We start from the raw sequence: 60948 nt of genomic DNA on the forward strand, positions 1-60948 counted from the left end.
TAATCAATCAATCATCAATCATTTTATTTTTCGTCATTAACGCGTCCGGGACGAAAAAAATACTAACTACAAAAATCGATATAGACCTACCAGCACGTTAATGAACGGGAAAAGGTGGCAAAACCTTTAAAAGTTTAAAACGTGCCTGAATGAAAAATTATGTACTAGGCTATATATCAGTAGTTAGCACCGCCACAAAACCCAAAAAACAAATAGCAAAAAATAAAACAAAAACAGAGAGAAGCACACATGTAGTAATGAATGACAGCCCAATGAAAAGTGCTGTGGATTGAATTTGCCAGTTCCAATATTGATGTGGATGAGCAGTCATAATAATAATAATAGGATGGAGAAAGAAAACCGGGCATAAAAAAAAACCATCCTCAGGCAAAAGCCCGTTTCGATGTGGCCCAGGAGAGCAGGTGTTGAGCTCTTTCTATGGTCAGACTGCACATCACACAGTAGCCTAAGACGATTGAGGTTTGATATCCAGTTTAAGTTATTGTTTCTTGTCCTCGTGGGTGATGGAATGGATGAGCTGGTAGATGATGATATCCTGATGGTGTTGATGAAGCTCTCATCCCCTTTTGCGACGTGTCGTGTTGATTGTGGAGTGTTGTGTTTGCTGTTAATATCTACAAACATAAAAGTACAGCACAAGCAATCGATATTATTGTTAGGTAAGCCTAATCTTTTGTAAATAATTTCGGATTTCCACTAAAATCTTCACAAGAATGCAAGAAAGCCTTTCTACGTTGTCTTTCTATTGCGTGTCCGTTTTTCTTAAATGTTGTTTTAGTTTGTGAATAAAAAGTGACTTTGTATCAGTCTTTCTAACTGAAGAAGGAAATTCGTTCCATGTTTTCGCACCTGCGAATTCTATTGAATGCTGAGTAAGCGTTTTTGAGAAGGATGGAATATGTTTAGAGAATTATTATCATTGTTTCTTGTAGATAGGCTGTGAACCTCTTTGACATATTTAAAAAGGTTGGAGAAGCAATCTGGTAGTAAATTGCTGTGAAATTTAAACACGAAAACACCAATTTCCAGTTTGAACAATTACTCAATTGATATCGGGATCTTGCTACAACTATCATTGTTGAGACGGGAAATACGATGAAATTTGTCACAGATTTTTTGAAGTTTTTGTATATGGTAAGTCCTTCGTTGCCATATTTCCAAGTCGTAATGCAATACCTCAGGTTACTTTCAATTAAAGAATGGTATAAGCAGATTTGTGTCATCCGCAAGAATGATAGAATCAGTACAATTTAAACAATTTGGGAAGTCGTTAATGTAAATTATGAATAATAAGGGGCCTAAAATATAACCTTGGGGCACACCACATTTTGTCTCTAATGGAATTGAAACACTACCAGAAATTTCTACTGTCTGAAAACGATTATTTAAGTAGCTTCGAAACCACTGGAGGGGTGTTCCTCTGATACCATAGTGATAAAGTTTTGTCAGAAGTATTTCATGATTTACTGTGTCAAAAGCCTTTGATAAATCTAGAAAGATGCCAAGGGTTGCTTCTTTATTTTCCATTGCTTTGTAGATCTTGTTGGTTAGTAGTGTAGTAGCCTGGTTCGTGGAGTGGTTATGTCTAAAACCAAACTGCTGGGTGTAAAAGAAATTACGCTGATCAAGGAAATAGTATAATCTTGAGTAGGCCTACATGACTTTATCTAAGATTTTTGAAGAGCAAGACGAAAGACTAACTGGTCTATATAGTTATTGCAATTGCTTGGGTCTCCTTTTTTATAGATTGGCACTACATTCTAAATTGTTCTCCTCGTATAGCTTTTCCACTATTCCCACGCAGACTGAGATGCACCTTTCTCATTATCGCTTCTCCGATGGCATTGAAAAGAACCGGTGATATCAAGCAGCCTTGTCTGGCACCTTTTTGGAATTGAGAGGATTTTGTTCTTTGATCATCAACTCGCACCATTCCTGTTGCTTTGTCATACAGCCAGATTAAATGTTGAGGAACTCTCAACTCCGCTAATGTGGACCACAGTTTTTCATGAAAAAAAAAAAACTGAATCGAATGCCTTCGAATAATCGACAAAGACCAGCCACAGTTCTTCATTTTCTTACTTCTTTTATTTTCGAAATTATATTTCTGATAGCAAGAATGGCATCTGATGTTCCCTTCCCAGGAGTAAAACCAAATTGTTCTTCTGCAATTTCCGGTATTAGAAGGTAGGCTACTGTAGTCTTCTGAATATTTCCAACAATATTTTGGAAGCAATAGTTATCAGTAGGGCGATTTTTTAGTAACCTAAAAAATTCAAAAAAGTAACTTTATTTTTGCGAAAAAGTAACCAAAAAGTAACGTTATTCAACAAAAGCAAAAAAGCGAAAGAAAAACAGCAGTTCAACATAAAAAAAACATTTGAATTAGCTTCAATTTGTGCTCAAATTATAGTTGCACATTTAAATTACACATATGTAATGTTTTACTTTCTCTGGCAGAGTTTCTGTCAATCAAACACTTTAGCTATTGCAGGGAAAACAAGTGGATAGTAAATACAATTTGTTTTATCGAAAAAATTACTTTACGAGTTTTCGGGAATACACGCGATACAAACAAGCATGGGCTCGTGCAACACTAAAATCCGTACCATAGTAGAAGATATATTAAAAGTCTTGGCATTAGGCCTACCGCCACCGGTACATATAGATTGTAAATTCATCTCTACAGTAGCGATGAAAGATAAATAAATAAGGGAATTAGGCAAAAAAGTATGCAAAATAAAGTGACCTAACAAATGAAAAGTAACCTAAAAACACAAAAAGTGACTTTTGGTAACTTTATAACTTCTTAAATAGCCTATTGACTCCACAACCATGAAATTTTGGTTCTACATTTCTTTTGTTAAATGATAGGCCTAGGCTAGTACAACCAAAAAAAAGTAACTTTAGTAACAAAAAATCGCCCTAGTTATCAGGCTTATTGTTCTGAACTTTGTGCAATCTTGTGTTCCAGGAGATTTAGGCAGAGAAATCAGTTCAGAAACTGTCCATTCATTCGGCTATTCTCCCGATTTCCAGATCGAATCGATGATCTTTTTCATCGCTTGCACAACACTTGCTTTGCCTGCTTTGAGTGCTTCTGATGAAATTTTATCATCACCAACCGCTTTTCCCATTTTCAACTTGTTTATTGCTGCTTCAATTTCGCTTTCTAGTAGCCTATCTCTGTCTCCTGGTTTCTTTTGGCGACCCCTTCCTCATTTTGAACCTGTCCTGGTCTGCTAAACAAGTCAGAACAATATTCGTGCCAAATAGGCCTATTTGTGATCCTTTTCTTTAGAGAGCATTTTCTTTAACGTCTTAGCCTATGGCTATACCAAAACCAATATATAACAATATAATTTTTTTTTAATTGTGATTATTCTTGCAATAGCCTACTGAAAATATTTTTGCTTGTAGGCTACTATTTATTGGTTTGAACTCTTGCTGGTTGCACTGAAGTGTAAACGCCTTTGCAACAAGAGTTTATTAAATTCAAAAGTTTTCTTCTTCTCTACTATAAAGCCGAAATAAAGTTTATATTTGAATAAATTGATTGATTGAATCTTTATCCTCGGACTGGGAAAGCTTCTTGCAGAGCTTAATCCTGGCAGTTTCACATACTCGTAGAGGCTTTGAATCACTTACGCAGGCCCGGTCACCGAGATTGACAGAGTGAAGTTTCCGATTGTTGAAGTCATGTTGCCGGGGAATTATTATTATTCCATTCATTAGATACCGCTGAATAGAGAGCAGTCCTTAACGTGCGTTGCTCAAGCGCACACCCCGAGAGTCGAACCAGCGCCGCTTGATCTTGAAGCTTCTTTGAATGAAAACCTATGAATATTTTAGAATAAAACCACAGAACTTCACTTGAGTAGGCCGTAGGCTATAGAAACAGCAAAACATGACTTTGACCTTTTTTTATTTCTACTGATCAGCCTACCTTGTTTCAACGTAGCCTAGTTTTCGAATGGTTGGTTTTTAATCTTTATCCTCGGACTGACTGTCACAATCAATGTGCAAGGCCTCGCGTCGGGCTGCTTTGCGTCTTGACAGAATGTGCTGTTTTTATTATGGAATTTTGAGCGATGTGTTATTATCGGGTATTGACCTGAAGTAACCTTTGAATGAGAAATCTGTATTATGTAACGTATTTCTAGAATCGTCTGTAAGCATGCAATTCTGGAATGTTCTGTTGTTTTTCACAATGTCTGAGCGTCGTTTGTCATGACGTCATAAGGTTGTTTTACAGTAGATGTCCGATTGCGAAATATTTATTATGTATAAGAATCTTCTACACCACGTGATATTCTTTAAACTTCTTTGAGCTTCTGCTTGTTTACATTTAATTCAACTTGGCAGAACAATGAGTGCTGTGACATTACGTAACCTTCTCGAAGTTACTATACCGAAACAACCTTCTATAAATAGTGGTGTAAATGATGAGTTGATTATTATATATTATGATTATGAGTTGGTTATGAGAGTTGTGTTATGAGTTGTGGATTGGTAGTTGATATAAATTGTATTCGAAATTAGAGTTATTTGAGAAGCCGTTCGTTAAAGTCCTTCAAGAAGTTAGATTATCATTTCATTAGTAGAACCAGAACCATTCGACATTTAATTGACTGCTTTTCGGTTTAACCCATTAAACTACGTCATTGAACCTTTCCAAGTCTTTTTCCTGGTAAGAGATAGAAAGAAATCGTGACATTCTGGGGGCTCGTCCGGGAAAAACCGAAAAACCGAAGAATACCGAAAGATTTATTGAAAGAATAATAAATCCACAACAAGTTGTCAAAATGGCGGATACCGTCAAACATGAGATGATTGAAGACTTAGGGAGAATGGCTGAACGAATGGGGCTGACTGGCAATGAGAAGTCTCAGTTTGTGATGGAAGAGTATCACAAGATAATGGCCCAAAAAGCTCAGCGAGAAGCTGACGAAAGAGAAGATAGAAGAGCTGCTCGTGAAATAAGGAAAGCAGAACTTGAAGCTGAAGCTGAAGAAAAACGAGCACAACTTGAAGCTGAAGAAAAACGAGCACAGCGTGAAGCTGAAGCTGAAGAGAAGCGAGCACAACTTGAAGCTGAGGAGAAGCGAGCACAACTTGAAGCTGAGGAGAAGCGGGCACAATGCGAAGCAGAAGCTGAAGAGAAGCGGGCGCAGCGCGAAGCTGAAGAGAAGCGGGCGCAGCGCGAAGCAGAAGAAAGAAGAGCGCAATTTGAATTGGAAAAGTTAAGACTTGATTTAGAAAGACAAAAGCTGGACATTGGTGAGCGATCTAATTCTACTAATGGTAATGCTCGAGATGTTATTGTGGCGCAAGTTAGACGTCCAGATTTGCCATCATTTGTTGAAGAAAAAGATGAGTTAGATAGTTATTTGTTAAGATTTGAAAGATATGCTACAATAGCCAAATTGGAGAAGTCGACGTGGGCTACCCAGCTAAGCATGTTAGCCTATTATCGGGACAAGCTCTTGATGTGTATTTAAGACTTTCGCAAGAAGAGGCCATGAACTACAACAGATTGAAGTTAGCTTTGTTAAAGCGATACAATTTTACCGAGCATGGATACCGTCAAAGATTCGTGAGGCAAAGCCTATGTATATAATGACTCTGCTTCAACAACCGAAATCTTCACTCTGTCAATCTCCGTAACCGGCCCTGCGTCAAAAACCCTCTAAGTCTATAATATGAAACTACCGTACCAGGAATAATCTATCAAGGCTTGTCCTGTGTAGCGGACGCGGTAGTTAGCACGCGCGCTCTGGTCACAGCGGTAAACCATAATCTCTTCGTGGGAAAATTGTAACATAAGATTCCCGAATCCGTTCGTCTGCATGTAGGTGACCGAAAAATAAACACTCTTTCGAAACGTCTTTTCAAAAGTGTATTCCTGTAAAATTAGCCCGCGGCTATCGAAATCGAAATGCAACGCCTTGCACCTCTAAAAACTGTCACTACGATACAGATTACTTGGATAAAAGACGGAGAATTTGTCCAGCTAGCAAGCACCAAATAAACCAGTTAAATGTGCGACCGACTTCCAACAAACAACTTCGAGAATGAATCAGAAAAATTTGTGATAACTCAAAGGCACGAGAGCAGTTCGTGTGACGCAATTTCATGTCCAAACAGGTTTCAACTGAAACAGGTTTAAACAGGTTTGACACGAGTCTTACGGACGATGGTGCAATTTTGGCTCATGTTTTAGGAATTTCCATGACGTAATATTCAGTAGACTTGAACGGTTTCTACATGACGTTTGACCAGGCGAACAACCGTCTGGAACATAGCGGCCCCTAGTTATGACAGTCTGACATGGCATAACTAAAAAAGAATTGACGACAATTGTGAGCCAATGAATAAAAACACATGATACACAAATTGTTTGAATCACTCACGTTTAAGTTAATACGCAAATACAAAGGGCATGCAAAGAATGAACAGCAATAAGAATAAACACGACGATACATGAAATTGGTACCATAGGTATTAGGTACACGCAAAAAATGACGCTATATACCATGGTTGCGATAATAACCGACTGTTCTGGGCTCAGACAAGTGTCGGCCACCGCAGACAAAACCAGGCTCAAACCCTAACACTTAGGTGTTCTTTACGGGGGCGAGGCACGAAATATCCCTCAACACACAGTCTACTTTCACTTTCCTCGTACTCTCATTATAGTTGCAGACGGCAACTTTAGCTCTACGAACCACAGGCTTCCCTTTCCTAATTTGTGGAACTACCTCATGCACCCTCCCAAGTTGATACTTCCCACGTTTACCAATGTCCTGGAGAGAACCTACCACTACAAGTTGACCAGGCTCCAAATTCTCGGCCATTTTTAGCCATTTTTTCCGGCCCTGAAGACCTGGCAAGTAAAAATCGATCCATTTACTCCAAAACTGATGAGAAAGTGACAAATTGAACCGATAATCCCTTCTTAGTTGGTCACGATCATGTGGTTGCCCAACAGCACAGTATGGGTCTAAGTACGGGGTCAAAAGTGAGGCAGGGGTGATGACAGTAAAATCCCTAGGGTCGTCACTCAAAGGTACCAAAGGGCGTTCGTTCACGATCCGAACGGCACTGCCTGTGTACGTAAGCAGTTCAATAAAATTGGGCTTACGACTTGAAGAGTCCAAAATGTGAAAAAATGCAATTTTAAATTGTTTAACCATTGCCTCCCAGGCGCCACCTTGCGCAGGAGCATACGGAGGTATAAATTCCCAGTTTATCTCTCTCTGTCTCAGGGCGTTGTGAAATTCAGCTGATTCTATCAACTCGGGTAACTTCTTAGATGCTGCCTGAAAGGTACTTCCATTGTCGGAATAGATAGCATTAACCTGCCCACGTAAATCTGTAAACCTTGTAAAGGCAAGTAAAAAATCACTCAGCGACAATGACGTAACCAGCTCAACATGAATAGCGCGAGATGCCATACATGTGAACAAGAGTCCCCAAGCTTTTTTTGTGACTTCTACCTTCAACAAAAGTTAAAGGTCCAAGATAGTCTAAGCCGCAATCAAAAAAGGGTTTCCTATGCGCAGTTGTGCGAGACAAAGGTAAATCAGACATGAGCTGCCTTATAGGTCGAGCTTTCTCAATCGCGCATACACCACAGTCATTAAGATACCTCTTCACGGAGGCATTACCATTAGCGATCCAAAACTTCTGTCGCGTAGACAACAAAGTGTGCTGTACTCCACAGTGCGCATTTCCATTATGATGCGACAGTACAACAAGCCTAGTGAAGGGGTGCTTCGAAGGCAAAACAATCGGATGCTTTGCTTCAAGAGAGATCTCGGGAGAGTTACTTAAGCGCCCTTCAATGCGGATTACACCAGCGTCATCTACACAAGGTCTGTACTTTTTAAGTGAACGTAATTCTTTCAAGCGTTCCTTCTCACGTTGCGAAGCGCCAACACTACCTCGCTTTATCACTTCCTCAAGGGCATCCGGCGATCGTTTGGTCATTAAATGTACCACATTGCCATACACGCTCTTCTGAACAAACTTCACAGCCAACTCTGAAGCACTGTTAAGATAAGATGCATCCAGTTTTGGCTTCACAAAGCTACGCTTTCTCGTTTTACAGCACAAAAATTCAACAAAAGCAACCAAATAAGCGATTCTCTTTTTCATAACATACAAAGAAGGTGCGGCCTCGATCAATCTGTGAAGACCACCCTGTCCAACGTCAAGCGACTCCTCTTCGTCACGAAGATATAGGCTATGGACAGGTACTGGAGTGGCATTTTCTACAGATGGAATTTCCTCACACTGGTAGAGAAGACTAGAACCATTCAACCACAACTCTCGAAATTCTTTCTTTGTAATAAGATTTGGCCTTGTGCCAACATCAGCTGGGTTCATATCGGTAGGGCAAAAACGCCAATCCTGGGCTCCAGACAACAATAAAATATGCTCAACTCGACGCGTAATAAACTTATTCAAACGTAAATCAGGGTTTTTAACCCACTGCAACACAGTACGAGAATCACACCAAAAATACTTAAGGCAGTCCGGCATCTTCAATGCCTCGTAGGCCTGCTTCACGAGTCTTGCTGTATTCAAAGCGGCAACAAGCTCTTTCCTAGCTATCGGCCAAGAAAACTGATTTTTTACAATAATGGTAGATTTACCCAGAACGAAAGACACACTCGGAACTCCGTTAACCAGTCTACGTAAGTAAACAACAGAAGAGAAAGCTTGATTCGAAGCATTGATATGAAACAATATCATCCGGACTGCACACACCAGAGTTTACAAAATACCATCTCGGTAACGAAAAATCCTTAAGCAGGTCCAAAGAGCGAAGCCACGACTCCCACTCTTTAACAAAGCTATCAGGGACCTCGGTGTCCCAATCAAACTTGTCTATCGCCAATTGCTGAAGTATAAGGCGTGCTTTTAGAAAAAATGGCGCTCCAAAGCCTAGCGGATCAAAATTTTGTCCAAGCTAACTGAGCATACTTCGGCGCGTGTGTTTAGCTAAGGGCTTTAAGGAACATGCGATACGCATCTCGTCAGACTCGGTTTGCCACACACTACCCAATGTCTTCGCTGATGGCAAAGTCATATTTTCAGTCTGAAAGTCAATGTCACGAATCAAAGGTGAAAGCATCTCATTATCCAAATTTGACAAGACAATCATAGCCTCCTTGTTAGCACTCCACTTACCAAGTTTAAACCCACGGCTATCAAACAAAGCAATTGATTCATGAGTGATTTGCTGAGCTTCCTCTAAGCTATCAGCCGAAAATATAAAATCATCCATGTACATATTATTTGCAATATTGCAGAGAGTCAATTCACCAGCACTGCTGGGATTCTGCTCGATCATTTTCTTTATAGCCAAGCAAGCGATATACGGGCTACTCTTTATTCCCCAAAGGTGTACACAAAAACGAAATGGTACCATCCTACCATTTTCAAGGTCATCATCTTCAAACCACAATATACGAAACAAATCCCTTTGCGACTCAGGTAACTTTATTTGAAAGAAGCATTTAGTCACATCAGCCATGAGACCAAATCTACCAAGACGAAATCTAGCCAAGACATCTACCAGAGGGTTTAACAAGTCAGGACCCGAAAACATTACATCATTAACACAAGTTCCTCGAAATTCAGACTTGCCATCGTAAACAATGCGCTTTTTTAATTGTGACGTAACAAAGTATGGTAAATACCATTCAAATCCCTTGACATTTCCTGCTTCACCAGTACGCTCAATATAGCCATTTGATTTAAGATCTTTCATGGTGTCAGTAAGGAAATCACGAAGTTCAGGTTGTTTTAAAGCTTTCTTTCTTAAAGCAGCAGCTCTATCTGACGCCAACACAAAATTGTTAGGTAGATCAATATCTTCCTTCAACGGAACAGGTATCTCAAATCGACCATCTTTCAACTCAATATTCGGTTCGACAAGTTCTCTAGCCAAATTATCATTGCGAGACAATTCACAGGTTTCATTTTGCAACGTCAAATCCTGAATGACTTTATTCAGGTCTGCTATTTCCATATCACGAGACTCAATTTTACGCTGAAAGCCAGAGATGACATCCGACTCTGAAGACGTCTGCACTCTGCACACTTTAGCAACGCTTTCATCTAAGGGTGACTTACCACCACAAGCCAACCAGCCGAGAGGAGTGAGCAAAGCATGTGGTTCACTACGATTTTCACCAACACGCTCTTTTTTTGCACACATCAAATAAGCGTTGTCGTTGCCAATCAATACATCTACAGTACTACAATCATTCAAATGAAACATATTCACGTCATGAAAATGACGGAAACCATTTAAATCTTGTTTATGCGGTAAAGTTTTAACATCATCAGCCCAAGCTGGGTTAACCACCGAGGTTATATCACAAAACAGTTCATCTGTCTCTAACGACTGGATGTTGAGTTTGACAAGGTCAGCACAAGTAGCTTTCTGACCAGCCAGGGTATCCATTTTAAACGACGCTTTATCGTACGGTTTAAGATCAAGTTCACACACCAAATCACTCGAAACAAACGTCAACTGCGAACCAGGATCATGCTGACAATACACCAACTTCGATTTGCCAGTCATTGGATTCAAAACACGAGCAGCAGTAACGCGGTTAAAGGCTGCTTTAACATTTCCAATCTTAACATTACGCACAGGAACTCTGGCACCAGTATCATCTTTGCCAACCGAATCCAGAGAATCACGTGACGTCACATAAAAATCATGCAGAAGAAAATAGTGTTTCCTATCGTTGTTAGGCCCACACTTACGACAGTTATTTGCATGAACGCAATCCCTAACCATATGCTGGCGCAAACAATTCAAGCATTTGCCAGCTTTCACAATGACATCTCTCCGATCTTTAGGTGTCAAGCGCAAAAATTCTTTACAATTAGACAAAAAATGATATTCAACTTGACCACGTGACGAACAACAAATGCATGCCGGTAGGTTTTTACGTCTGGCTTCACCACCGCGCGGTGCGCCAACAACAGTCGAGTACTGCGAACTCCCTGACATCACATCATCATGGGGTTTTACGGACGTCTGCCTAACCGGACATGAAGGCAATTTTCCTTTGCCAAACTTTTTAAATTGCTGCGACTCACCAGAATCGCCCATTAGCATAATGCTAAAATCAGTCGACTTACGCGTTTCCTCCCGTACTACAAATTCAAACAAACTCTGAAAGGTAGGCTCATCAGTGCCATCATACTGATCACCTAAAAAGTCAAGATAACGCTGCTTAGCGTCAAACGGGAGTCGCTTAGCCAAATCCAAAACAAAACGTCCTTCTAATTTATCACGCTGACCATAAGCTTGCGCGTAAAGCAAACACTGCGACAATTCATCTTTAAACTCTTTCAGATCACTGGAAGAGGTCGAAGTCAATTTGCTACCATAGCGATACTTTCTAATTTCCGGTTCTGCAAAAAGACCTCCACGAACCCCAAAACGCTGGGACAAGCGAGCTAATGACATTTCTATCCTGTCTTCCTCTGACAAGCCAGGGGTGTCAGAAACCAAATTAGCAATCGTTTGCGCAGCTGTCCTAACACAAGCTGCTTGTAACAAAGTCAAACGAGTCCCCTTAAAGGGCGAAGCTGCCATTAAGGCCGTAACACGATTTTTAAAGAAGATAAATGGCATATTGTTACCATCGTAACCAATCAAGGCCGCCTTATCGAAAAACGTCCTACTATTTTGGTATTCAAAAAAGCAATCCTGCTGTTGAGAACTCGATTTAGCGGGAGAAGACAAGCTATATCCCTTAAGGGGCTGAGTGGGCTCAGTCACATGCACAGCCCGATCACGATCCTCACACACGTTAAAATCAGGAGACGCGATACGCCTCTCACAACCACCCAAATTACGTGTAGCTGGGCGATCAAAACCTAGCGGCGCAGAAAACTGTGAAGGGGGCAAAGCATTACTGCTAATGGCGGCCCCGTGACCTGTACGCTCTGGGGGAGGAGTTCGGTTGTAATTCACAGACCTTGGCTCTACAGCAGTGGTTCTCAACCTTTTTGTCTTGGTGGACCCCTTTTGGTGCCTTCGAAGCGGTCGCGGACCCCTAAAAAATTCTATTTGAAATTTTGCTATATCGCTTCTCCTTATGTAATCATATGTTGCATAATGTTAGGCCTACATAAGTTTCGAAGCAACACACTTAGAAGAATTTGCTCTATTCGCAACGTAATTGATGAGATTGACGAAATTATGTTATGACTTATGAACTATATGTTGGCACACAGGATCAAACATCGGTAAGCTATATGCTCATTTGATGTTTTTCTACAAATTTTATCTAAAGTTAATAGAATACTTGCGACCGTTACAAAGAAATTTTTATTTGTAATCAATATTAGTTCGTTATAATCGCAGTCATTGCAAAACTGTGAGTGGTGATAGACTGCTGACTAACGTTTGCATTTCTAAGTTAATCATTGATCAACAACCTGATGTATCAAAAGAATCAAGTTGAACATAGCCTTATATTTTTAGTTAAAAAACCAAACCTTTGTGCCACGTCTTTTGAAATTTCAAACGATGCACCAGTGCGTTGCGACTTACAGTTTGAGAATCACTGTAGGTTAATACATAAACAAAGCACAAACAATTTTTAAATTTCGTAATTTATCAATAATGCTGAAAACTCAGAAACTTTCGCGGACCCCCTGAAATCGCTTCACGGACCCCTTGGGGTCCGCGGACCCCCGGTTGAGAACCACTGCTCTACAGCATTCGGAAGACCCTTAGCCGCGGCCCCGAGACCTCCTGAAACAGCTGGAAAACGTGTGGATTGCCCTGGTCCACTCACAGGTTGAACGGGCGTTTGGAAAAGGTTATGTAAATTAAACTGCGATTGATGTTCATTTCTGGAATGCCTAGAAGAGCTCTTCTTAGAGCTACGCCGGGAGCCCGCCTCTGATCGATATTCAACTAAAACTACCTCTTTACGTTGTTCAGCCCTCAACTGAGCGTCTTTGAGTGCGAACTCAGCAACTCTCGCTTCGGCTTTTGCGGCGGTCTCAGCTACTCTCGCGGCGGCCTCTGCAGCTCTCGCAGCAGCCTCAGCTCGTATGGCCTCAGCTCTCGCTTCGGCCTCAGCTTGTATCTGGAGCTCCTCTCGTTTTAACTGTAGGTTAATTTGTGTAACTATCCGTGACGAGCTCTCAGACGTCCTAGTGCTTACGTTTGAGGCGCTATCCTCAGGATGTATGTCAGCATCCAACCTATCTGAGAACTCACTTTCTTTTTGTTCGAAGTTATGTTTTAAAGAGTTAAATTCGGGATCTACCCTATCACGAAGTTCTGCCAAGATTGCAGAGTTAAAGATTTTAGTCAAAAGAGCATGGAAATGCAGCAATTCCTCTTCTAAAGTAGAGAACTTAGATCTAAAAATTAACAGTTCCTGCTTATCACACAAAGAACCTAGGGCTACAGAAAGTTCCCCAATTTGAGTCAAAATATCCCGTCTAAGATGCCGGGCCTCTCAAACTGACTTAGCCTCATCGTTATTGGGTCCCTCCCCAGAATGGCCTGCCCGACCGCAAAGAACATCATCAGGCTTAAACTCAGTCGAGTCTACGGCGGTCGAGTCCTTGTCGCCACCGAGTGTAGACATATTAAATGTTGGGGCTAAATTTAACAATTAAAAAAATTAAGTTACACAAACACACAAAATTATTAGGCTACAGTAGTTATAAAAAACTTAACTGCAAAGACCGTAAAAAATACAAAAAAGAATTTAAATGCACGATACCGTAGCTGTACGGGTATGAAGTCCTAAAGTCCACAAAACTTGCTTGGATTCTTCCACTTGAATCTACAAGCACAGATGGATTGTCTTTTAATCTTCTTTCTTGCCAATGAATGTCAAAGTTATTTTTCTTCTGTACCAAACTGAGAAGAATTGTCTTTACTTTTCTTTGCTTCTGTAAGAGTGTAGACTACCAACCAACAAATCTTCTTTTATTATTTCTTGTACTTCTAAGTAGTTCTTCTGCACTAGCTGACAACAAACACGTCGTTTATTTTTATGCCTTCAAGTGCTTCTTGGCCTACCAGCTAACAAAATCGTTTTTTATTTTTCTTGCTTTAATTTCTTCTTGACCTACCAACTGACAAGAACTCGTCTTTTATTTTTTTTTTGCTTTAATTTCTTCTTGACCTACCAACTGACAAGAACTCGTCTTTTATTTTTTTATGGTCACAGCGGTAAACCATAATCTCTTCGTGGGAAAATTGTAACATAAGATTCCCGAATCCGTTCGTCTGCATGTAGGTGACCGAAAAATAAACACTCTTTCGAAACGTCTTTTCAAAAGTGTATTCCTGTAAAATTAGCCCGCGGCTATCGAAATCGAAATGCAACGCCTTGCACCTCTAAAAACTGTCACTACGATACAGATTACTTGGATAAAAGACGGAGAATTTGTCCAGCTAGCAAGCACCAAATAAACCAGTTAAATGTGCGACCGACTTCCAACAAACAACTTCGAGAATGAATCAGAAAAATTTGTGATAACTCAAAGGTGTTGTATTATGCGTAATCTGTATATAGTACGTTCTCTCTCGTGGTGTCTTTCCGAATGCCAGCACAATTGTACCTCGAAACATGTCCATTGCAACTCTTTGCCATGGTCGTTCGGGTCTCTCTGTGCACAATAGGGGTTCGATAGTTGGTGAGGAATTTTTTAGACATGTGGGGCACGATTTAACCATTTCTTCTATTTGCTTACTCATAAATGGCCACCAAACAGACCCTCTCGCTCTTTCTCTGCTTTTGACAATCCCAAAATGTCCTTCATGAACTTTGTTTAAAATATCAAGACGCAAGGAGGGTGGTATTATCAATCTAGTTCCTCGCAGTAACAAACCGTCTTGGACCGTAATTTCGTCTTTGACTGAATGGAAGCATTTAACAGCACTCGATAAGGCATTCATACGCGGCCACCCCTCTTGTGCATACTGCATTACCTGACTGCAGACCGGATCATCTTTTAACCTTACACGTATTTCATTAAGTCTCTTCTCCGAAGCTGGGAGTCCGTCCATTATCGACATAACGTAGGCTTCAGAAAGGAGGCGAAGTTCTTCGTCGGATGACGTGGGCGAGTCCACAGGTGATCTGGACAAGGTGTCGGCAATAATTAACTCTTTGCCTGGGATATGGCAAATATCATAAGTGAATCTCATCAAACGCATTCGAAAGCGTTGAATGCGGGCGGGCAGTTCGTCGATACCTTTTTTTCCTAGAAGAGGGACCAAAGGCTTGTGGTCTGTTTGAACAAGAAACTTCATACCGATCAGATAACTGGAAAACCGCTCACACGCCCATGTGATGGCTAAAGCTTCCTTTTCTATCTGTGCGTAACGTTGTTCCGTATCACTCATAGCTCTGGATGCGAACGAAACAGGTTTCCAAACATCAGAATCATGTTTTTGAAGAAGAACTGCTCCTAAGCCAAATGAGGAAGCGTCAGCAGATACTATTGTCTCTAGCGTCGGATCATACAGTGCTAGTACATCGGTTGAACTACATATAGCTTTGATGTCATTGAAAGCTGATTCTTCTTTCGTGGTCCAAGACCATTCTGTATTTTTACTCAACAGCTTACGTAGATGTTTTGACTTTTCTGCTAGTTGATTTGTAAATTTTCCTAGCTGATTTACCATGCCCATAAATCGTCGCAATTCAGAAATGTTATTGGGGCTTTGCATTTTCAGGATAGCGCTTACTTTGTCGGGGTCAGCACGGATGCCGTCGCTATCGATAATATGACCAACAAACTTAATAGACGTTTTTGAAAATTCACATTTATTGTTTAGTGTCAGTCCACTTGAAGACAAAACTTCTAAAACATCAGCTAATCGTCGATCGTGCTCAGCGTGATTTGCTCCAAACACCAGAATGTCGTCCATTTCGCACACGACGCCGTCTAACCCAGAAAGAATGTCTGACATCGTTCGCTGGAAGTACTCTGGAGCGCTGCATATGCCAAATGGTAGACGATTAAAACAGTATCGTCCAAATGGGGTTATAAATGTGGTTAGGATTTTCGAGCTTTCCGAGAGAGGTATTTGCCAAAACCCAGATTTAGCATCTAGTTTAGAGAAAATTTTAGCGCCACTCAGTTGGCCTAGAACCTGGTCAACGTAAGGCAATGGGTGTTTTTCTCTTTTGACGCTTTTGTTCAACGTTGTGTAATCCACACATATTCTTACGCTGTTGTCTTTTTTGGGCACTACAACCATTGCGGCACACCAGTCAGTGGGACGTTTAACTTCTGATATCACTCCTTCTTGCAGCATACGGGATAGTTCGACTTTAACTTTTGAGAACAGTGGCAATGCAACACGTCTGGGTGCACGAACTTGGTAAGGAACAGCGTCATCACACAACGTTATCGAATATTCTCTTGACAGCTTGCCAAGATTGCAAAACAATTGGGGGTATTTTGCTGTAATTTGCGTTTTCACTGCTTCGGGACTAGAAGTCGAGTTGACGAATTTAACGATCTGTAGGCAATTTATAGCAGGAAAGCCTAACAATGCATTATTAGCGTTTTTGACGACATAAACGTTTTGACAGCTGTAATTTTGTCTGTACGTAAGTCTACAGTTAAATTTGCCCAACACATTTAAAAGATTGCCACCTGGGCCTTGCAATTGTCTGTCCGTTTGGGAAAGCTTGAATTTACCCAAGTGCTCCCAGATATGAGCAGGTATGATTGTGACTTCCGCACCCGTATCAACTTTAAATGAAACTGGAAAATTGTTGATTAGAACATTCACAAACCAGGCAGACTTACGTGATGTCGTTTCACTTGCTTCATTGACGCTTTTGTTTGTCTGATTCCTACAATGTCGAGCAAAGTGTCCTATCTTTTTGCATTGGAAACAAGTGACTGTCTTTGTTGGACAAGTTTCTCCATTGTAATGAGGCGATCGACCACACTTCGTGCATTTCTTTGTAAACCGCTGTTTCTCTTTTCTTACGATGGCTTCAAGTTCGCCGCTATTTTGTTGTGTCGTTTCTTTACAAAGAATGCCTTGTTGCTGTTTTACTGTCTCGCTTTGTCGAACAAGGTCGATTGCCTTTTGCAGTGTGAGGTCTGTGTCCATCTGCAGCCGTTCTGATAATCCTTTGTCTCGAATGCCTACCACGATGCGGTCACGCAACAGTTCATCGTGAAGCTCGCCGAACTGCAAGCCTTCCGCCATGTTGTACAGGCAAGATATGAAAGCACTTGCCGACTCAGTTTCGCCTTGGTTTCTTGTGTTAAACTGGGCACGCTCAAATATAATATTGCGTCTCACAAGAAAATGTTGTTGGAATTTAGTTTTAACTACTGAGTATTCTTTAGAATTTTCTGGCGAAAGCTTAAATGACGGCACTATTTCTTCAGCTTTATTGCCCATGCAGTAGATGAGCGTGTTGACTTGTAGTTCGCCATCTTTCTCTGCTAAACCTGAGGCACTTCTAAACCGTTCAAATCGCCTTATCCACAGGGTCCAACCGCTGGGATTTGAGAAATCGAATTCTGCTGGAGGGTTCACTTGAAACATAGACATGCTTCTTATACTGACTAGAACTTTAACTTAACGATTGTTCAAAACTGCATCGCTGCCACCATGTTGTATTATGCGTAATCTGTATATAGTACGTTCTCTCTCGTGGTGTCTTTCCGAATGCCAGCACAATTGTACCTCGTGTTTACGCCAGGACGTCACGCACGAGTGACCACAATGTTAGCATTACACTACAAAAGGCACGAGAGCAGTTCGTGTGACGCAATTTCATGTCCAAACAGGTTTCAACTGAAACAGGTTTAAACAGGTTTGACACGAGTCTTACGGACGATGGTGCAATTTTGGCTCATGCTTTAGGAATTTCCATGACGTAATATTCAGTAGACCCGAACGGTTTCTACATGACGTTTGACCAGGCGAACAACCGTCTGGAACACGCTCATATGCAGCCGTCCGTGCTGACGGCGACATTCCTGGGCAGAACCGAGATCTGAACTGGCGAGGAATGACCAGGACACGATAGTCTTCTTAGCTGCCTATTTCATTGACTAGTTGACAGAATAGTACTTGACCACAAGATAGATTCCTTTAAGACTGCGTCGTTTATTAACTTGACTGCTAGTTTCAGAAGAACAGAATTCAAACATAGCAAAACGAGAACACCGAACTATTGACAATTTCACTACCAAAATACTAGCATGCTGGCGTACTACATTATGAACTCCATCACAACAAAAAGAACTTCAACTTTGGGTAAAGGAAACGGCGTCTACGACTTCTCGAATAGTCTCTTTTTTTGTATAGTACCGTATAGTCGCAGTTTCTTAAAAAGAACTCTAGTTTAAATTGGAGAGGCGCATCCACAGGCATTGCCAATTCTACATGCGATCATCCAACGTAATGCAACGGTGGATTCACTAGTCGATCAAATACAGTGGTACTGCGATTCAGGCAGAATGCAAAGATTGAATACAAGACTGCATTCCGAAAGTACGCGGTATTTGTTGATTGGAAAGGAAGATTCTGGAATACGACGTGACGTCACAGTGACGCGCGTTGCGTCAGAGAAAATTAGCTCTCGGGCGCCACATCCTGCTTTGGTATAATGCACGCTATAATGTCCGCGTTTTGTCGCTTTTACCGTTTTCTGGACCTCTGATATGTTTGTCATATATCGTTTTTTTCTCGTTGTGATAGTTAGAAATAAAAACAAACTGAACCTGAACTGAACTGAAGGCTTTGTCAATCCTGGATATAATAATTAAAAGATTTTCGTCACGCACGACTTCATAAAACGAATCAATTCAAAACTCTTCCAGAAAGTTTGAAAACCAGACTGCTCCTGGTGCTCCACATCAAGCAGTGCTCTCACTTTTAGGGATTTAGTTCCAAATTGGAACTTTTAGCCCCTTTTAGGGACAAATCTAGGGATTTTGATGATCTAGGGATTTTTTGGGGATTTTTTACAATTTCTTGCAAATCGTATTGTATAGTTTGCTAACTAGTAAATTTTGTTTTGTTTCCTTTTCTGATGAATGGATGAAACTGGAGGGTAACACTAAAAGGCGGAAATGCGGAAACGCGGAATAAGCCGAAATAACTTTAGAATTAAAACAGTCATAGTATTTAATGATCTCACAATTGCTTCTAAACAATATCTTTCAATGATATTTCAGCATAAGAAAATGTTCGGTATTGAGTTGTGGCTAAAAATCGCATTTCCGCCTTTTTCCTATTTCATTAAATTTCGAAATTTACTCCAATAACTGTGGAATTAAAACAGTCAAAGTATTTAATGACCTCACAATTGCTTCTAAACAATATCTTTCAATGATATTTCAACATAAAAGTAGGTTCGGTGATGAGTTGTTGTTAAAAATCGCTCTTCCGCCTTTTTCCATGTTGCAACATTTCATGCTTTCATGATGAAGTTATCGCTATGTTAAACAATATGGACGCCAAGATCGTACTTCCGCGTTTTGTACATCGGCATTAAATCGCTACTTCTGCGGACAATACGCCATTTCATGCCCGGCTTATTTCCGCCTTCCGCATTTCCGCCTTTTAGTGTTGCCCGAAACTGGACGGATGAGGCTAGGGATGTTTCAACCGCAAAACAACTAGGCATTGTTGTAGGCCTAGTCTATGCGATGTAGAAGGTGTGTGTGTTAAAACCCAGTTCCTTGACCTTTTAGAAATTAATGATGGCACAGCAGAAGGCATATTATATAGTGCAATCAAGCAGTCACTGAATGCAAAGGCATAGCAATGTGCATTGGCGTAGCCAGGGGGGGGGGCGAAAAGGGCCCATTTCCCCAAAATTTTCAAAGTTTGGATTGCGAAGTTAAGCCCTTTATTGAAAATATAATAAAATTTGTAGAAATTTATATCGTTTTCCAAGGCATCTGGCAATTAACACCTCCATAACTTGTACCCTATTAGACACACAGAAAGACATCAATAAATTTTGTAAAAACAAATGAACGAACTATTTTTAAACAAATGAACGAACTATTTTGAACAAACTATTTTTAAATTCAGACTTATTGCCGATTGTAATTGTATGTCACGAGAAATAATTATATTTAGGCCCAGGGTGAGATTGCTGGTTTATGTTTTTTCAATTAATTTAGGGTCATATCTTAAACGTTTTATTTGCTGCTTTTGGCGTACGTGACTTTACATTTGGGCCTTTGAGACGTTTCGACGAGCTTCTACGCTTTTCTAGAGTCATGTGATAATATTTCAGAATCGCTTACTCTGCTGGGTTTTTGTATAGCTGAGTTTTTGGTGTTCTCTCATTTTAGCCGCAGTTTTTGCTCGTTGGTGTGTAAGAGCTGGCTTTAATAAGTGAATAGCTGTTGATCTGCTAATAAATTTCATACAAATATTACCCTAAAAGTGTTTCCAGAAAGCTCCATAATCCATTATTTAAGTGTAATTTTGCAAAAAAAGTTCCGGGGTGCATGCCCCCGGACCCCCTACAATATGAGTGCCTTCGGCACGCTCTAACCCCCCAAAGTATTATTGCTTCCCTTGCTAAATCCATCAGGTGGCGATGTCTCAAATCAAACACTTTGTTGTTCTCTTGAATTCATCACGTATTTGCCTCCCCCCAATTTTTTCTGGCTATGCCACTGCCAATGTGCAACATTGTCGGATATTCATCTGACACTACCTATGTAATGTTTGGTAGCAACAACAGTGTAGTTGCCTATATAAGGCTATCCTGATGTTGTGACAGTGAAGTGTACCTGTCACATGGATATCATTATGCAACTTTTATTATTCTAATTACACAATATCTGAGTAAAAACTGTCATTTTGTTTAGACTTGCAATAACTTTGTCAGCCTGTCATACAAACTAGCCGTGGTTCACTTTTTTATCTTGGATCTTAGTATTCAATTGATATATATATACAGTATATTTGAATGATGTTTTAAAGATGATACGAAACTGTGCAAAAAAATGTAATGAATTATCCAGCACGCTGAATTGAAAATAGTGTTGAAACGATTGAATGAAAGCAAATGCGGTAGGCTACATTTTATTCGAAATCCAATGTAACGCGCTAATTATTTTTAGGAATTTTTCATGCCATCTAGGGATTTTTTGACATAGCTCTAGGGATTTTCTGGTTTTCATTTGTGAGAGCCCTGACATCAAGGTTGCCAATTTGGCATATTTGTTGATGTTTGGCATATATATTTTTGTTGTTTGGCATGTAAATTTTGTGTTTGGCATATTTTTGTAAGTTTGGCATATTTTGAGTGAAGGTAATTATTTGAATGAAGATAAATAATTTTGAGCTGTTTGCGCTGAATTCTGAAATGTATCACACATTACGTAAATAAATTTGTGTTCCTTTTGAGGGTGATTATTTGTAGTTGGTGCAGTTTACACAATGTTTTTTTTAATAGTTCTAAATATTTCGTTTGAATTTTCTTTTTTTTTATCTAATTTTGACGTTGAATTCTTGTGTTTCTAATTTGGCATATTTTTCTGAAAAATTTGCCATATTTAGGGCTTTAAAATCTGGCCCATTAAAAAAAAAACTGAAAATGAAACAGTTTAGTTTTCGAAATATTTGCTGAACTAAACATAAATTAAGTAGCCTATCTACAATCTACATTTTAGCTCTTCATATTTTGATTAGATTGACCAGGTGTTCCAACGTATTTCTTCAATCCCTACCAGCCACCGCTAGCTAGCTGCCACAGCTAGGGTGGCAGCTGACATAGATGACCTTACAGGTCTTTCGTTGCCATCCTGCTGTGCTGATAGACACTCAATTTGTATGTACTTTTTGTTTGTTTATTGCCAGCAAAACAATAAACTGAACTGAACCACCATCATATCTTGTTTAGTGTAACCAGCTGCTAGTTACGGTACAGTATTACTGTAATTTTAGTTCAGTTGTTTTTAATTTTGACCATCACAGAGAAAACAATACATACATATCATGATATCAACATAGCAAAGGTCTACAAAAAGGTAGAAGCGACAAAACGCCAGTGTTTAAACGTGTTTGAGACCAAATTAAGTTTAAAAAAATTGGTTCAGTTGGTTGTCATAACACCTTCAGAAATATTTAACATAAAAAAGAAATAACAGAGTTATTTTGAAAAACAACACATAGGCTATAGGATATAACCAATTGCCCAGCCTATATATAATAATTAGAAAAAAATATTTTCAAGATTTGTAATTTTGTATCGTCAAACAAGGTGACTTTGTTCAAAATTGACACTTTTTGTTTTATAACTTTTGAACTCCATTTGATAGAAATCTGTCTTATCACAACATTTGTGGTCTCACCTGAGTCATTCCATTATAATAATACAACAAATTTTCAAAAAGGCAACCATGGTATCCCACTTTTTGCTGCATTTTTGATATGTTACTCTCTTTTAAATTTGCAATCTAACAAAAAAAATTTTCAGACAAGCGGTTATGGTACCGAGTTAGAGACTTTTGAATTTTTGGATCGTCACTAGGTGGTGCACTCTTTTATGTAACCAATTTTTGATTTTGGAGGGTACAGTATAGGACAGGTATATACTCAAGGTAGAACGATGGTTGAAGTGTCTATTCCACCATTTTCAAGGATGCGGTTTAATCATGGCTTACGTAATACAGGCCTTGCCATCGTGCGAGCTGGAGTCCAAGCTGGAGGCGAAGCTTGCTTTTGAACTGTTTGCAGTAAAGAGTTCTCTCTCAGATTTGATAAGATAATAAAAAGAAAGGAAAAAATTGCTCTTCCGCGATCTCGTAGTATTTCTCGTATGTATCGTCACAATGATTGATTCAGAAAATATTTTACGAAAGTAGCCAACTAACTAGAAGGGGGCGTTTTTCTTATTTTGGTTATGAAATAGCAATGTAGTGTTGATTTTATGTTATTTTGAACAATTTTTTTTATTTATTACTGTATATGTGTAACTTTTAGAAGCATAATTTGTACAAACGTGTATTAAAGTAGCCATTTGTTCGAGTTCTTAACAACCATGCCCATGTTGAATCGGTCTTTGTGAAGATAATGATTGAGAAAACAGGAATCGATGCTGCAAGCTAGAAGATGTGAATTTTTGACAGCAGCAAAGTATAGTCTACTAATACAAGTTCTTAATGTTGGTAATGTTATAAGCTAATGTTGTAGCTGGTGAATAGTCACTAACTGTTGTACATTAGATTTCTCACAATCATTAAGTTGCTAGATAGGTGTAGTTTTTTCATTGTAGCTGTACCTTGAACAGTCAAAATATCAAAGAGGACTTCTCTACTATAGATACAGCCAGGTTCTCAGCAATCAAGATTTGATAAAAATTTTAATAAACAAATTACAGAGTAGAAGTTACTCTGCATGTTTGTTTTTGACAGAGAATTTTACCAAGAGCCTAAAAGTATTTTTGCGCAGGGCTAGGTCAAAGCAAGGGATTAAAACTTTAGTTTTTTTATATGTTACTGATCAGGAATAGGTTAATAGGCTATAAGGAACCTAAAAGGTAAGCCTATGGTTGAATAAAATCATATACTGTAATTAACTACTCGCATGTTATATTTAGGTAACTTAATAACAATTAATTCATAATGGGGCGTAAATGTGTGATGAATTGCAATTATTACTTGCTTCTTGCCAAAGGTATGATAAATGTGTAGTCTTGTAAACTTTTGCAGTTGGTTACTTGATATGATATTGTTCATTGCAAGAATGTATCAGTTTTTTCATACAATGAACGGAATGACTTGTGAAACTTGACTAAATTTGTTAAATCAATTTAGTAATAGTTATTCAGTTATTAAGAAGGCTGTGGTTATATTTACACAATAATATAATAATAGCCTCAATAGTGTTGCCAGATAAGGAATTCTGCCCAAATTTGAGAAAAGATTAAAGCTGTTGAAAACAAAAACTTGTAGTTTGGAAATTTTTTTTAGTCCTGGGCAAAGATTAAAACCCTATTCTTATTCCTAACTTTAAACCCTACCTTAAACCTTCCTAACCTTCCTAACAATGGCATTAAATGTGGAAAAATAGCCACTTCCTATTAAGAAATACAGAAAGCTAGCTAAATCATCAACAACAAAATGGCAAGGCTATTTGCTTTAATTCTGGTCATTAATGAGACTGTGACTGCTGCTGTATATGATAGTGATCAATGCTTTCAGAGTGCTCAATGTATTATGTGTTACCATCATGACTTTAAGGAATTTAATAGGCAAATAACTTACTGTAGAACATACTGTACAATACACAACATTATTGCTACAATTTATGTGTCAAAGTTATGGAGTTGGAGAAGGGCTTTATTGGAAAATCAAAGGAGTCTGATGAATGTCATAAAACGTGCTATATATATCAAACGACAAGAATTGTTACCCATTGCACAGTTGAAACAAAATGAACTAGAACTTGCATAATGGAGAGCGGGAGTCAAAGTGGAAGATTGCATTTACGACTAAGTGCAAAGATATGCCTTTATCCTTATTGTGTATACTGTACATATTGCGCGATGTGAAAAGAGACAAACGAGATTCTGCAATCTCTTACAACCCCATTATGGAGTTAAGCTTCCAAAGCACGCCAATCAATTACATTAAATACCCATGGCAAGAAGTTTGATAAAAACCTACTATGCAATTACACCCAGATTGAAATTATGCATCACTTGCCAAAGACAGGCAAAACAGAGCTTGATATTCTAGCCAAGGGAAACCCTTCTGACACGGATGAGTGTGATGATGCATGCTAATCATCAAGTACATCTGAAACTGACAGATCAGAATTTGCAATTACAAATAACGAAGGTGCACTTGATGCACTTAATAAAAGTCTTTTAAATCAAAATCTGTCACCAATCTAATTGAACATTTACTATGACATCATGATGCATATGCTGTGTGATCATGTATTTTTTATTAAAAAATCAATAATCAGCAGTGCCCTATTTATGGCATATGCATTTCGCTCTACTACTGTATAGCATCATTAGTGCCTCAATTGTATGACACTTCGAGTTTATTGATTGAAAGCGTTATGAATATAGCAATGAAAAATTCATGTCAATTGCAGAAGCTTGCAACAAAATGTATTTATCATACTTTTCTACATGAAGCAGGTAGCTTTTCTTGACAGTTTAACATGCATTAGTTGGGGGAAAAAATCTTTTTGCAGTTTTGAGATATGGGGCATTGAAATGGAGTACCCAAAACTTTTGTACAATAAAATAAAGTGTTTTCCGTTGCTTTTTTCACAAATGTAATAACATATTTGAATTCCTTGCCCCAAAAACTATAAGAATACATATTTTTATTATTTCTGCATCATACAAAATAAGAATTCTAAGCTATTTTTGTTTTTGTGATATGAAAATAGCGCCTCTGGTGGCAAAAATATAATCGTTGAAATCTTGAAAACTGCTTGATGGATTTTGACAGTGCAAATGCCAATCTTCATCTTTTCCCAATAGCTCTAATATATTAAAAAATGAAGAAATTCTGAGAGGATGGGTTACAAAATTTCAAAATTTTGACTGTATTATAATAGAATGACTCATACATATTGTCTTTCATTGTGCTTTTGTGTTGTGCTTGTATTTACGTTACTGACGTTAAATCAACGTTAATAATAGCAGATTATGCTTGACAAGAAATATTGTTTTCATGTGTGCATTTGTACCGTTTCATTTAACACCTTTTATTCTACTATGTGCTTTATTTAAATGTGTCATTCATTGTAAATCGAACATAGAATGCATACAACTTATCAATTAAATTTAAAAAAAAAATATTATTATTTACTGATATGGTATCAATCGAGCAGGATTCAACAAAATGGGCAAACAAGCCTTGAAAAGTGTGTTTAGCAAGTCATAGACATGAGTTTTTGTTCGCCTCCAGCTTGGACTCCAGCCTGCACGATGGCAAGGCCTGTATTACGTAAGCCATGAGTCTAATCCAAAAATGGCATTGTTTTTGGTCTTTAGAAACCAATTATTTGAGGAGTTATTGGACGTTTTCAAGTTTTTGGAGCAAACCCCATGTGGGAAACGAGATACTAAAACAAAACGGAGCTGGTATACAAGTTCCCTCCCCCACCCCCCCCTTGGCAACTCATGACAAAGAGGACTTGACCAAAACATGTGGATTGAAGTGTGTGAGCAGTAAAGCAAAGGTAAAGTAGTTTCACCCTAAATGTCTGGTTGAGTCCTGTCTTTGTCATGAGTTACCAAGGGGACTGGTATGTCGGGGGGACTTGTATACTAGCTCCAAAAAAAACTTTTGTAGCCTATGGTTGTTCCTGAACCATATTAACTATAGAGAAAGTAATATAAGATGACAGTTCTACCCTTTTTGCACGGAATGGCCCGTTTCGGTAAGTCCGATCCCTTAACGGGGGATTTTTTCAATTTTTTTTTTAAATTATCGAGTACCGTAGCCTAATTATCATTGCCGTTTTAGGGTTAGGGGTTTGGGGTTAGAGCAGGGGTCGGCAACCTTTTTAAGCCGCGGGCCAACTTGATAAAATAAAATATACTGGCGGGCCGTAACTGCCGGGACAGCTTTTCTGAAACGCGAATATCTTACCCTTAAATTGCACGGCGTTTTACGCTCCTATTCATGCTTATATAATATGTTCATTGATATGATAAAAGGAATTTATTACTTTGAAACCGATTATTAAAAGAACAAATGTGTGTAACAATTTAATGTGAATGTTGATGTTGTTTGCATTTTTTTGCCAAATTGCCAAAGTCAGTTTTGATATTGGAACAAGAAATTTGTAGGCAGTGGCTATTTGACCGGCGCCGGTCTTTGAATCTGAAACACTATTTGACCGGTCATGACGTCACTCTATAGGCACTTCTTTCTTTTTTTCTTTCAAAGCAAAAGACGAGAAGAGTGCGTATATAACTTGTAAATTCGACGATTATCTTCAAATGATTGGATGGCGCGTGGGTTACGTCTTTGGTTGGTGTTCCAGAAGGAATGAGTTCGATACTACGCGGAAGCGTTTTTTTTTTTAATTTTTAACTAAATTTTGACCCGAAGTGACTCAATCGTTAGGCTGCTGCATTTTTGTAGTCAATTTTTATTTTCGGAAGCCTACAGCCCAATTTTTTATGTCTTTTCAACTATGAGTAATAAAGTCAGAGTTTTTTAATTTTATTGAATTTGAGAATTTCTCTGGATAATTTTCCGTGACCGTGTTTGCCGAACGACGCATTACATTTTTGCGTCGTTCGGCAAACACGGTCACATCCTCTTATGACGAACGGAAAATTATCCAGAGAAGTTCTCAAATTCAAGAAAATTAAAAAACTCTGACTTTATTACTCATAGTTGAAAAGACATAAAAAATTTGGGTTTTGGGTTCCGAAAACAAAAATTGACTACAAAAATGCAGCAGCCTAACGATTGAGTCACTTCGGGTCAAAATTTAGTTAAAAATTAAAAAAAAAACGCTTCCGCGAAGTATCGAACTCATTCCCTCTGGAACACCAACCAGAGACGTAACCCACGCGCCATCCAATCAGTTGAAGATAATCGTCGAATTTACAAGTTATATACGCACTCTTCTCGTCTTTTGCTTTGAAAGAGAAAAAAAAAGAAGTGCCTATAGAGTGACGTCACGACCGGTCAAATAGGGTTTCAGATTCAAAGACCGGCGCCGGTCAAATAGCCACTGCCAAATTTGTAAAACATCATTAACATGTTCATCAGATAAATGTGGTCGAAGTTTATTTTTTGCATTTAGTTCAACTTGGAAAATAATTGTTCACAAAGATAAGTGTTCCCAAACATGGATGCAATTTTTTTCGCATTATCTCGTAATTTCGGAAATAGGGTTGCAGATACATGTTCTTTGTAAAACACTTCCGGAGAAGTAACGTGAAACTTCGATGCTCGATAAAAATGTATTTGCCATAATGCTCGATAAAAAAGTATTTCTCAGTCCACTCTTGCTGAAAACTTCGTTTCTCCAAATCCACTTTTCTGCATTTTGCCATCGTTACTCCTACCAACTGTTGGAATCTAAATTTTGAAATATATCAACCAGTTGCAATCACAGTCGTGTGATTCCCTTTTTCTTTTTCTTGATTTCCAGCAAAAATTTCCTTTTTCTTGATTTCCAGCATTGTGATGTCATCTGGCTTGTTCAAGATTGCATCATCTTATTGAATCAGTCTAGTTAAACTTTTGCACAAAAATGAAACGTGTGCAATGAAGCATACATATAATTTGTAGCAGGAGGTAGTATCCGTGGTTTTGTTGCACTATGATTTTAGCATGCGAAAAACAACTTATTTATTGTCGCGGCCGAATTGCGTGCTTTTGCTTGGAACTGCTCGCGGGCCGGAGCGAAGCGCCTGGCGGGCCGGACCTGGCCCGCAGGCCGTAGGTTGCCGACCCCTGGGTTAGAGGTTAGGAACTCACCGAATCGGACTCACCGAATAGTAGCAGACCCCTTTTTGCAATACAAGTGCAGATGCTGAATTTGCATTAGTAAAATTCCAATCAAATTCTGCTCTTTATGTATACCGTACTACTATTTCAATAAAAAATTTGTTTCATCACAGATGGTATTGTTATAAATATCCTAAATACTGAGAACTATCATGTAACATAAACAACATTTTAATTTTTTGTTTAATTCTACTCTGTACAGCATCATAAAAACTTGTTAAGTGCAGTATGCTTCAGCTCTCGAAATTAGCTTCCATCTACGACGGCAAAAACATTGCCGTCGCCAAATCAACAAACCTTGGATTGCGGCGGCAATTGCCGTATGCTTTAATCAAACGATTTTTTTTTGCGCTTTTCCATCGTGTCACATGGCGGTAACCCAGAGCATTACGCAAGCTATTTTATGCACTGACAATGCTCTTGTGAACTGTAAAAAGTTTGCAACCTTATAAATAGGCTACTGGCTAAATTGTTATGCAAAAGTTATTATTTCATCGAATGCTTACGAAGGCTGCTTGGGCGGACCATAAATGGAGTTCTGAATGGAAGTCAAGCGCCACCAGACTCTATTCGTTCATCCCCGACGCCGACACACGCCCCATCGGCCTAACACTACTAAGACAGGCATGGGTGCGCTTCAACCGTCTCCGTACTGGCGTCGGGCTTTTCCGCTCAACCATGCATCAATGGGGAATGGCCTCTTCCTCCTCCTGTGAATGTGGTGCCGAGGAACAGTCCGCAGACCACATCATCAATGACTGTTCCATCTTTAAGCCACCTAACGGAGTGGAAGGTCTGCGTGTCATGGATGATGAAACCAAAGACTGGCTGCTCTCTAGTAGCCTTCCAGTGTAGTCCGGAAACATCGTGAATCTGGGGTGGTAAAAGGATAGACCCTCGCCCCCAGAGACTCACACAACGACGACTGGTACCTGATTGAGCAATTAACGTTATTTCATGATAATTCAACATCGCTAGATGTCGAATTAATGTAAAACAAACGTAAATTTCTTATTGGGCATTGTTGTTACGCGATATAACCCGCCGGGAAAATTAAATCGATTTGTGCTGACTCGAACGTTGAATCAACCCAAAATTAACTTGTAACTTTTCCCCCCCCAATAAGTTATTTAACGTGAATCACCGTAACAGCGTGCGTATCGCGTTTATCGCTACTTTTGGTATTATTACACCACAACAAATCAAACAGTGCGGTCGTGATAGACTATTCGATTATATTTTTCTCTTCTCGTTTTACATGTTTTGGTATGATACAATTTTTTCGTAATAAACGTTCACAGCAATTGCTGAGGTAATTTCAACTTTTGCCGTTTGGCCTTGTCAACGCTTTTGCGAAGCAAAAATATGCTAATTTCGAAGACTGCGTGAGTGCGGTACACGAAAACTGGGCGAGACAAAGTGGGCGATACCCACTTGGGCGAGACCAGGTGGGCGACGAGACAAGTGGGCGACGGACCAAGTGGGCGACGAGTCAAGTGGGCGACGAGCCAAGTGGGCGACGGACCAAGTGGGCAACGAGCCAAGTGGGCGACGGAAGCGAAAGTTTAGCCGTTCGGAAAAAAAATATGACTTTTAATTTTTACTTTAAAATACAATGATTGATTTGTGGAAGGGAGGCAATGAGAGTTCTCACGCTGAGTTTCACGAAGCATTGGAAGCAACAGTTTCATTATTTTTTGTAGTCTTGTAATAGCGCTTGCTGTTTGATGTTAATTTGCATTGTGACATCATCTTGACACATTATTTTGCAATTTGCGGCGTCAGGGTTTATCGTGAAGCTTAAGAGAAACCCCTCAGAAAAGAGACAAACGAATGGTCATTGGTCAAAGAGTGGTTTAAGTCAGTATGAACGTTCCCTAACCGCTATCAAAGCTTGTCAGTATAAAATATGACTTTTAATTTTTACTTTAAAATACAATGATTGATTTATATATTTTTTTGGACATTTTGACCGAATTGACTGTATTTTTTTCGGACATTTTGCTAAAAAATCGATAAATGACCGAAAAAAAAACAGCGTGACGCTATAAATCGTATGTGCGCGGAAAATCCATGTCTCATAGAGACTTGCTATTAACTTACATTTACAATGTTGTATGTGAAAGTACCAATAAAACTTTAATGGACAGGATCCACCACAGACTATGTGGGACTTCTCAAGAGGCATAAGTCATAATTTTAACTTGGGCACTTAAAGTCAACCAATATTTTAATCCGAATGCTCTAGTCTCGACGCTGCGTAGCCGCATCAGCAGTTTACAGAACACATTGTGACTGACAGTCATTATTAGGGCCATTTTGTTTATGACCTAAAAATTGAAAAATATGACTTTATTTTTAGAGCATCAAAGTTATGCTAATCTCCGTAGTTAATGATTCGTATGTAAGTTTTTACATGTATTTTAAACAATAACACACTCGAACAACTAACAAAAACTTCTGTTTCGCTTGAAAATCACTACAAACATTCCAATGTCTAATGCATGTACCTACCAAACCAGCTACTTAGTAGTTAAGATCTCCGCACTAGCTGACCTAGTGACCTACCGCAAGTGTTTATAATATTCAGAGACTGGATTGTGTGTTGCAAAATAATGTGTCAAGATGATGTCACAATGCAAATTAACATCAAACAGCAAGCGCTATTATTAAACTACAAAAAATAATGAAAATGCTGCTTCCAATGCTTCGTGAAACTCAGCGTGAGAACTCTCATTGCCTCCCTTCCACAAATCAATCATTGTATTTTAAAGTAAAAATTAAAAGTCATATTTTATACTGACAAGCTTTGAGAACGGTTAGGGAACGTTCATAACTGACTTAAACCACTCTTTGGCCATTCGTTTGTCTCTTTTCTGAGGGGTTCCTCTTAAGCTTCACGATAAACCCTGACACCGCAAATTGCAAAATAATGTGTCAAGATGATGTCACAATGCAAATTAACATCAAACAGCAAGCGCTATTACTAGACTACAAAAAATAATGAAAATGTTGCTTCCAATGCTTCGTGAATGCCTCCCTTCCACAAACCAACCATTGTATTTTAAAGTAAAAATTAAATGTCATATTTTATACTGACAAGCTTTGATAACGGTTAGGGAACGTTCATAACTGACTTAAACCACTCTTTGGCCATTTCGTTTGTCTCTTTTCTGAGGGGTTTCTCTTAAGCTTCACTATAAACCCTGACGCCGCAAATTGCAAAATAATGTGTCAAGATGATGTCACAATGCGAATTAACATCAAACAGCAAGCGCTATTACTAGACTACAAAAGATAATGAAAATGTTGCTTCCAACGCTTCGTGAAACTCAGCGTGAGAACTCTCATTGCCTCCCTTCCACAAATCAATCATTGTATTTTAAAGTAAAAATTAAATGTCATATTTTTTTTCTGAACGGCTAAACTTTCGTTTCCGTCGCCCACTTTGGCCATCGCCCACTTGGCTCGTCGCCCACTTGGCTCGTCGCCCACTTGGTCCGTCATCCACTTGGCTCGTCGCCCACTTGGTCCGTCGCTCAAGTGGGTATCGCCCACTTTGACTCGCCCAGTTGTTGTGTACCGGCGTGAGTGCTCACAGCAAGTAAAATAGTCCGAGGTGAGGCCTTGGTGCGATTTTTTTGCTGATTAAACTCCCGCTGCGAGTAAACGAAACGGAAAAAATTTTGAACAATTTTTGTCCGAATTAAGTGCTCATTTTGCGACGGCATTTTTATTGCCATAGCAGAATGGCCATTATGACGTTTGCGGCGGCATTTACCACGGCAATTGCCGTGTGCCGCCGCTAATTTCGAGGACTGATGGTTATTTACAGACTGATGAGTTGTGCCATTTAGTGCAAGTTTTTTTTCAAATCTGGTTATGTTTTCAGAAAATATTTTAGATATTTAATATTATATCTGTATGCTAATTAAGGTAACCTGTAGTGTAATACTGGTGAGAATATTATTCAAGTTCAGGGTATATTCATGGAGTCTTGCGTAATTGGAGTATTTAGCAAAAGAATTTAAGCCATTAAAGTTAGCATTCCAGAAAACCCGGCTTAATGTTGCTCTTCTCTTTCCAAAACTGCAATCGAATTAGTGTCTTTGAGATCTCAAATTTTACCACTGAAGATATTTCTTCGAAGTTCATTTGTTTTCATCATCATGTTTACTACCTAAGTAAATTTTCAAATCATGTCAGCTAAAAGTGTTGTGATATTTATGACATCCATAAATGTAATAAGCCGAAAGGTTCTCAATAAATCACCTTGGATTTAGCTAAAGCTGTGACCCATCTCTTTTCGAATGCCATTCCTGGTAATAGATTGTGTATCTTCTGCTGGAATAAAGTCAAATCAAAACCAATAGAGGTAATACATTCATCTGAAAGTTCCATTACATCTGAAAGTGAACTTGGCCTTACAGATGTTTGGGGAGTCTCCAATAGCAATGCATAGCAAGGCGATGCATCAATGATCAACGGATCTCTGAAACATCAATGATCTCAATGCAAGTTTTTCAAAACTTGCAAAAACCCAGGAATTGGACATATCAATTGATGAGAGGCCATGCACAAGCTTAGACATGATTGCTGCTCAAGATCTTAATCAACTGATGCTGGAACTAAAAACAAAATTTCAAGCTGCCACCTCACATACTGATCAAGTTCAAATTTTAACCTGCAAACCAGTATTGTGACCCAATTTTTTTCAATGCAAAATTTACACTGTTTGGCATGCACTAGCACTGAAAGCAGAGCATGGTGTTCTTGCCTGGTTTTTTTTTTTTCGCTGAGACTTTTCGGTCATTTGTCCGAAATGACTTGAAAAAATTTGGTCAATTTTATTTATTTTGGTCATTTTTAGTCATTTTTGGTCGTTAGTCATATATTTTTTCAGACATCTTGACCGAATTGACTATATTTTTTTCGGACATTTTGCTAAAAAATCGGTAAATGACCGAAAAAAAAACCCAGGTTCTTGCTAAGCCAACCAGGACTTCCAGAAAAGGCATTGGTGAGGAAGTTGTTTCTCATGTGCATAGTTTTTATCAAGTTGATGAATTTTCAAGATTATTGCCAGGCTCCAAGGATTTTATTAGTGTGGGCTACAAAGTTCATCAACAAAAGAGACTTCTACTGTGTAATTTGAAAGAGTTGTTTGTCGAATTTAGAAATCTCAACCAAAATGTTAAAATAAATTTTTCCAAATTTTGTTCTCTCCGGCCTAAGTGGTGTGTTATACAGGGTGCAGCAGAATGGAATGGCCCGTTTCGGTGAGTCCGATTCGGTGAGTCCGATCCCTTAACGGGGGATTTTTTCAATTTTTTTTTTAAATTATTGGGTACCGTAGCCTAATTATCATTGCCGTTTTAGGGTTAGAGGTTAGGAACTCACCGAATCGGCTCACCGAATCGGACTCACCGAATAGTAGCAGACCCACGGCAGAAAAACCTACCACATTTTAAATTGTTACTGTACCAAAGTTGTAGCAGTCTGACAAGAGGTTGAATTGAAATTTTGCAGATATGGACTTACCATTTGTGTTTCAGGTTTTAGTTTTAATAAGTAAATAATGTTTTGTGTAAATTTTTAAAATTTTGTATCTATATATATATAATATGTAAAATAGCCTGGACTGGCGAACACCGTGCATTTATTGTGGATTGTGGAAGATTTCATTTGAAATGAGGAATCTGTGACTCAAATGCTAAGAAATTTAATTTTAAGACTCTGGGTCAAAAATTTCAGAGCTACGGATTTAGCACTAAAGCGAAAGCCACCTGGAAGGCCTCGAAGTGTTCACACTCCAACAAACATCCTTGCTGTAAAAGAGTCAATATTGCAATCTCCCAGTCGTTCAGCTCGCAAGCACGCCTCGGCATTGAGGCTTTTAAGCAAAATACATCAAATGGTAACCTTTTGACTTTGAGATGAGACAATAAATGTTTTGATTGCTTATTAATTTTGTCTCTTTTTCCTAGTTTGAAATGTGGTAGGTTTTTCTGCCGCACCCTGTATTAGGATCTTCAGGTAGCCATGCAGTTTGTGTATGTGCTCTTCACCAAAATGCCAAATTGTTGGCTATTGCTTGTGAATCGTATTATATAGAGATGATGCAGATTATTGTTTGTGACATAACTAACAAAATCTGCATGGTCCGTCGATGCCCTGATTGTCCTGGAAAAGCAACACTTTCCTCCAAATTGAAGCAACTCGAATGCTTGCAGGAAACGTCTGAAATAAAATTCAAGCAATAGTGCTCAGTCGACCGGACATCATTGGATACTCTGACAATTCCCACTGATGAATTTATTGAATTGGCTGTATCAAAACTGGACAAGTTAACTGCTCATTCTTTCATTGCTAAAAGCCAGGCTCAATATTTGAAAAATAGAAAAGAATCCATTCAATTTGAAACTGCAATCGTCCTTGGAGATTTTTTTGAAAATTATTCCTTTGTTGTTCAGGATGAGGTACAAGGCTACCATTGGAATAAAGATCAATGCACTCTGCATCCTGTTGTTGTTTATATTAATGATCAAAATGACCAATCATTGAAACCTTACTGTTTCTGTTTCATCTCCAAAGATCTCAATCATGACACTGGCTTTGTCTATGCTTTGCAACAAATTCTAACAAAGTACATCAAAGGAAATTTTCCTTCAATCAAACGTTTGGAATACTTTTCAGATGGCTGCAGCGGCAGTACAAAAATTTCAAGAATTTTTTCAACTTAACACATCACTTTCAAGATTTCAACTTTGAAGCTTCTTGGTCATTTTTTGCCACAAGTCATTGCAAGTCTCCCTGTGATGGAGTGGGTGGAATGATCAAACGAAAACTGGCCCAAGAAAGTCTCAAGCGACCAACAAACAACCAAATTCTTTCAACAGAAGCAGTTTATTCATTTTGTGAAGAAGAAATTACAAGTGTAATTTTTTTTTAATTTCCAAGGAAACACTCCAAAACACAAGAGATTTTTTGCAAGTAAGATACTCTGCAGCTAGCACTGTGCATGGAACAAGATCATTTCATCATTTTGAGTCTGATTCAGTTGGAATGCTCAAATTCAAACGTGTGTCAGATGATTTAAATTTTTGTGGAAGTTACAACTTTTTAGGCAGTACATCTACTTTCAATGCTCCAGATATATTCATGATGAGCTACGTTTGCTGTGTCTACGATTCTCGCTGGTGGATTGGACTTGTAGTTGAGATTGATTCTTATGAAAGTGATCTTCAAATCAACTTTCTTCGTCCTTGTGGACCTTCTAAATATTTTTATTGGCCTTCTCATGAAGATATTTTCTGGGTCTCTTTATCACATGTGCTTTGTAAAATTGATCAACCAAAATTGGCTTCAGCTGCTGCAGCTATACGCAGCGCCAGCTTAAAGTATGTAATTCTGGAGTTCGAGCAAGAACACATCAAAAATGCTGCAACACTTTCAAGCACTAACGATTTATGTTTTTTTTTATGCACACATTTTGCAGCTGCAAGTGCAAGTTTTGGCTATAAAACAGTTACAATTAGCAACCCTGGGTTAATTTGTGTTTAAAGTTGTGTCCCTGTTATAGTATTGTGTTATGTTTTCCTGTTAAGTGTCTTGCAAATCCACACAACTACACTACACCATAATGTCTGTCAACTGTCAATAATAATACAGGTAGCCACTTGATGTGTTGCACGTCACTTTTTCAAGACTGGGTGTGTTTTTATATTTATCATTCTCATAAGACTATGGTAGTACTCGTCATTTTGCACTAGCACTAGGGGAACTTGCACTAGACATTGGCTAGAGGACCAGTGCTAAGATCGAACCCTGTAGAGTGTTAATTTTACAGGAAGTTAAGATACAGTATATTATACAATATCACTTCATTGCAGGCAATATTTTATTTTAAACTTGCACTTGGTTCTTGTTAAAGCCATAATTTAAGATAGGTATATATATATGCAAGTAGAAATATTGTTGCAAGGATACTTAATTTCACCATGAGTATGCCAGAGAAGATGTTGAAAATGCAGATGCAAGTTCGGGAAAATGCTGTTGAACTGAATGACTATTTACGAGGCTTGGATACATGGGAATCTGATATCAAAAAACAAGATAAAACCTTTACTAATATAAAACCTAAACAGGAGGTGATAGCTTAGGCTAGTATAATATGCAATCTGTTAGGACAATGTCACTCTGACAAATATGATTTTTACAAGTTTATTTTTGCATGCTCTTTTAGTGCTCAGACAAAAAGAAGATTGTATGATTTTCATTTGTCAAGGATGTAATATCATTCAGTAATACTAATAGTTTATTACTGTATATGCCTCAAAATATATGATAGTGAATATCAGAGTTGGATCAATTATAATTTCACCAAATGTTTGTATGTCATTGTCCATATGTTTAAGGCTACCTGCAACATCAGCCCCAGTAGAAGGACTTACTTTAATAGCTGGTAATTTTTATGCGATAACGCAAAATGGGACTTACACTGGGTCCAGACAATTTTTGCAATCTAATGTTATCAAATGCAATTCTACACTTTGATATCTATACGAGTTAATTTATCTTGTTCCTCGTATTGCAAGGGAATAATATACACTTTGTGTAGGCTTATGACTATGTGTTTCAACGTTATTACAGCAGATTCATGAAGTTTGTTTTTTGCATTCTTTAATGTTTGATTTATTGTTGTAGGTATATAGATTTGGTGTATTATAAGATTATATTTTATGATTATTTTAGTAGCCTACTGTATGAATGAAAATAAAATCTAGTTGTCATAATTGCATCATTATTTATAAATTTAAATGTACTTTCATTAAATTGCTTAACTCTCTCATTTATTTTGTGGTGTATATTCACACAGCTTTGATTGTCCGTTTCACATGTTATCAAGCACTGAAATTATTTGCAGAAACAGCTACTTGCTCCAATTCGAAATACTAAGACAACAAAGACAAAGAAGTCAATTGAAGCAAAAACCAAGGAAAAACCAAAAAGAATTAGATCATATGACTTTAAATCATGGGACAAATTGGATGTGGTATGTTGTTCATGTATATTGTACATTTGTACATTAGGGTATTGCAGGCGCCTCGGGGTGTTTGAAAACAGCTCTCACCTTTTTTCCTGTGGTGATTTTGTGTAAAAATCCCTCAGAAAAATATTCAGGCTAATCGGATGAGGTTTACCTCTAGCAGTGCAATATGATCATTTTTAATCCTAGAAATGCCCTCCTGTCAAAACGTTTTGAAGAAAAGATGCGTAGAACATCCAGTTTTAATGATTACTAAGTTTCAATTAAGTGTCATTGTGAAATAAAAATAATAAGATTAATAAAAAAGAATGTTAGGCTATAAGACAGGGTTGTCAATAATTAAGGTTACAACTTCAGACAACTGTATTTAACAAATGGTAGACAATTTTTGAGTAATAAACAATTAAACATATAATATTATTGTCAAATAAATAAATGTTTAGGAGAAAATAGTTTTACTCAATGTGTTCGCCATTTGCGTTAATAACAAATCGGAGACGCTTCGAAAAGAACCTGCAAGAGTCACGAATAACTTTTTGAGGTATTTTGAACCATTCTTTTTTCAGATTAACCTTCTGCGCTTCCAAACTTTGGTGGTGTTTAGTCAAAACCTTGTTCTCCAGGTAAGATGAGATGCCAAAGTGTAGGGCAGGGGTGACGAACCTTTTTGCGGTCGCGGGCCACTTTGTCAATTCCACATGAGTTATCGGGCCACACAACTTTTTAATCGTAACCTACTATGAAATCCTTTAGAAGCGACTCAAGGTATTATTCATGAAAAGTAACAAACGGCAGATGAAAGAAATAAAACCCATACAGTTAAAACTATCTTACGCAGAATCGAAACATACAACAGTAAAAAATAAAAACAAATCAACTTGAGCAAAAAGGATAGAGCAACAGTACTTGCACTGATAATGAAGACAATTTAATTTTCGAAGCGTTTGCTTTCATATGAGTATGATTTCTTCTTTTTTTGGCTCTATCCTTTTTGCTCAAGTTGACTAAATGTTTCGACCATTATGCTCCGAAACAACAAATCAGTTAATAAAATTTCTTTTTCAAACAACAAACAAAAGCCCATGCGAATCATACAGCTGAAGCTATCTAATGCAACATTGAAGCATAAAATATTAAAAAATAACATTGAATTTTTTTGCTTAGTGGGATTTTTGGAAATTTTTTTGCTTGACTAAGCGTTCAATATTAGGTCGAACAGGCGATGTGGCAACTCTCAACTGCATGCTAAGATTTTCATCTGTCAGCCTCGACCTGTAACGACTTTTTGTAAAGTGCATTTTATAAAAGAACTGTTCGCATAGGTTCGTGCTGCTGAAAACAGATGACCATTTGAGATTGTCAAGTTGTTTTGCGGGCCGCACAAAATTTTTTGACGGGCCGCAGGTTCGTCACCTCTGGTCTAGGGGGTTCAGGTCTGGGGATGAAGGAGGCCATTCTTTGGAAATGAAGAACGGTGCATTGGCTGAAACCAGTTTTGCATTCTCTTAGCTCCATGTGAAGGGGCAGAATCTTGTTGTAATGACCAATTACGTTTTTGAAGTGTTTCTTTGCCCAAGGCAACAATGAACCCTCAAGAATATCATTTCGGTAGTTTTCTTGGTTCAATTTCACTCCTTGGTCCACAAAAATCAATGGACTCCTCCCTGATATGTTCATTGCGACCCACACCATCACTGATGCTGCCCCTTGTCTCCGAGTGACTACCTGGGGTTCCACGTCACCATCTCTTGACCAAACACAATCATTCTGACTGTTAAAATGATGCTGAACATCAAATTTCTTTTCATCACTGAACACAAGGTTTGGCAGCGTGCCTCCTCTTTCTATGTGTGAGAGCAGAATTCTGGCTCTGAAGAAACGTTTCTCAATTGTATTGGCATCTAGCAACAGTTTCTTCATGTGTTTGAATGGGCTCATCTTTAAATCCTTCTTGAGAACTGTGAACATGGTTCCATAGGCCACATTCGCCTCCTTTGCCAGTTTTTGAATTGGATCTCTTCTAACGTTAATTGATGACCCTGTAATTAAATCAGAAAAATATCTTAAAATAAAATACTCCTATTTCCGTTTTGACCTCATTTTCTCCTACTTGAATGATATTTTGAGTTATTAATAAATTGGTTTATATTTTACACTCCATATATCTCTGTTTCAGCTAATTTAAACTTGTTTTATTGGTTCCAGATTATGTTATCAATTATCATATAATATTAAATATTATAAGTTTATGCTAAGATCTTTATAAAAAGTATAATATAGCAACAAGAAGTACTGACATTTGTTTGATTATCCTGAAATGCCTGGCATTGAACACCTTCACTCCTTCAGATACATGGAACTAAACTTCCAACTCATTTACGAGTGATTCTCCTGTACATGGCCTTTTTAGAAAAAAATGAAACGAGAAGATAAACAAAACAGAAAAAACGTATCGCTTTGTAGCAAATCTTGTAAAAGAAATACTACCCATTATCAAAAGTCACGAATAAAAACAATCCAGGAGCACGAAATAGCAGAAAAAGTACTAGCTTTATTCAAGGGATATGAAAGCGTAAGGAAAATTAACCCGGATAGAAGAGAAGATCATCTTTTGATTAAAGAGCTCAAGAACAACCACTACGGTACTATGCAATTTTGGCCAAGAAATATTCTTGCCAAGATGGAACAAAGCAAAATGAAAAAATGACCATTTGAAACTGCTGCAATTGATGAGGATATTTTATGATGACTATTCAGACATCAGTTCATTGGCAAGAGGGAGACAAAAATTAGACGCAACATTTGCTTAAATGCTCAATTGTCACGTTCAAGTGAAGATGAACACAGGGGCGCGGAAGCGGGGGGCAGGGGGACAGATGCCCCCCTGTCCTCAATTTTTCTGTGGATGGGGGGCAATGGTGCCCTTTTAAGGTCATGTAAGCTACTGCACAATTTGATTTATAACAATTTCTGCATTTCGCTTTTAGCCTAATTATAATCTTTCATTTTTACCTCAAAATAATATTTATATACGACACAAAATTTTGTATTATCACAGTAGGAGTACGTTACATTATTGTAACACAGCATGATGCCTTTTCCTGCCATTGTTCTTTTTATGCCGGACACTTGTATCATTACTCGATAATGAGCTGATAGATGAGTATTATCGCTATATCTTATGTTAAAACTTTTAAAAAAAATTGGCCTTTCAGCAACAAAAGTACCCTTTTTTCATAATCCTGCTTCCCGGTCAAAAATCGTTCCGGCGCCCCTGGATGAACATACTGATGCGGAAGATGTTACTGTTCTAATTTGTTCTATGTCAACTGGAAAGAGGTCACATAAACACAAAACGTGTTGTGAAAACAGGAACAAACATCTTTGTTTCTCATGATGTCCTAAACTCTCAAGTAGTTTTTATTTCCACAAGAAACAAGATAACCCCAACAGGGCCAACAGCACTGTCTGCAACACTAACTACAATCATAAATGTGTGGGAAGAAAATATTGATTCTGTAAACTTACATTGATCAACTGCCTATTGATACAAAGTTGAAGCTTCAAATTGTCTTGCACAAAAAATCAAGGATAATTGGAAAGCTCCAGGAGTTGGCCCGCTTCACTGAAATGGTAAATTGATGGATACTCTTAACACAAGTGTTGAACAGGAAGAACGATTTCCAACTTTGCTATCTGGCATTGGTGGGACAAAACTGCTTGGTGTGCCAGCTTTCCCACAATCCCACACAAGTGAAAGCTGGAGAGGCTGGAACTCTCATTGATAATGCAACAGTGAAGCTGTTGGAAAATTGGAACTGCACCGACTCTCCTTGTGGTACCGTATGGTTTTTGATACTATTTCAGCCAATACAGGGCTTAAGACGGATGGTTGTGTAGCTGTTCAAGAGTCGCTTAGGAGAAAATTGTTGTGGTTTGCATGCCGGCACCACATTGGAGAAGTTTGGTTAAAACATGTGTGAGATGCCTTAAAAGTTGAAGTTGCAGTTACAATGTTAGAAAAATTCAAGGAAAACTTTGACAAGCTTACTCATGCGGATATTTCTGGATTAGATTTTCCTCGAATTGATGAGCAGTTGGCTGATATGAAAAATGCAATCACAGAGCTGTGTAAAATGTTGCTTAAACAAAAGTTTACACCGGGTGACTGGAAAGAACTTGTTACACTAGTTCTTATATACCAAAGTAATGGCAAAGGTGAAAGCTTCAATAACCCAGAAACGTGTCACAAAGTTTGCTGGAATGCTAGATGGCCAAATTGTTGTATGCAATTAAGAAGGCCTTCTGGCAACCAAAATTAGAGAGGAATTGCCAAAAGGTGCTGTTTTTACTTTTCAGAAATTGAAGAAGTTGAATCGTTTTGTACAGTTCGCTGTATTTTGCTATATTCAATGGTGGACTACAGCACCTGTTTTCTCCAGTGCTCCATTGAATGACTTGCTACTGTTTAAAACTTTGTATGAATATAGAAAAGTAGACAAAGTCTGTGCTGATGCTGCCTTTTCAAACCATTTATGGTAACTTACAGAAGAACTTGTCATGTTAGGGTTGTTCACTTCAGCAGCAGGGTTCCACTCATAGACGCCTAACTATTTTTTTGGCCGTGGGGGCGAAAGCGTGTTTCATCAGCAGCAACGTAAATTCAGCGAAATGTCACGCAGATGGATGACGTAATTATGTCGTCACACTCGGAGTTATCGCTACGTTCGACCTACCGTTAATTATTATAAACAAAACTCCACCAAAACACATGCTATGCGTCTGCGTTGGCTAGCGGTTGATGGACTGCGACTCTTTAAGCTGAGCATAACATAAAGTTTAGCAACGAACTAGATTTATTAGCATGAAACAAGAGACGAAAAGGTTTACTAAAAGGTATTGTCTGTAAATGGAATGAAAATACTAACTTGATCATACGCTTGAAAATGTACCTGTTGAAAGCAAAATCATTCATGTTTACATCAATTCAACAGCACGTCACATTGAATAAATTTAAAAGTTGCTGACACCGTAAACAGCCCTTGAAAAATAGTTACGAAGAGACGTTTGATTAAGTTTTCGACTTGACATTGCTCCCTTTTCACTACAATATCGCAACTTATGGCTGACCTGCTTTCAAGTTTCAATTCGCTGTGATACGCCCGTGTTGCAGATGAAACAAAAGATGCGCATATTCCTCGCCTTTGATCGGGTTTCTATGGCAACGGTCGTGTGTGCGCCATGCAGTTTGTGCGAGTCCATTGTTGCGTTGATTATGCCGCGTGTGCGCAATGCGGTTTGTACCAGCCCTTGTTGCGTTGGTTAGTGGTTACCTCGGGCCCAGACTTCAGACAGCGATTCACTGCCGCGACAATTCACTGCAGTGCAGAGGTTTCGACTTTCGAAAGCGACATCGAGTCTGTTTGCAAGCGCATTAAGCTAAACGCACGCTGCGTCAACGTAGCAAATTATGTTGTTTTTGGGTGCATTCAACATCTGATGACATTGAATCGACGCAAAATGGTAGATTTTTGCTATGTCTCAGGCAGCAAAATTAGTCATTTTACATTGATTCAACGTCTGCAGACGTTGAATCAATGTAAAAATGACAGATTTTTTTGTCTGAGGTGGGGTTGTAGCATTGCTACTCGTTCTAGTGATTATTTATCGCGAAGCTGTTGCGGTTTGCATTTAAAAATGTTTTCCTGCTGCCGATCGCTAGTTCATCTATTATTCTATTGTTTTATGTATCAATGCAGCATAAAAAGTTGCTCCCATGCAGAAATATGCGTGGGGGCCTGGCCCCCACGGGTTAGGCGCCTATGGTTCCACTTCCCATAAAGGTTAAAATGGTTAGCAAATTGAAGTCTGTTAAGTGTTAACAAAGGTATTTACAGAAAATGATATGGCCTTTCAGCCTTCAACATAATGGTAAGCCACCATTTTCTCAAATGCCTGAGAATGAAGATCTCTCTGAATTTGTTGGTCAAGGTTTATGGTCCTATTTTCATCTTCTGAAAATAAACATTAGATTTTTAGACCTGCCTGCTAAAGATTGGCCATCCAATGCTCAGTTCCGAGCTGCAAATGATGTAGTTGCCAGTCTTTCCGTAGTAAAGGATGGAGCGGAGCGAGGTGCCAAATTAGATCATGATTTTTTAGATGTTGCAAGAATAGCAGGCAATTTGCAGAACATCTTGCAGGTTGTTGAAAATGATGGACACTGTCTGGTCACTGCCCAATCAGAGAAAACGAAAAATCAAGTCCAGGTGCTGGTTCCTTCAATTGGAATAAACTCTAGCCAAATATAATGTGATACCATTATTATTACATCTTGAGTGCTTTTCAACAATATGATTGATTTTCCTTAGCCTATTACAGTATACTAATATTTGCTAGGCTTTACCGGTATCACGAGAACACAAATAGTAATTCCTTAATTCACTGAAAAATGTATCTATTGTTTTTATTGTTAAATATTTCTTGCATGTGTGTTCAATCATGTATCACACCCTCAAGTAAATTTAGGCATCCAAAAACTGATATTTAGGAAAAAAGTAGACTTCTTAGGCTGTATATTGTATCCTTATTATTCTCATTGCTTGTATTTAGATGGACTAATTTGCAACCCAACACATATCTAAGTTTGAACTGTTTACTTTTGTAGCCTATTCTTTAAAACGTTTTGACGAAAGGGAATGCCTAGGAATACGATCAGAAATAATCATATTGCCCTGGTAAATATCATCGGATTTGCCTGAAATTTTTTCTGAGGGGTGTTTACTGTTTACACAAAAATCACAAGAAAAAAAAGTAAACGTGTGATCGAATCAAGTTGAATTTTTTAGGGTGCACCTGCACCATGGCCTACTCGCATGCCACGGGTGCACCTGCAACACTCCATTGTACATTGACTTCATTTTGTGCCTTGTAATTTTTTTTGTCAGGGTTAAGTGGTCATACTTTGTCTCTTTTTTTTTTATTCAAGTAATGCGATATTAAACAACGAATCAAGTTGTTCACAATTTCCTGTCCATAGTTTTGTGGATTTTAAATGAAATTTTCTTTACAGCAAACAACAGAAAGTATCAAGTTCACACATTTCACAATATGGTCATAAATAAGTGTACCAGCTTGCACCTGTGCACCACCACATAGAAGTTTTTGATAAAACTGCAACTATTTGTTACAATAAAGAACGTGATCATTTGTTGCACTGTATTATGGTTTTGTGGTTTCCAATTTGATGTTTTTGTAACTCCAGGACAAAATCCTAGATGACATTGATCACAAAGAAGAAGAAAAAGAAGTAGAAGAATATGCAAAAAAGCAGCAACAAATAGAAGTGGACATGATGAAATGTTCAGAAAACGAAAAAAACAAGGTACATACCGTATTTGTTGTCGCATTGCTATTGTATCAATCAAATTACTCAAGATTATGTGGCTTCTGTGTCTCTTGAGAAGATTTTGTTAATTATGTCGAATTATCGATCATACTCGGGATCAGGACATTTTGTCGCAGGAACAGGACATCCTGTCCAATCAAATAAATAATATATGATGTTTCATCAAAAGTACACCACTACACATTGATAATAGATGCTCAGGCTTGTTTTCTTGGTCAAAATTTTACTTTTACATACATTCGACTTTTGATGATATATATACCATATTTAATCGATTGTTAAACGGGCCTTATATATCATACTTTTTATTTCTCATCATTTCTGCGGTTTAGATTCGGAAGTGGCTTATATTTTTGAATACTTAAAAACATTAGCAACCAACCGGCATGGAGTTAGAAGTTTTAAGATTACTCTGTTGCTAATTTCTAAAATACATCAATTATCAACATAATATGTCCAAGGTTCGAGTCAAACAAGCCACGGGCATGCTATGATAAGGAATCGTTGAATGGACTAGTAAGGAATTTGCGTCAAGTCATCTAGTGGTGAGATGTCCTTGCGACTGATCGCCCGTGGTCAGTTGTCCTGCAACTGGTCAACCGCGACAGAATGTCGTGTACTCTTTTGTGGTAACTGACTTGACGAGAGACAATTGACCATGACCGACCTGTTCTAGGGACTTGTCACTGCAGGGTACATCTCACCGCGAGACTATTTGACGATTTTCGAAGCACGACGTTTAGGTTCAGACATAATCGTGGTCCTTTTTTGCCAATTTCTGAAAATGTAAACGGCCTCCCTTTAAACTATAAACTAGTTCCAAATTGGTAACGGAAAACCTCAAGTTTTTTTCAAATTAATTCACATCTAAGGCAATGATTCTCAACCTTTTTTGGCCCATGGACCATATTTTTAAAAAATATATCCGATGGACCTGGGACCACTTTGCTATGTTGACGCCTCATAAACGCCACTCGTCGAAACTGTATTGCACAATGCACATAGGTCAGAAAACTCAAGGGCGTGTTCAATCTTTGTCCTTAATAAAATAATCTTAATCATCTAATTAAGCAAACCCTCTTAGTTTGCACACTCAACCTTAACTACTTGAATACACATAATTATGTTGATTGATTTAATTTAATTTTAAATTTTATTCTAACAAAACATCATTCATGCACATATTGTTTTAATAGAATTGTATATAATGTCTGGTAATTGGTTACAATGTTTCAAATGACAGATGTCCTGCGATGATATATATCTGAACTGAATTAATCGTTGCCGCTCATTACAAATATATTGAGCATCGTTTGTGTATCCTCGAGAACATAAGAGAAAAATTGTTTTTCTTTTGGCATTTTTCTCGTTGCTGTTGCAACCGCAACGATTAAAAGTTTAGTTCTTTCAAGATACGGTTAAAGACTTGAATGAAATGGTCATAGTTGCATACTATCTAATTTTACGTTTTACAGCGTTAAAATATGAAACTGCATTGATTTGTTTAGGGAAACGACCATTTTAAGGCGTCACGGTTCGAAAAGGCTATTGAATGCTACACCAAGGGTATGCAGTACGATCCCGCCAACCCCATTCTCCCAGCAAACAGAGCAATGGCTTTTCTTCGAATTAAAAAGTGAGTCCAAAGGTTTTTAATTAATTATAAATTAGCAGCTTGCAAACTGGACAAACCTACGCAGTGGCAATATGAAAGCTTCTTCTTCTTCAACACTCAACAGATTGATCACGTTTGATCAGCTGTGATCTCCCATATGAACTGCCTCCATTTTTTTCTGTTTTTTGTTTTTATTAGTGCTTCGGAAGCATGCTTCCGGCATGCTTTTTATTACCGTAATTTTCTTGATATTGTCAAAATATTTCATTTTTGTCGTCCTTTTGTTCGTTTGCCTTGCATCATCCCAGTCAACATTGAATTTTCCAACGAGTTGCTTCTTGCTATATGTTTTTTCCCTTTGCAGCAGTTGTAAATGTTACAGTAGTTTTACAGAGTTACAGAGGTTAGTTACAAAAGTTATTTAACAACATAACACAATTGCCAGTTAATAATCAGTTACAGTATTTCATTGAACTTAATTGTAATATAGCACATACATTGCAATATTAGGAAGCTGCAAGGCGACCTTTCAAGGCCTTCATGTAAAACAGCCATTCTTAAGTCAAGAAAGCGATAGTTCAACTGTGAACAAGAAAAACAAAAAGCGCATGAACTGTTTCAAATATATCAATCGAATTTTTTGTATATATATATATACATATTTTTTTACTTTTGTTTGTAGAGCTTTGGCAGAGAGTGTGCCTTGTTGCACCTCAAACATGTAAAACCAAGTAACCATCTCATGCGATCTGCTCCGCGCTGTTTTGTGTAGTTTTTTTGTTTTTTGTATGTAATGTTGAGGTTACGTTAGTGAAAAGAATCTATTACTGGGCTAGTTTAGTTAAATTCCATGTCTAACTGCTATATATATTTTCTTCTGTAAACGTGGCTCAATTTTATCATTGTTATTCATGATGACAACATTATGATGTGTTTATTGCTTATTCAAAAATAAATATGTTGAACCCAGTATTGTTGCTTTGCTTTCTGTGTTTCGTATATCGCCACTAATAACAAAGTTTATTAATCCAAAATTTTGGTTTCGAAATGGCATTTTGATAAACTTGAAGTGGTTGTACACTGCTGCACTTTTAAAATTTATGCTGCAAAGACTAAGGAGCTATAGTAGGCTACAAACGCGGCACTTTTTGAAAAAAATACGAATAATTTTAAGAAGACTTAAACACGAACCCATTTTTAAAAGCTTCGGACTTACGGCAGTGTTTGCTATTAGCGACGACAGAATTTTTCAAAAGAAGCAAAAAAGATATTGGAATTTTAAGTAGCATGTTGTTCCAAATTTTCTTGCGAAAAAATTTATACAACGCTGATGTTTGGTATTCTTGCATTGAAAGAAATATATAACAACTTTGATTTGTTGAGTTTCTGGTAGCCTAGCGGGTGGTGCGGTATTTTTATTTAAAGTGTTTTTTTTTTAGGTCAGGCAGTTAATTGGGTAAGCTTTGGTGCAAACTATGTTCCTAACGATACTTCCTTAAGTGTCTCACTACGAATCTATAGTACGATGTTGAGTAATTTTATATCATTATCTTGATAGATATGTAGAGAGCGAGGCAGACTGTACGTTGTCGCTATCCCTTGATTCGACCTATGTGAAAGCTTATTTGCGAAGGGGATCAGCACGTGTTGCATTGGGGAAAGTAGACAGCGCAATTCGAGGTAAATTAAAAACTTCTGTCAACTTTTCTGTTGGTTTATTTTTTGTTACATTACTGGCGATGAAAGGAGTGTGTTGTGTATGTTACAACGTTTCTACTTTTGGTGAAGATTCTTAGTGGAATCATAAAAGAATGCTTGTCAAATTGCTTTTTAACTTTTTTTTTGTTTAATTGAATTGATGTTTCTCTTCAGATTTCAAAGATGTTTTGACTCTCGAACCTGACAACAAACAAGCCAAAACCGAACTTGAAAAGATTAAAAAAAGGGTAAAATAAGACAGTTTTTGTTGAAATGCTGTTAACAAAAGGTCTTCCCAAAGAAGTTTATCTTCGAACATATTTGAGATTGAAAAATAATTAGAAGTTTATGGAGTGGGGTCTCTGGAGAATGTGAAAATCAACTCAAATTGTTTGTTTGCTGAACATAAGAATCTCAAATAAAATAAATGCAAATTTTGCGTAACAAAAAGTTAACCTTTGCCGTGTGTAACTGTCATAAGTGTCGTCAACGTTCAAGGCTATTTTAAAACTTTGCTGAACTCTATGTTGAAATCTACAAAACTCAAGTAACTACCAAATAGATTTGCAACCCCAAACGCGAAAAACACATGCTGAGACCAAAGAAAGTGTGATGTATTGAATTTTGTTGCGCTTTCCAGAACTCCACCTCGAAACCAACAAACGGGATGGACCGACCAAATTCTACAAAACAAAAACTGGGGTTAATTCAACCTATCAAGAAACCTTTGCACTTGCGCTCCAAGGTGGGTAGCTAACTCAAGTACCTGTTTTCGGATTTACTGCGTTGTTGTAATTTTGTTATATTGTTGTCTAGATAAAGGTTTGTTTTTCGGTAATGACTTTCTGGTTGTACATTAGGTAGGGCATTTAATATTTTACCACTTCTAATTTGGCACGAAAAAGAATGGTATAAAATTGTACGATCATAAGTTATGATCGTACAAGCCATTCATAAGCCTAACCAGGAAACATCAATAATACGCAAAATATTGCTTAAATAGACAAAAAGGATAAAGTCTGCGCTTTAACCCGTAAGGCGTGTGTTCTTGCAAATATAGCGACGAATGGAATTATCTACATCAACATATATTATCAAGGCGACCTGACAACTAACTACACACTTTTTTTCATTTGGCCATTAACACACAAATCAAATTGGTTGGCACTGAAATCAACATTTGAATAGAACAACTTAAAACTAACATTTTGTAGAAAAAAATTCTTCCCAAACACACATGGGAATTGAATTTTTAGACGCTAATTATGTTATTTCCAACCACTCCCCAAAAGGATTTATCAGCACTAATTATCTTCCGACTATATATTATATATAGTCCGGAAGAAGACAGCTCATACGACGAAGAAGAATAAGAAGCACTAATTATGTTAAACCCACTCCTTTGAATAGAAATTTTATCGATGGAACTTCTCGCCACCCCCACCCCATCCATTTACAATAGTATTGTGTTTGGAGTAGCAACAAGACTACGTAGGCTAAATGGAAATCAACATTTATATGAAATGAAATTGGAAAAATTAAAAGATAAATGCATTTATTCAGGATTCTACAAAGGTATGACGACCAAAATAACTTAATTGGCTAAAACATGGACTGAACAATTTTGACCAAGACAACAACAGAATAACATGAACAATAAATTCAACGACAAAATTGTTTGTTTTTTCCTTAAAAAACTGCAAATTACTCACAAAGAACGAAAATTAAATCACACTACTAAGATGGTGTACAAAAAACCTACCACACTAATTCAGATGCTTATGAATTTTAAAAGCCTCTCACTCAACACAAACTTAACTAGATTTAACTTAAGAAGATTGGATCATCCCAACTCTGCGGAAAATGCTCCCTTTGCGGCAATCATGGTAAATACGATAGTATGATCTCTACTACAAACAATCTCATCACCAATTCAGGAAAAACTATGCCACTAAAACAAATTTAAACTGCGAAAACTTTGGCTTATACGTTGCTACATGCAAACTATGTACGGAGCAATGTTGGCCAAACTATAAATTCTTCCTCAAAAAGGATGGGCAAGTCACTGAACAATGTGAAAAAACTACGCTGAAAACTTGTATAACACAAAAGCATCCCTATTACAACATTAGGTACTCCAAATTCCACAGCAACATTTTACAAACTAGATCTAAGCTTGAACATAGCTTCGATGTCACCTTCACAGAACAACCATCCGCCGATTTACTCAACTTACACGAAAATAAATGGCTAGCAATGACCAAAGCAAAAATAAATGTTCAAAAAATGATCACACCCTTTGTTAAATAAACCTTGCCATCCCCTTCTTTTTTAGCTCTTATAGAGACTGCTTAGTTGTATATTCCATTACTTATGACGTAACAATTGTTTTTTTTTGCCGTTTTACCATTTGAATATATTTTGTAGGTACAGTTGCAGGACGCAGTGCCGGTCTTAGGATAGTTTGGGCTCTCTACGGAATATGCTTTGCGGGCCCCTATGACAATGATTCAATTTGTTCTATGAAAATCGGCTTTCTTTTACTTGGTTGCATTCAATATGCATAGAACGCATGAATGAAAATACATCAAAAACACAATGCTCGACTTCCAAAAAATGTGTGCATTTGTTTTATGGGAATATTTAAACATGAAATATAACAATGCAAAAGAAACAAACCCAACCAAATGTACCTGTGCAGCAAGGACTCCTTATGTGTAAAAATAATTTACTGAAATGTTAGGTTGTTCGAAACTAATTTTTTGAAATGCTTGAATTGTTGGAATCCACCTGAACTCGGAACTAGGAAAATTAAAGTTGAAATAACAAGCTGATATTATTTGATCCATGTCTTGTTGGTTCAGTATTTTTGGCCATGTTTTTGGATCAAAATACCTGTGTCTCCATGTCATACTGACTAGTTTCTGTGCTATTTGATACATTTGGATCTTGCTCTACTACATCAGGTTCACCAATGGTTGAAATAATTTTATCTAAATTTTCTGCCTCCGTGTTATGCGGGCTCGTTTCAGGAGGTACCCATATCTTGATGTTGCTGTGTTGGGTTGATTGTGAAATGGTAGCCTACTAACAGTTCCTAATGATGCATCAGCCACCTTTTTCAACACAAATCGTTCCATTGCACTCTTTTGTTTCTTTCTTTCCGCTTTGCTGTTCCAGACATATAATTGTATGGCTTTCTTGTAGACATTTTCTTAGCATACTATTTTCAAACTTTTACTTTGCCAATATATAGTACCTAAAATAATTTTCTACACAGATTCGTTAGACATCAACTTACTCGACAGACTACATTAGCAATAGAAAACATAAGACATGCTATAAAATAATTTTAAGGTTTGTGATATGGTCCACGCTAAGCATGCCATTTAGTTCATTAGGGCTATGTAGTGAATGATGTAAAGTGCATGCAAAAATGCTATGGCACCAGCCAAGATTCTTGTTGCTAAAGTGTAGTAACAATGCACAAATCTATCATGGATCACCCACAATACCAGTCGCTGCAACATCTAAGCATGATCAACATGGTAAATACACAGATACAGAAACACTAAACATCATTCAGGCCTTCAAACAAGATAAACCTAATACGTCTGGAAATATCTAATGCTACAAAATGCGAGTGAATGTCGTGGGTTGCCTAAAAGCACGTAAACTTGTAAAGGGGGCCCGAGGTGACAGCCGACAACCTCAGCACTTGCCTCACCCTAAAGCTGCAACTGACTTTAAGGATAAAGGTACTTGCATGCGAATCGAATTAAATTTATTCCATTGGAAATGACAAAAATTAAATGTATTTTCTGAGTAAATTGCAGGGCACCTAATTTGCGGGCCCTGTGCCATCGCACCGTTTGCACACCCCAAAAACCGGCACTACAGGACGTGTAAGATAATATCTAGTTTATCTACTTTTACATCTTGCAATTTTAAAAGCAAAAAAAAATTGTGTAGTTGATTGTCAGGTTACCTCATAGATATCTTTTGATAGAGATAATTCCATTCGTCGCTATATTTGCAAGAACAGGCGCCTAACGGGTTAAAGCGCAGACTTTATGCTTTTTGTCAATTTAACCAATATTTTCCGCATTGTTGATGTTTCTTGGTTAGTCTTATGATGGTACAATTTTACGGAATAGCCCGTTTCGGTGAGTCCGATTCGGAGAGTCCGATTCGGTGAGTCCGATCCCTATTCAGTGATTTTTTGAATTTTTATTTTTTAATTATTGAGTACCGTAGCCTATTATCATTGCCGTTTTAAGCCTGGTCTACACTACAAGCCCGAAAAGCGCAAACGCCTCCATTGTCCAGCCTCGAGTGACTAAAAACTGTCTACACTGGCAAATTTGATCTTGCGACCATGTGCATTCAAGCGCTAACAACGTCACTTTCTGCTTGGTTACGTCATCTGACTGGAAAGTCGCCTTCAATTGATTCAAACTTATCAATCAAACGCATCCATCATTGTACTGACACAATGTAATATGTCAACTGAAAATAATCCAGAATAGTATTGTAGACCTAGAGCTATCCTATAACTTGTAGAGTTGAACCCTGCAATCAATGCAAGGCTAGTAGGTAGGCCAACCCAAGTTTGACCAAAAGCCTGGTGAAGTGCTACCTGAACCTGACCAACAGCTAAAGATAGTTTGAATCAGTCTAAGAGGTAGGACTACCATACTAGCTGGAAGGCTAACTTAAATCATACCAAAAGCCTAGTGAAGTGCCACCTTAACCAAACTAACAGCTAAGTAGACCTATGTAAGACGTTTTTAAACCTAACCTTTTAATTTTTATCTACACACATCAACTAACCTATTAACTGAAACAGAGTACCATCCTTCCAGAAAACTGAAACTGCCTTTCCACCAAAGTTCCACAAAATGTCAAGACCTGAGCTCAAACTAAATTTTGCGCCAGAACCTTGGTCAAGCGAATCTCTCCAGAGCTTAAAAAAAGCTCGCGATGACCAGACATTTTCAGGCCGACGGCGGCGCTGTTACCGAGAGAAGCTTTGTGTTAAATAAACAAAGAATGAGCCATGCTCAGCTCAAAATATTTTGTAGTGTAGACCAGGCTTTAGGGTTAGGGGTTATAGGTTGGGAACTCACCGAATCGGACTCACCGAATAGTAGCAGACCTCAATTTTATACCATACTCTTTCGTGTTATTTTTAGTTTTTTTTTTCACTTACCCGGTTTTAATCATTTTCATCTATTCTTTAACGTAGCAAGAGTACTGCTATTTTGCATACATCAAATGCTGCAGTAGCAAGAGTGAAACATTTTTTCTTTTGCACCTTCAATGCTTGATTATTTATTTGTGCTGTTTACTTTCAGCTTAACTGAAGATGGTCTAGCTGCTAGCTGATTGAAATCGATTATTAGCTGTTTATGAACTGACTCGTGTGAAAGTAAATTCGTTTGTATTAACAAGACATGTAACCGAGTCGTTTATATCAAGCATTGTTGTGGGTTTGACACCTGTCAGAAGATATTTAATTTTTTTGATAAATAAGTAGGTTTAACGTTTATACAGTACAACAATGAGATGGTGTCGTACGCTCCTTCAGCGGTTATCTATGGGACGTTTGATTTCATTTTTTCCCACCTGGATAGTATTTGTTATCCGATAGTCACTTTATAGAAGCGTTACAACAACGTTTCTTAGCGGCCAGCGAAAAACAGTTTTTCTTGTTGCTGCCCAGTGCCCTTGTACCATTTTAAGTTGTCCAGGCCTGCTCTACAGCGTAGTGAAGGTCTTTACCAGAGAGAGTTACCTCCAACATCACCCACTTTTTAACCAGATTCTTGATGTAGGAGGTTTAGAGATGGCTGTGATACTGAGTAGGCTTATGTGGCCCTTAAAAGTCTCTCAAACCGATGATGGATTACCACACTGAGCTAATCTGCATTTTATTGCTGAAATGAATAGTGCGATTGGAGATAGGTCTAGGGCAGGATTTTCCAAACTGTGGTCCGCGGACCATTGGTTATCCGCGACGACTGCACAGGTGGTCTGTGGCGATATGACAAGAAATTAAAAAGTCACACATATACGTTGTACAGTAGGCTACTTAACCTGTCAAAGATATTTGTCGCAGGTCTTTACCACTTAAATGATTTCGAAAGCTTTTGCTATCCAGTATCGTAAATCTTACTTGTTGCACCTTAGTTGCTGTTAAAAAGTTGTTTGCGAAAAATTAGTGGTCCGTGGCCCAAAAAATTTCACAAATAGTGGTCCGTGGCCCAAAAAAGTTTGGGAAACCCTGGTCTAGGGTGTAGAATAGATTTTTCCAGGATTGATGTATATTTATTGATAAAAGAGCTTTGTCTCATGTTGGCTAGAATAGTTTTGGCAGCATTCGAAACGTGATGTAGTTATGACCTAATGAATTTTTGTGCAGTAAGTTTGAAGTTATTACGTCTACTTACAATATGGTAATTGAAGCGTATTTTTTTCCTATCATTTTGCTGTATTCCTTTTTTTTATTTGGAAACATTAGTTTTGAAGCTGAATGTTTTATTGCAGAAGCCTCTGCGAAGGATTCATATAGAAGAAGTGGGTGGTCAAGACGCGCAAGGTTCCCATCCTCCAGAGGTTTTTCAACCACCGTCCGCGCCGGAAGAGGATAATATGAAGCAAACCAGAGATTCCAACGTTTCTGTGTCGTCTATTACTGGTGCGACGCTCTCGCAAAGCAATACTCAGACAAAGTCAATACAGGAAGCCGAGCCCTCGTCTGTCAATCATGAGATCGAAGACATTAATAAACCAAAGTCAGATGCGGACTTCAAGTCAACCTCTTCTCTCACTCCCACAATTCCCCCTTCACCTTCAACATGTTACCAACTCCAAGCAGATGTCCGTAAATTAAGACATTACCCGAAAGCTTTGTTTCAATATCTCTTCTTGCTGCTTCCTTCCTCTTTGCCATCCCTACTCAAAGATCAACTGGACAGTGACCTCCTCTTAGACATAGTTACTGCATTTGTTAGCTGCGTGGATGGGTGAGTTGGTATCTACGATATCACAGTAACTATGTTTGCTTGTTTTATCAACGTGTTTTTGTCCAACACTGCAACTGTAATAAATAAATAAATAAAACTTTTACAATTATCTTACGCTGTTGCGTTATGTTATGCTTTTGAAGAGGATAACGACTCCGGTAATTAATTTATTATTGTATCCAATAGAACTTAAGTGCAGTTGGCTACTTGGTTGGTTACGTACATCGAAGTTGATCGTGATATGTTACAATGTTTATCCCAACCTTATTTTTATACTAATTAACACATTGTTCTAAATCTTCCAGAAATGAAGAGTTCATCACAGACTTCCTATACAACCTTACCTTGGCGAAACGGTTCGACATGGCCATCATGTTTCTTTCTAGCAAGAACAAAGAAGGTATTTTTGTTCTAGATTCATTATGCTTACCCCTCTGAGACTATCTTTATTTTGCAGAATCGCTCATGCGTAGAGGACTTATTGTGCCTTTGCCTACGTCGCACACAGTCTGGCTCTTGGTGATAATAATAATATTATGGTTTTATTTTTACAGGGCTCATTTTTAATTTTTTATCAGATTTGAGATGTTATCACAATATTACCCGGCTTATTTTCACTGCGTTATGCAAGAAAGAACACAATCGGTACCGTACCGTTTTTGAAGTTTTTGGTATAACCCAACCTGGAATCGATCTCAGATTTACCAGTGTCGTATGCCTAACCAATAACCATGGCTCTAGGCTGGTTGGCTTTTGGTGATAATGTAATTTCAATTGATTGGGTTCTACTTTTAATGGTTTACTGTGTCATAAATTAACGCTTGCACATCAACACCAGACTTGTAATAGTTTCAATAGAATGTGAATTTTCTAACCAACGTTTTTAACGTTGGTCATTCGCTTTCAATGAACAAATAGAAAGGCACTGCCATCCATAAAGGCTTACTTGCTTTCCCACCTGCTCGATATAAATGTTCAACAACCAGTTCTGACCTTGAATTTAGAGCGTTTCTGAGCCAATTTTATTGCTTACTTACATTTTTGTTGGTTAGAGATTGAATATCTAATCTCTAACTGTTGTATTTTTACTATTTAGGCGTTGCCAAAAAAAACTCCTTGTTTCTGACACTATGTTATGTTGAAAACGCTTTTGGCAAATCTTTGTGAATGTAGTTTTTGTTGTGGGCGTGTTAAAAATGTTGAATCCGATAATGTTGCTTGACTTTATATGTCTTTTTTAACGTTTGTAATGTCACGTTTCTCCAGTGTAACATTGCCTAGACTAGAAGGAATGAAGCCAAAATGATTGATCGATCCGTTATTTGACATTAAAGTTTCTTCTACATTTTAGCTTTGAAGAATTTATTTGAAAAACTTTTGCAAAATCTTCCCCCTCAATTCTCGAGGCTTCAGGAGCTGTTGCATACGTATGGTTTATGACGTGACTTCGTTTATTCGGGTAAGTCGTTGACTCAAGTTGAACTTAGTAGAGAAGTTATTAAACGAATGTACGAAAGAGAAACTTAAAATACCATAGATCAGTGGTTCCCAAACTAATCGCGAAGCTATTTAAGGTAGGCTGCGAGGCATTTCTAAATGCTACTGTTTACTATTAGAGCGAAAAATTGTTGCATTATTATTATGTACCAATAACGCAACAAAGTAACAAATTTCAACAATTAAAATTATGCACTGTGTCGTGTTAATGATTTCACTACCCTCCTACATCTAGGCTGCTAGGCAGATTAGAAACTTATTGAATTCGAAGAAACAGTAGCAAAGATACCGTTTTATGCATTTGTTAATGTTATGTCAAATGAGTTGCAGTTTAACTTTTGACCAAACCAGGATTGTGCCACTTCCGTAAAACTTAAAAATACAATCATGAGGTTTAACTATCAAGAAGTAGATCTTACTTCATGTTTGATTCATAGAAGCAAGGAATATCCTTTACTATCAGAGCACGCAACCAAATTTCTCTTGGCTGTAGTTGCAACTAAGTTAAAAGCTAGGAATACCTTGAAAACGGTGACTTTTGATGCTTTATTGCCTGTGAGCTTGTCTCCTCTTAGACATCGACTTGGTCTGACAATATCCAATATGCAAGGCTTGCAAGCTCAAGTGTTCATTGATAGTGCATAGCATGATAGTACGTTGTTTTTTTCTCATATACAGTAGTCCCCGCTTATTAAGCCCACCTCGGGCCAGACGATTTTAAGCTCATTAAGCGGGGGACGAGTTTCTACCGTTTCTAATCATCATCCGTTTGTCTCTTCAGTAGATGAGACCTGGCGTTTAGCCCTGCTAGCAGGGGTTCGCCAGATTTTACCGTGCTTCCCTATTGTTATGATTGATTCTGACCTGGTTTCTTGCACTGATGTCGTCTCTCACCAACTCTAGCCATCTTTTTTGGTTTTCCCACTTCTCCTGGACAGAAATCTTTTTGCCATCACTGGCGCCTTGTCATCAGACATACGTTTCACATGCCCATACCACCGCAAACGATGGCTTCTAAGAAACTCACTGATGCTTTCTACTTCTGTCATCTCTCCAGCGCTTTCATTTATAATTCTATCATTCAAGGGTTTTTTTGCACATCATTCGAAGCATACTCATTTCTTTTTTCCAATCTGTTTAAATCTTCTTCAATCATGGCCTATCTTTCAGCTCCGTAGCATATTGTACTTCACGCATGTTTTATAAACAATGCCTATCTTTTTTAGTAAAGCACTTTTCCACACAGAATCTCCGAAACTTTCTTAAATTTTTTTTCAACCAGCTCTTATTCTTGATATAGAATCTTGCACTCTTCCATCCATACTCAGGACATCTTGTAGGTAGCAGAACGTTTCAACCACTTCCAGTTTATCCCCATCTAGAGTAGCTGTCTCTTTATATTTTTAGTTTACCTTCCCTTGACAACGTTTGCATTCAGAGTATTTTATTCTTACCAGGCTTTGGCTAATTCCTGTGCATCTTTTGTGAACCCATTCATTGCAGCAATTACGTCTCATGGAGTTGTTGCCAACTCTTTTCCCGCAAGAAGAATCAAATCAACCAAACAAAGGCTTTTTCTAAGTCCGCAAATACCATGTCCAACTTCTTACCAGCCGCTTCATACTTGTCCATCAACTGACGTATTGAGAAAATTGCATCGATTGTTCCTTTTCCTGGAACAAATCCCATTTGTATTTCGTCCAAGTCTACCATCTTAAACGTTCTTCAAATATTTTTTCAATTACTTTCATTCCATGTTCTAGCATGGAATGAAAGTAATTCAGGGTGTAATAAATTGGGTGGGCGTAGTTGCTGAAGTAAAGGCGGCCGAGAGAAAGAAACTGGCCACCCTACTCTCCTTTGTGCCGAAGGCTTAGTACAATGAGAACCCTATCTTCTCATACCCGACACTTGAATCAAGTATGGGACCACCTTTACCATGTTCTAGCAGTTTAACACTTCTTTAACTTCCACACAATGTTGTATCACTTTTTTCCTTCTATATTGGTATTGGATCACTCTTCCTCCAACTCTCTGGCATCTTCAAACCCTTTGCTATATTAGCTAGTCGTTTCACACTTTCTTGCCCAATGAGTTTCAGCAAAACGGCAGTCATTCCACTGGGCCCAGCAGCTTTTCCTGCCCTCATGCGACACAGTGCATTCTCTGTTGCTCTTTCATTCATATTTTTGCAAGGACCTTTGGTTTCTTTTAACGCATCCAGTTTACCACTCCATTCATGACGCTTTCTGACGCTAACCTCAGTTTTAAGCTGAGGACCTAGCCATTACCTAAAGAGGCAATTCCTGCAAGGCAGCAGGTTGAACTGCTATTTTTCTTGGGGCGCCGATCACTCGCCCAAAGTCAGAGCCTCGTTAGTGTAACCTGATTGGACCAAACTTGACGGTGAGGTTAACTTGGCAGGGAGAAGCTATATCTTTCGCTCACAGCTTGTGTGGTTTTAACACGCGCCACACCTGCCCTTTTCAATCCAAATACTCCTATATGTATAAATACTGCCACTCTTGAATATATGTATAAATACGTTGCTAAATATGTTAACAATTGTAAACAACGATAACTTTAACTTCCCAAAAATTGGGTTTTTGCAAGTTGTGTCAGCAACGAGTCCTATTTTGTACAACTCCGTGAAATGAGTTCCAAGTTAAACGGTTTATGACGAAACATTTGTATTAGGAACTGAGTTAGCAGCGCAATGAAGCGTGAAATTGTCAAAGCAAGACTTATAGTAAATTGTGACGCCTTTGTACACAAATTCAAGCAAATACAATCGAAAATTGGGCTTTTAAGCGGGGTTTTGAGCTTACAAAGCGTTTTGTTTTTATTACACGAATGATGGGAGTAATTTCTGACCGAACCAAATTGGGCTTAGAAAGCGGGGTCTGCTACTATTCGGTGAGTCCGATTCGGTGAGTTCCTAACCTCTAACCCCTAACCCTAAAACGGCAATGATAATTAGGCTACGGTACCCGATAATTTAAAAAAAAATTGAAAAAATCCCCCGTTAAGGGATCGGACTCACCGAAACGGGCCATTCCGTAGAAAGCGGATGGGCCAATTAACCGTGGGCTTAATTGGTCATAACATGTCATTGTGGGTCGCATAAAAAAATGACTAAAAGTGGATAGCGAACTGAAAAAGGTTGGCAAGCACTGCCATAGATTTTTTTTCAATATTGTTTTTTATTATACCGTGTTTCGTCCAGCGAATGTATTGTTTTCCAAAGAAAGTTTTGGTTGATTAATATGTACTCAAGTTTTAATTGACTCTATTATCAAGTGTTTTTCAACTGTTGCCATAAGCTGGCGTCCATGTATGTTACAACTTATTTCTCGCTCTGCAAAGATTGTTTCTTCGACCTTTGTTGTTTTTTGTAGGAAAAAGAACCTGCAAGTTGATTCTCCTTTGACTGTACAGAAGATGCCCCAAAGATTGCTTCCAAAATTGAACTCAGCTAAACTTAGTAGTAATAAGCTTTTTGTCTTCGTAATAGCATCAACACTAAATAAACGCAGCCTTGGGCGTTGTGTATGATGTATCACTCGTAATTAAACAACAGAGTTTTTTCCACCCAGAGAATCCTTGTGCAACGGGTACTCATGTTTTTAGGTACTATAAATAATATTTATTGTATGAAACTCGATGTGAAATAAACAAAACTAAAGCAATCAACCATATTCAAACTGGCAACTGCTAAATTTTTCCCGCAACTGGAAAATAAAACTAACCCAGTTCTGCGGGCAAAAAACACGGATCTGGCAACCTTCGGCACTGTATGGCTTTGCCGGCATTGTCGACGTTTTTAGGGACTGGTAGACAGTTTCAAAGTATGTCTGACCATAACTTTAACTTCAGCCCAGCTAACTGTAATCCTTAAATTAGCTAAATTGGATCTGGCAACCCCGACAATGGGTATTTAGAGCTACCGTTTTGCAACCATGTTCACCGTTCACACTAGTTTTTCGCCACCCTGTGTATTTTTACGATAAGTTTTAACCCTCTGTCTACCGAAAAAAATATGCAAGTTTCACCGTTGGGGTCCAATGGACCCCAAATTTTAAATACTTGTTTTGGACAATTCAGC

The 60948-nt window shown here is 38.1% G+C and overlaps 1 protein-coding gene across 1 annotated transcript; it reads left to right on the top strand.

The window, feature by feature from the left end:
• Positions 1–34754: 34754 nt before the first annotated feature.
• LOC145766913 (RNA polymerase II-associated protein 3-like) lies at positions 34755–60401 on the top strand. The gene is made up of 11 exons (XM_082578620.1): positions 34755–36698; positions 37475–37603; positions 44862–44981; positions 46514–46641; positions 48179–48300; positions 48493–48566; positions 48959–49063; positions 54868–55346; positions 55652–55746; positions 56698–56805; positions 60242–60401. The coding sequence occupies exons 1-10, from the start codon at positions 36549–36551 to the stop codon at positions 56784–56786; spliced, it is 1491 nt and encodes a 496-aa protein (XP_082434746.1). The 5' UTR covers positions 34755–36548; the 3' UTR covers positions 56787–56805; positions 60242–60401.
• Positions 60402–60948: the final 547 nt, after the last annotated feature.

This window comes from Aplidium turbinatum, chromosome 3 (genome assembly GCF_918807975.1).
Source record: "Aplidium turbinatum chromosome 3, kaAplTurb1.1, whole genome shotgun sequence".
Classification (NCBI taxonomy): Eukaryota; Metazoa; Chordata; class Ascidiacea; order Aplousobranchia; family Polyclinidae; genus Aplidium; species Aplidium turbinatum.

Bases quoted from the DNA above. Each gene is read 5' to 3' on its own strand.
- LOC145766913 (XM_082578620.1), top strand. From the start codon at position 36,549: ATGAGTATGCCAGAGAAGATGTTGAAAATGCAGATGCAAGTTCGGGAA. The intron at 36,699-37,474 runs GTGATAGCTTAG...AATTATTTGCAG, and splicing joins ATATAAAACCTAAACAGGAG to AAACAGCTACTTGCTCCAAT. The intron at 48,301-48,492 runs GTAAATTAAAAA...GTTTCTCTTCAG, and splicing joins AGTAGACAGCGCAATTCGAG to ATTTCAAAGATGTTTTGACT.